At 45.4% G+C, this 66,128-nt stretch overlaps 1 protein-coding gene across 1 annotated transcript; it reads left to right on the top strand.

The window, feature by feature from the left end:
* The first annotated feature begins 18,938 nt into the window (after positions 1–18,938).
* On the top strand, positions 18,939–40,028 carry LOC122935328 (matrix metalloproteinase-23-like). The gene is made up of 9 exons (XM_044291094.1): positions 18,939–19,157; positions 19,455–19,730; positions 24,913–25,028; positions 25,190–25,326; positions 32,532–32,699; positions 35,010–35,174; positions 37,105–37,200; positions 37,281–37,401; positions 39,705–40,028. Exons 1-9 carry the CDS (start codon positions 18,939–18,941, stop codon positions 39,874–39,876), a joined length of 1,470 nt encoding a protein of 489 aa, XP_044147029.1. The 3' UTR covers positions 39,877–40,028.
* Positions 40,029–66,128: the final 26,100 nt, after the last annotated feature.

Below are 66,128 nucleotides of genomic sequence, written 5' to 3' on the forward strand. Positions count from 1 at the left end.
CAGACTATAAAAAAAAAAGTCTGAGAGGGGACTGACCAGGTCGGACCAGTAGCCAGCAAGGCAGACTCACAGCCCCACTGTTGGGGACCGAACCAGTCACGTCCCGAGGGGGGGGGGAGGGGGAGAAAACCTGAGCAAAACCAATAGGTCAGAAACAGAAAAAAGAAGAATCAATTGTGACCAACAGGCGATGACTATGCCACCATCATAGCTTCCTAGGCCTTGAGTGGGCAAAGAACTGGAGTCCCTAAAGGGAGACAAAGAAAAGAGCGTTCAGGCACGCCGATGAGCCCTTCAGTGATGGGGAGATGTTCCTCCAGGTTTAGGGAAAGCCAATCTTGGTGAAGGGGATGCTCCCCCAGGATCAGCAGACCTCACTTCGGGCGAGGGCAGTTGACATCTCTTGTGACCCCCCCTTCCCCCCCATTGTGTGCCAAGCAAGAGGGGTGGGCAGGGATGTCGTGGCAATCTCCCAATCAGAGAGGCCAGGTACTGGCAACTCCAGCGCAGCACTAAATGGGCCGAGGTCAGCGTAAGGCCACAGTGCGGCTATTTATTCAGGCGTTCAAGGAGAAGAGGAACCCCCAGCGGTATGGGATCCGATGGTCCCTCAAGGTGTCTAGCAGAGGGCGAAGGTGGCGACGTTTCTGCAGTGTGATCCATGACAAGTCCTGGAAAATCTGGACCTTGGCCCCTCGAAAGTCCACAAAACGGGAGTCTCTGTCTTTCATCATGATCGCCTCTTTCCGGGCAATGTCGTGAATGCAGCAAATAATGTCCCTGGGTTGGGAGGGTGGATTCTTTGGGTCGTAGGGCTCTCTGGGCCCTGTCTAGCTTAGTGGTATGAGACGGGGGGGGGGGGGGGGCCCTAATTTTGTTGAAGAGCACCTCCAGGATTCCTTGTATGTCCTCCTTCCCTGGGGGCTCTGGGAGACCACGGATTCTGATATTATTCCTCCATGATTGTCTAAGTCCTCCATATGATGCTGCAACTCACAGAGTCCTGCGACTTGTGAGGACACTGAGGTATGGAGTTGAGAGACACAGGACCGTGTAACTTCATGATCTTTCTCTAGGGTCTCCACTCAGGTGGCAATAGAGTGTAGGTCGCGCCGAACCGCTGAGATTTCAGAGTGGCATGTTGCTGTGACCTCTGTAACCAGAGCCTGGAAGTTGCCTTAGGCAGCTGGGAGAGCATAGAAGCCCAGTCCATGAAGGGGGGACCAGTATAGGTGTCGTGGTCAGAGTATGGGGAGTGTGCAGGGGTGGGGGCAGCGTACTGCTGCATGGAGGGGTTAGCCCCTATGTCATCTTCAAGTTCCAGAGAGGAGATGGAGGCTGGCAGGTCTCTGTGGCTACGTTAGCTGGTGCTGGGGGCTCCTGTGCAGCTGGAGTTTCTGGTGTCTCGTTGTCTTGTCCCTGAGAGAGCGCTACTGCAGGGGCAGCCAGGTCGGGTGGAAAAGATGGCGGCGCGCTCTGTCCTTAGCGCAGGACAAAGCCCCAAAGCGTGCCTCGGTGCAGGGGTTCCGGAGGAGGTATGACCCCTTGTGGCGGCTTTTTGGGCAGCTTCTTGCGCATGTGGGGGTCTGTGCTGAGGACTCAAGGCCCCTAATGTTGCGGCTTGGTGGCGGGGCTCGGCACTTACGCGTCCTGCTCTATGCGCTACTAGGCCACGCCCTTGCATCAGTTTTTGGTGTAGAAAAGTTGCAAAATTAGTGGCAAGCCCCATTTTGCAAATGCACAACTTTTTGCCTGTTTTACGCCACACTCCTCACTTAAAGGGGACTTTTTTGAGAGTATCTGATTGGTTGGTTGGGTGGGGGTCCAGCACCCATGACCTCTACCTATCAGTTATTTGAGAAGCCACCAGCTTCCCCCATCTCCCCAAGACATTAAAGAAGCACTCCCACATACATATTTATTCTCTGGCCTGTTAGAAAGGTACATGCTGTGAATTGTAGTGAAAGTAACCTTACTGTTGACTGTATTTGTAATCCACTCCCTTCTGGTCCCCAGATGTTTCATGTGACCAACACTCTGACACTGCTTCTTACGTGTGGACAGGAAATACGTTTCTGTATTTGTTCCTATCAGGTTGACATTGAGGCTCTGATTGGAATAAATAGAGATACTGAATCTTGTCCACACATAAGATGCTGTGTCTGACCCATGATATAAAGCTGCAGAATAAAAGGGAGTGGATAAATTATAGATGCACTCACCGGCATAATTACCTTCCCTCCAATTTACATCAGGCAAGCACCATTATAACAGGCCAGAGAATAAAATTCTTTAATACGAATGGGGGACCTTGGAGAGAACTGAGCAGGAAGAATTCACCTGTGAAACCAGAAACTCTGATGGAAAATGGTTCCCAGTCCTGGACTAAGTTGGAATGACATGGGTTTGAAGTATCCGATAGATAAGTAGAAAAAAAAATTAATGCATAGAACAAAGTGTATTTGTGGGAGACTGTCCACACCCTGGCTGGAAATAAGCAAGCTATAGACCACAAGATGGCCAAAGTGCAGGACCACAGTGGCAAGTAAATTGTGAAAACCCCTTTAAGGAGAGTTGGCTATTGAGCATTCACTTCCTCTGAAGAGTTGCAAAATGGAAGTCAGTTTAATAGTTATTGGAGCTGATTAGGTATCATCCACTTTGAAGACCCTTGACCTCTAGAGGTGGTGATTCTATTCAAGCTTATGTCCGTCTCCTGGTCCTCTGACCAGATTGTCTTAATTGTCAATATGAGATTGGCACACTCATACACGCGGAGCCACGCGGAGTTTAAACAATTTATTATAACTGTACTTAATTAAAATATAGTAAAATAGAATAAAATGCACATATGATAAAATGTAAAAAAATAAAAAATAATTAAACAGTAAATTCAGTTACTTCCGTATTGTTCCGGTTTACTTGTTGCAGATGCTAAAATATACAGGTATCCGCAACAATTGTAAATGCCCTGGGTATTTCTTTGCTTTAGCCTGTTCTGCTAATTTGCAGACGGCTATAATTGCACATAGATTATGGCTACTATCTTACAGACGTGTTGCTCCTATGCCTAGATGGTATATATTGCAATGATAAAGATACACTCAATTATAAATATCTACTGTATCTCAGCAGCAAAACACCAGCGTACAAATATATAGCACTACTTATAAGTGCAGTCCATATGTTTCCCAAATATTCTGTAATTAGTTCTCATGAGAATCTTCACATAGACTTTCGCTTAAATTTTCTAAAATTTCCCCCAAAAAATTTAATTTTTTTTTCCACATAAGCTTTTGTTTATTTTTTCATTCGAAAAAAATGCATTAAAGAGTCAGTACAAAGATCACATGAGATAGTTTCCAATGGGCAGGAACAGTACTGGTAATTGTTCGCAAGATGTAAGTCAAAGTCAGTACCAATAACCCACACTTGTGGGCTTACCTTTCCTTTTTATTCAGCTGATTTTTTTCGAGTTGTTGTTAATTCCGATTGCAAGCCGGCGTCCCGGTCTTTGCTATGTCGGCGTCTCGATACTCTGTATGTCACGTGGGTTGTACTCCCAGCGATAGTCTTCAGCTGATTGGAGGTAGGTATGTGCAAAGTGTCTTTCTTGAATCCTCGATATCCTTTATGGTTTAACAGTGCACTGTCCGATCGGGGTTCAAATCTTTCAGGGGTGAAACTTTCGCCAGACGCGTTTCGGGGATAACTCTCCCCTTCCTCAGTGGCATCACCCCTTACAAGTAAATGGTGGGTTTTTATACCCTTCAATGGTCTCATGGGAAAAAAACGTATCATGGAAGAAAAGGAGTATGGATTCCTTCAATGTGGATTTTTCTCATGTGTAGTTGTTTTCTCAATATTTAGGGTATTTCTTCTTGCTATAACTGCCTATAATTATTTCAAAGTTCATAAACAATGTGATTTTATCAATTTTCAAGTATTTTTGTACATGCGTTTTTTAATGCGGTTTTTATGCGTTTTTTCCTTTTTTGATGCTTTTTTTTATATTTGTTGCATTTGTTAGTACTGAATCAACTGTATATCATATTTTCTTAAAATAGCGTTCCTGATTCCAGTTATAAAGCAATTTCTGTATCTAAGTATCTATCCTTCAAAAATGGCTATCTTCAAAATTGGGCCAAATCTTGGCCATTTAGTAATAAATAATGACTTTTCCCCCTCAACTATAAGAGCACCCATGGAGAGACCGCCTCCTACTCCTCAGGACAGGAAAGAGGAACCAGAAATCACTTTAAAAGAGGGACCACCCTCTCCACCTCCAGTTCTGTTTCCTGTCCTAAGGGGACAGGAGGGAGTCGGAAACCGTCAATAGATGGAGCTGCTGGCACCCCGACTGTTTGAAAGTGTGTAGGGGGGCTTACCCGTGCGACGTAATTCTCCATTAGGAGCCGCTGCTAAGTCTGGGCCTCTTTCTTCCTCCTCCCCGCTCCTTCTCGGCCCAGGGGGGTGTTTTTACCTTCCTGATGCTGCGGACCTCTGCAGCCGTGTCGCATGTCCCCGGCTGTAAGCACCGCGAGTGGCGTGCACACGGACGCCGCGGCCTGGACTGTGACGTACTTCTGGTGCGACAGTGGAGGGAAGCTATCCCTCTAAGTCGGAAGGGGGGGGGGGCGGTGTGCACGGCTAGGTGAGAAAAGCCCAGCCAGCAGACTGCCCTGCTGGATGAAGAAGCGGGCAGTTCCTCCATTTGGAAGATCTAGTGTCTGAACATGGAGCAGTCTCAGCGTGCAGAAGCCACTGAAACCACCAATGATACGCCGGTACCACGGTGGGGTAAGAGGTGTGATCCCCCTATGTACCTATGGTTGTTTACTCATGGGGGTGATCTTCTGTGTCTAGCTGTCTAAGGAGTCTAGGAAGGTCTCCAGATCTAAGGACAAGGGGTGTGCTATATGTAAAAAGAAACTACCCTCTGCCTGGGCGAAGCCCCTTTGCCAGGCTTGTGTGAGCAAGTTAAGGGAGGAGAAAGTTCAGTCTCTGATGGGCAGCATCAAGCAGATGATCCGGGAGGAGATTAAGGAGTCAGTTAGCGGTCTGCTAAAAGCCGCCCTAGTACCTCTGCAGCTAAATCAAATCCCCCCTCTAGCGACAGTGATGTACTTTCTGGATTGGAGGAAGAGGGAGAATGCTTTTCATCAAATGACTTCTCTGATGAGGAAGCTGCTGGGAAGCCGCTTTTTCATACAGAGAACATTAATTCCCTAGTAAAGATTGTGCGAGCTACTATGGGATTAGATGACCAAAAGCCGACACAGTCTGTTCAGGACTCTATGTTTGAGGGTCTGGGCCCTAAAAGAAAAAAGTTTTTTATGTACATAAAAATATTCAGGCTGTTATCGCTAAAGAATGGAAAGAGCTTGAAAGGAAGTTTTTTATTCCCTCCTCTGTGAAACGTAACTACCCCTTTGAGGAGGAGGTGACTGCCTCTTGGGATAGAGCCTCTAAGCTAGATGCCCCTGTGGAGAAAATAGCTAAAAAAAACGGTGCTTCCATTTGAGGATATGGGTTCTCTAGGACCCAATGGATAGACCAAGGAATCTAATCACAGTAAATGGCACCATGAAAAAAGAGCAATACATGAGGATTCTCAACGACAACATCAGGAAGTCTACAGAGAAACTTTGCCTTGGGCACCAGTGGACATTTCAGCATGACAATGACCCAAAACACACAGCAAAAGTGGTGAAGAAATGGTTAGCAGACAACAACATTAACGTTTTGGAGTGGCCCAGTCAGAGTCCAGACTTTGTCAATTTGATTAATCTGTGGAGGGAGCTAAAGATCAGGGTGATGGCAAGAAGACCCTCCAACCTGAAAGATTTGGGGCTCATTGCTAAAGATGACTGGGCAAAAATACCTGTTGAGACATGCAAAAAGCTGGTCTGCAATTATAGGAAGTGTTTGATTGCTGTAATAGCCAATAAAGGCTTTTCTATTGATTATTGAGAAGGGTATGAATAATTTTGGACTGGACACTTTTTGCTAAAATGTAAATAAAAGCTGATAAATGTTTTTTTTCCCACAATAATGCCTCTTGTACATCGTCTTATCTTTTGGGAGACACCTATGTCATTTCCCCTCAAAAAATGACTTGCTGGCTGAATAAAAGTAACTTTAAGTCAAAATTTGCCTGGAGTATGAATAATTATGGGCAGCACTGTAGATCCCTTAAGGCATGGATGAAGTACTTGAAGGGTCACATTAAAGGGAACCTGTCACCGGGATTTTGTGTATAGAGCTGATGACATGGGTTGCTGGATGGCCACTAGCACATCCGCAATACCCAGTCCCCATAGCTCTGTGTACTTTTATTGTGTAAAAAAACCTGATTTGATACATATGCAAATTAACCCGAGATGAGTCCTGTACGTAAGATGAATCAGGGACAGGACTCATCTCAGGTTAATTTGCATATGTATCAAATCGGTATTTTTACACAATAAAAGTACACAGAGCTATGGGGACTGGGTATTGCGAGTGTGCTAGCGGCCATCTAGCAACTCATGTCCTCAGCTCTATACACAAAATCCAGGCGACAGGTTCCCTTTAAAGGGGGCACCCCTAGGGAGCAGTTGTTATTGTCAAGGGTAGAGTCATGGGAATCAAGATAGAGCGGAGGTGCACCCCCTGTGCTGCCACCCGGTCCCCTGTCCCTGCCTACTTGCACCACCCGCCCTAGGTGACGGAGCGCAACTGGCCGACAGTCCCTAACCTACTAAGTGCAAGCAGAGAGAAAGAGACAAGGCATCCGCCTTAACATTTTTACTTCCTGGTCTGAAAGTAACAGAAAAGTTAAAACGAGTAAAAAACAGGGCCCATCTGGCTTGTCTAGGATTAAGGAGTTTGGCCACCTCAAGAAACACTAAGTTCTTATGATCAGTGAGAACAGTAATATGGTGTCTAGCCTCTTCTAAAAAATGCCTCCACTCCTCAAATGCCCATTTAATGGCCAGTAACTCGCGGTTTCCAATATCGTAATTTCTCTTCGAGGGAGAGAACTCACGAGAGAAGAAGGCGCATGGCCTTAAATTAGTGAGGTTAGAGGACCCCTGTGAAAGGACGGCCCCCACACCATCCTCTGAGGCATCAACCTCCACCACAAAAGGTTCCACGGTATCGGGCTGAACCAAGACTGGAGCCATTTGGAAACAATTTTTTAGGGTATCAAAGGCTCGACAGGCCTCCAACGACCAGTTAACCAGATCCAAACCTTTTTTAGTTAGATCCGTGAGAAGTTTAGCAATAACAGAAAAATTCTTTATGAATTTATGGTAAAAATTGGCGAATCCTAAAAAACTTTGAAGTGCCCTTAAGAAGGATGGTCTTACCCAATCTTGGATAGCCTGAACCTTACTGGGACCCATTTTAAATAAATGAGGAGTAAGAATATAGCCAAGATAGGGGATCTCTTGAGCTCCAAATACACATTTCTCTAATTTAACAGACAAATGGTTCTCCCTGAGGATTTTAAGAACCAGTCTGATGTGAGACACATGAGAATCCCAGTCAGGTGAAAAGACAAGAATATCATCGATATAAACATTCATAACTTTGCCAATAAGTTCTCTAAAAATATCATTCATGAAATTCTGAAACACAGCTGGGGCATTGCAAAGACCGAATGGCATAACCAGATACTCAAAGTGTCCCTCTGGAGTATTAAAAGCAGTTTTCCACTCATCTCCCTCCTTAATACGAACTAGGTTATAAGCTCCTCTCAAATCAAATTTAGAAAACCAAGAAGCACCCAAAATCTGGTTAAACAAATCAGGAATCAACGGGATGGATTCTGATTCCTAATAGTAATTTTATTCAGATTTCTGTAATCAATGCAGGGCCTGAGACCACCGTCTTTCTTTTTAACAAAAAATAATCCTGCTCCCAGGGGAGAGCTGGAGGGCCTAATATGTCCCTTCTTGAGACTCTCCTGGATGTAGTCTTTCATGGACTTGCGCTCAGGACCAGACAGATTATAAATTTGGACTCAGGTATCAAGTCAATAACACAGTCATAAGACCTATGGGGAGGGGGAGAGTATCTGTCTCAGTGGTAGAAAAAACATCTGAATAATCAGCAATAAAATGAGGAATATCTGATGAGACCCCAGCTTGAACTACGGTTAAGCAAGAATTACAGTTAGGCCCCCATCTCTCTAACTCTCCCAAACTCCAGTTAATGACTGGATTGTGTTGCTGAAGCCAGGGCATACCAAGGAGTACCTGAACTGGAAGATTCTCTAAAACAAAGAAGGAACATTTCTCAGAGTGGCAGATCCCTACAGATAGGGTAACCTCCGGAGTATGGAGTTTTACTGTGCCCCCTAGCAGGGGTGTAGAATCGATGGCGACAACCTGGATCAGGGTGGGTAACTCTAGTATAGGAATTCCCATCTGATCAACGAATTTGTAATCAATAAAACTAAAAGCTGACCCTGAATCCGCAAAGGCATTTCCTGACCCCTTTAAGACCCCAAAGGTAATAGAATCCAGCAGCAATAGTTTACTTCTTACCACCTCCGGGAGTACCTTGTCCTTGAATCCCTCAGACTTTGATGATTTTCCAGAAGGTGGAGCTTTAGGACACTGACAGATCCAGTGTTCAGGATCCCCAGAATAAAAACAAGAGCCGCAACGACGATGTAGTTCTCTTCGCGTCATCCCGAGTTGCATGGGCTCATCGGAGTGGGCTTCCATCCTGGGTTCAAGGGAGGGAGTCTCAGGTTGAAGAAGGGAATGAGGAGAGAACAAATGCTCCCGCTGTCTCTCTCTGATCCATCTATATAGTCTGATGGCTAGCGGGGATAACAAACCTTTAACATAGAGGTTAATTAAATGAAGTGGCTCACTGCTGATAGTGGGTGGTACGGTGCTGCAAACTCAGTTTGGGGACGCCCCACCTCAATAGAATAAGTAAATGTAGAAATAAGGGAGCGAGCACTCACCTATGGCATACACTCAGATTTAATAATGAAAATTGCAATGACAAATTAATCGGACAACAATTCAATAACACAATTAAAATACTATAAAATATTACCAATGGTATAAAATAATGGTCGACCATATATGCGCCACTAATTGATGGGAGCAATACACTGATGCATATATGAGGTCCAATGGTGTCCAATGAATGTTAGATAAAGTGACAGTGCAATAATAAAGAGTTAAACAATAAATAACTGTGCTGATAACTTAAGATAATAAATATCAATATCCTGGTGAGAGGTAAAGTGATGAATGGGTGCGACAATCTTATGAAAAAATAGGGGACACCGTATAGGGCCTAGCACTATAGACTTGCATTCCTTCCTATAGAGGTTGAAGTTCGATATAAAGTCCGCAATCAACCGCAGTTACCAGTCCAAAAGTTGCTTGTATTCGGTTAATAATATATTCTGTAAACGCAGTCTATATTAGCTGTATGATTCTCACCTCTGTCTGGAGGTTATTCCTTGCTAGGAGTAGAGAGTCTTACCTCCTATATTGGCGTGTTGCACGGTCTGTTTCTTAATGCGCTGCAGGAGTTCAGCTGGAGACGCTGTTACGTCCTCACAGCTCCCAAACTCTAGTAACCTGGCCCAAATCTCGCGGTATTACGGGTGGGACAGCAGTCCGATCTCCGCACTCACTGTGTTCAGGGCGATTAGGTTGTTACAAAGTTGCAGTGGTTACAAGGTTGCAGTCTTTAAATCTTTCTGTGTTTATAGCATGGCCATGCTAGGAGTTCTCTTTATGGAGGTTCCAACAGAGTGTCTGATAGCCCAGACACTCTGTTGGAACCTCCATAAAGAGAACTCCTAGCATGGCCATGCTATAAACACAGAAAGATTTAAAGACTGCAACCTTGTAACCACTGCAACTTTGTAACAACCTAATCGCCCTGAACACAGTGAGTGCGGAGATCGGACTGCTGTCCCACCCGTAATACCGCGAGATTTGGGCCAGGTTACTAGAGTTTGGGAGCTGTGAGGACGTAACAGCGTCTCCAGCTGAACTCCTGCAGCGCATTAAGAAACAGACCGTGCAACACGCCAATATAGGAGGTAAGACTCTCTACTCCTAGCAAGGAATAACCTCCAGACAGAGGTGAGAATCATACAGCTAATATAGACTGCGTTTACAGAATATATTATTAACCGAATACAAGCAACTTTTGGACTGGTAACTGCGGTTGATTGCGGACTTTATATCGAACTTCAATCTCTATAGGAAGGAATGCAAGTCTATAGTGCTAGGCCCTATACGGTGTCCCCTATTTTTTCATAAGATTGTCGCACCCATTCATCACTTTACCTCTCACCAGGATATTGATATTTATTATCTTAAGTTATCAGCACAGTTATTTATTGTTTAACTCTTTATTATTGCACTGTCACTTTATCTAACATTCATTGGACACCATTGGACCTCATATATGCATCAGTGTATTGCTCCCATCAATTAGTGGCGCATATATGGTCGACCATTATTTTATACCATTGGTAATATTTTATAGTATTTTAATTGTGTTATTGAATTGTTGTCCGATTAATTTGTCATTGCAATTTTTATTATTAAATCTGAGTGTATGCCATAGGTGAGTGCTCGCTCCCTTATTTCTACAAACCTTTAACATATCCTTTAACTTTTCAGTCAAGCCTTCCTTAAATTGACATTTGAGCGCTGGTTCGTTCCAGCCCAAAGAAACGCACCACTTGCGAAACTGCGTACAATAATCCTCCACGGGACGATTTCCCTGAGTGAGGGCCTTAAGATTGTATTCTGCTACAGAGGCTCGGTCAGGTTCATCATAAAGAACCCCTAACGCCTGGAAAAAGAGGTCCACAGAGCTAAGACAAGGGGAATCTGGTGGTAAAGAAAAGGCCCATTCCTGGGGGTCCCCTTGACGCAAGGAAATGATAATACCAACCCTCTGTGGGTCAGGGCCGGAGGAGTGGGGTCGTAGTCGAAAATAAAGTTTTTCAGCTTTCCTTAAAAGCTAAAAAACTTTGGCGGTCACCCGAAAACCGACCGGGCAATTTAATGTGAGGTTCCAACTGAACGGTGGCGGGAGCAAGAAGAGGGGGAGTTCGGACGGTCTCCTGAACTTGTAGTCTCTCCCCAAGTTCCTTTACTATTTGAGCAAGACCCTGCACATGTTCTGTAAAGGCTCTGTATAGGGTCCATGCTGAATTTGGGTGTGTGATTCTGTCACGGGTAGTCACGGGAATCAAGATAGAGCAGAGGTGCACCCCCTGAGCTGCCACCCGGTCCCCTGTCCCTGCCTACTTGCACCACCCACCCTTGGTGACGGAGCGCAACTGGGCGACATCCCTAACCTACTAAGTGCAAGCAGAGAGAAAGAGACAGCAGGGAAGAAGACAGCCACTGAGAAGTTACAATAAGCGGACAAGAGGTAGAACAAAAACGGAAGGCGAGGCGGGTCAACTAGCCCGAGGTCAGTCCAGGAGGTCACGTCAGAACAAGGGAAGAGGCAAAGACAAATCCGTAAACAAGCCGAGGTCAAAATCCGAGAGGTAGCGTCAAGGTACAGGGAGCAGGCAGCAGAGGTGTCAAGAGGCTGATCGAGGTTCAATTCCAGAGGTAGCTTAATAACAATAGAGTACACAGCCTATAGGAGGAAAATAACAGGCAACCTGTAGCCAACATGCCGCCTGTATTTATAGTGGGGAGTGAGGGTCAAGTGATGTGGCCAGCGACACATGACCGACAGACAGACAAGTCAAGCACAGAGTGATCAGCTCGGCGTTTAAGGCAGACCTAGGAGCAGGGAGCCTCCCAGCTAGCAAAGCCGCCCTGGGAACAAGGCCAAACACAGATCCTCGCTCCCGAAGCTGGTCTGCAGCTGATGGGAGACAGAGTGCGCCTTCAGCGCCCCATTACAGTTATTGTCTTTTCCTACTTTTTATAATGGCTTTGTTTTTATTTTATGGCGAATGCTTCGGCCGACTCCCTAAGATTATCGGCCAGGGCTTCCGCTTTATCCAATTCTGCCCATAGCGCTATCTGGTTGAAAAGCTGGAGCTAAGATGCTATCTCTAAGGCTAAGCTTTGTGGCATTCCATGTCAAGGGGGATTCTTATTTGGCCTGGTCCTCGACGATCTTTTTGAGAAGGCCTCTGATAAAAAGAGGGGTTTTCCTTCCATCAGTCAGCCACCTAAAAAATCTTTCCGCCCTAAGTTTAACAGGGAAGTTTTCAGGGGAAGAGGAAGATCTAGACAATATACAGAAGCTGCAAAAAAGTCAAAGGGATTTCTTATTTCCGGGGCAGAGGCCTCAAAAAAGCAGCTCTAATTACGCCAAGCCTCCAGTGGGTGGTTGTCTGTCTTACTTTTCAAGTCAGTGGCAAAAAATCAACAACAGCCCATGGATAAATGCTATTATAAAAGAGGGCTTAAAATTACATTTTCAGAGGCTTCCGGAAGACAGACTATCGTGCACACCCCACAAGGCAGGCAGCCATTATTTCAGAGGTTTATTCCCTATTAGCAAAAAAAAGTATTGGTGGAGGTTCCAAAGCAAGAAGAGGCAAGAGGATTTAACTCTCTTGTAAAAAAGCCCAATAGTTCTTTTTGTACCATAATAAATGTAAAATGTCGGATGGAATCCATCAGGTCAGCAGTGAACTACCTCTTTCCAGATTGTTACATGGCCACAGTGGATCTCAGAGATGCTTATTATCATGTTCCTATCCATTCCCACCACCAAATGTTTTTGAGAGTAGCAGTTCTCTTAGAGTGCGGAATTACGCATGCCCAATTTCAGGCCCTTCCCTTTGGACTGTCTCAGGCCCCAAGGGTTTTTACAAAGATCATTGCAGAGATGATGACTCATGTGAGAGAAAAGGACTTAGTGATAATTTCCTATATAGACAATTTTCTGCTCCTCGCCTAGTCAGATCACATCTTGGAAGTACAGATTACCTGGTTGAGAGAGGTTCTGGACAAACTATCCAAAAATCCAGTTTGCAACCGAGTCAAAAGTGCAGTTTTTTGGGGATGATCTTAGATTCAAAGTCCCAGAGGTGTCCTTTGCCTTTACACAAAGCTCTGCTGATCTCATCAAGGATTCAGAATCTTCTTTCTCGGCAGGTAGTTTCCCTAAGAGAAGCCATGTCGGTGCTGGGGCTGATGACTGCCACGATTCCGGGAGTGGAATGGGCCCAGTACCACTCAAGGCCCCTTCAGCCTAAGATTCTGGAGGTTTGGAACAGGCGTACCCTCTCTCTGGATCGGGAGTTTCAGCTATCATCCCAGATGTTGCTTTCTCTGGAGTGGTGGATGAATCTTCAAAATCTACAAAAGGGTGTTCCCTGGCACAGAGATGCAGTTCTCTCTGTAACCACGGATACCAGCCCCTTCGGTTGGAGAGCCTATGTAGAGTCTCTGCTATTGCAGGGAACCTGGGACTTCGGTTCCCCTACCCAGTCTCAAAATTTCAGAGAACTGAATGCTATCGGATTAGCATTTACTCAGAGTCTTCCGTTAATCAGGGGCAGAAATGTCCGGATCTACTCCGGCAATATGACAGCAGTTGCCCAAATCAACAAGCAGGGTGGTACCAGAGCTCAAAGTCTGATGACCCTAAGCCACCAGATTTTCAGGCTAGCAGAGGATTTTCTCTTATCTCTTTCTGCAGTGCATCTAAAAGGGGTAGACAACGTAGAAGCAGATTTTCTCAGCAGTTATCATCTATGCCAGAGTCAGTGGTCCCTAGATCAAGGGGTTTTCAACAAAATCTCGGCCTTATGGAGCGTCCCGGAAATAGACCTCTTTGCCACCAGGTCAAACAGAACAATGGGGGGGGGGGGGGGGAGAGTTCTTTTCTCTGTCACCAAAGAATCAACCGAAGGCTGTAGACGTGTTGGCTCAGTCCTGGAGAAGGCGTCTTCTTTATGCCTTCCCCCCTCTGAAGCTGTTGCCAAGAGTACTCAAAAAAATCTGGGAAGATTGTGCTACAGTCATAGTGATAGCCCCTTTTGGACAAGGAGGGTGTGGTTTTCAGAGCTCCGCAGAATGTCAGTCGCCACCCCCTGGGTTCTTCCAGTTTTCCAGGGTCTTCTTGCTCAGGGACCAATCCTTAACCCAGAAGTGGAGAGTCTTCATCTGACTGGCTCGCTTTTGAGAGGGAAATTTTAAAAAGAAGGGGTCTATCTGATGAGGTCATCACTAGTCGTAAGAAGGTCACTGTTGGCTAGTCGTAAGAAGGTCACTTCTGACATTTATTTGAGAATTTGGAGGGCTTTCTGCAGATTTACCAAAAAACCATTGGATGTTCTAGAGGCTCCAGATATTCCTCTTGTCTTACATTTCTTACAGGAAGGTTGGAGGAAAAAAGATCTAGACCTAGCACTTTAGCACCGTATTTGAATTTAAATTAGCAGGTCATCCCTGGGTGAAAAGATTTATCACTGCAGTTTCAAAATTATCCCCAGTTTGCAGAAATAGGGTCCCTCCTTGGGATCTAAACTTAGTTCTTTCAGCCCTGACATCAGATCCTTTTGAGCCGATAACCAGCATTTCCACTAGGATGATCTCCCTAAAGCTGGCCTTTCTCCTAGCTCTTACCTCTGCTAGAAGGGTTAGTGAGATGGCTGCTCTTTCCATTGACCAGCCTTACTTAAGGATCTTGGAGGATCGGGTGGTTATATCTCCTGATCCTTCCTTTTTGCCAAAGGTGTCTTCCTCTTTTCACTGTACCCAAGAGATAGTTCTTCCCCCCTTCTATGCTTCTCCGAAAAATGAGAAGGAATCGGAGTTTCATTGTTTATCTGCAGGTCACACAGCCGGGGTGCTGTATACTGTGTGGGGGCCTGTATACTGTGTGGGGGCCTGTATACTGTGGGGGGCTGTATACTGTGTGGGACTGTAGACTGTGTGGGACTGTATACTGTGGGGGGCCTGTATACTGTGGGGGGCCTGTATACTGTGGGGGGGCTGTATACTATGTGGGGGGCTGTATACTGTGTGGGGGCCTGTATACTGTGGGGGCCTGTATACTGTGGGGGGGGGCTGTATACTGTGGGGGGGTCTGTATAGTGTGGGGGGGCCTGTATACAGTGGGGGGCTGTATACTGTGTGGGGGCATGTATACTGTGGGGGCATGTATACTGTGGGGGCTGTATATTGTGGGGGCCTGTATAGTGTGGGGGGGGGGGCTGTATAGTGTGGGGGGCCTGTATAGTGTGGAGTGCTATACTGCTGTACTGTATACTGTGGGGGTCTGTATACTGTGGGTGCTGTATAGTGTGGAGTGCTATACTGCTGTACTGTATAGTGTGGGGGGCTGTATCGTGTATAGTTTGGAGTGCTGTATACGGTGAGGTGCTATTTTGTGAGGTGTTCTATACTGTGGGGTGCTGTATACTGTGGGCTGCTATACTGCTCTACTATATACTGTGGGGTACTGTATAGTGTGGGGTGCTATACTGCATACTGTGTGGTGCTGTATACTATAGGGTGCTATACTGCATACTGTGGGGTGCTGGGGTGCACTGTAACACTAGGGTGAGCCGAGCCCTGGTCTCCTTCCTGCAGAGCGGTGCCCACTTCCAGCCTGAGCCCAGCTGCCCAGAGCACTGATCCTGAGCCGCTGGAGTCTTCAGAACTGGAAGTATTCACTGTACTCTACCAGATGTGTGGATTTTTTGTGTGTGTGTTGTGGTGGAGGGCGTGATTGCCTGCTAAGGTGTGGGAAGGCGGGATCCAGGGGGCCCAAGTAAATTTTTGCCCAGGGTCCAATCAATATTAAAGACGGCCCTGCTCCCGTCTGTTGCTTTGCTTTCAGGGTAGTAAGAGGGGCTCTGCTACATCTTCCCAGACTATCGCTAGATGGATCAGGCAGGCTATTTACTTAGCATAGTCTTCCAAGGGAGCTGTTCCACCATCTGGGTTCGGGGCTCACTCTACTATATCAGTCTCTACTACTTGGGCTGAGAGGGCTTCTGCTTCTATAGAGCAGATTTACAGGGCTGCCACATGGAGTTCCCCGCATACTTTTTCAAAGATTATAAACTTCATCTCTCTTCTAATGAAGGCCTGATATTTGGCCATAAAGTAGCACTTCAGGCCATTGTCCCACCCTAGACAGATCTAGCTTATATCTCCATGGGTGCTGTCATAGGTGAGGGGGAAAAATGAGATTACACTTACCGATAATCGGTTTTCTTTGAGCCTATGACAGCACCCAGCTAACTCTCTTCCCCCCCCAAAAAAAAATTATAATAAATTATATGTGTATATCTTATATGTCTTAGTTCTTGGAAAAGGACTGGAGGTGGAGAGGGTGGTGCCTCTTTTAAAGTTTCTGGTTCCTGTTTCCTGCCCTGAGTAGGAGGCGGTCTCTCCATGGGTGCTGTCATAGTCTCAAAGAAAACCGATTACTGGTAAGTGTAATCTCATTTTTCTCTTCTCAGTTTTAATTGTCTTCATTAGCAACCCTGAAATTCAATTCTGAGCAGCCTCTTTGGCGGAGAGTTCAAAATCTTGGACAACCCCTAAAATAGGTTGCGATACCCAAGTGCTGTGGTCAGGTTCTCCACACACTGATGATATACTGCTGTTCCTACAGATTCTTGAATGCATCAGGGTCTGTGTGGAATCCAAAGCAGCAACACTAACCACTGTGTTGTGCAAGCACTACCATGGCAAATTATGAGTCTTGGATCACTTGCATATGATTAGTATTTAGCATCAGTATTTGTAAGCCAAAACCAGGAGTAAAACCTACTGAAAAAATGTGCAATGGAAAGCTATGCTTTTTCTGTGTTTTAGAGCCACTCCTGGCTTTGGCTTACAAATACTGATGCTAAATACTGTCCATGTGAAAGTGGTCTTAAACATGTTTTCCAGGGATCCAAATCCACACTGGTCATCTGGTAAAATATACTTAGATACATACCGTATTTTTCGCCCTATAAGACGCACCGGCCCATAAGACGCACCTGGGTTTTTGGGGAGGAAAATAAGAAAAAAAATATTTTTAACCAAAAAGGTGTGCTGTGTGTTTGGTGGGTTTGGAACTAATCTGTGGATGGCACTATTACTGGGGATCTGTGGATGACTGACACTGTTATGGGGGGATCTGTGGATGACGGACACTGTTATGGGGGGGATCTGTGGATGACGGACACTGTTATGGGGGGATCTGTGGATGACGGACACTGTTATGGGGGGATCTGTGGATGACGGACACTGTTATGGGGGGATCTGTGGATGACGGACACTGTTATGGGGGGGATCTGTGGATGACGGACACTGTTATGGGGGGGATCTGTGGATGACGGACACTGTTATGGGGGGGATCTGTGGATGACGGGCACTGTTACAGGGGGATCTGTGGCTGGCACTGTTACAGGGGGGGGGATCTGTGGCTGGCACTGTTATGGGCTGGGGGGATCTGTGGGTGGCACTGTTATATATGTGCCATCCACAGACCCCCCCAGCCCATAACAGTGACATCCACAGACCCCCCAGCCCATAACAGTGACATCCACAGACCCCCCCAGCCCATAACAGTGACATCCACAGACCCCCCCAGCCCATAACTGTGCCATCCACAGATTGCATGTGCCATCCACATGGGGATAAAACTGAAGTGTCCCCCTCCTTTTGAGATCCTTTGACAGATCTTAATAGTGGAAAGGGAAAGCGCAGATGTGAAAATAGCCTTAAATGTATTTTATAGGGATTTTATGTGATAGATAAACACAAAGTAGCAAGTATGTGTGCAGTAAAAAGAAAATGATACATGGTTGTCAAAATTTATAATAACTCAAAATCTGTAAAGTGTGGCGTGCATTTGTATTCAGCCCCCCTGCGTTAATACTTTGTAGGACCACCTTTCACTGCAATTACAGCTTCAAGTCTTTTGGGGTAGGACAGGTCTCTACTAGCTTTGCACATCTAGAGGCTGAAATTTTTGCCCATTCCACTTTACAAAATAGCTCAAGCTCAGTCAGATTGGATAAAGAGCGTCTGTGAACAGCAATAATCAAGTCTCTCTACAAATTCTCAATGGGATTTAGGTCAGGAGTTAACTGAGGCATTCTAACACATGACTAGGTTTTGATCTAAACGATTCCATTGTAGTGCTGATTCCATACTTGAACAATATCCTAATCAAGGGTCCGTCATTTTGGGCAACGGCAGACAGCCTACACATCATCCGGGACACACTGGAACTCTTCGGGTGGGTTCTGAACCTATTAAAGTCATGTCTTCACCCAGCTCGGCAGCTGATGTTCTTGCCCCAGGACAAACGCTCCACTCTCTGTCTCTTTGTGGCGGCCTCAGCCTCTTCCCATTCGCCAGTGCATGAGGGCTCTGGGCCACATGGTCTCTTCCTTCGAAGCAGTGCCCTATGTCCAGTTCAATACCAGGGCTCGTCAGCGTCACATTCTGACCATTTGGGACCGTTCCCCAGCCGCCCTGGATCAACTCAACCGTCTCCCTGCCCCGACGCGCCGAGACCTTCGGTGGCGATTGATGTCTCCGATGCCGACATTGTGTTGACGACGTACGTCAGTCTCCAGGGTGGGGGGAGTTCTGGACAATCTCTTGGTCCAGGCAACCTGGTCCCGCAAGGAACGCTCCCTTCCGATCAATATTATGGAATTGCGGGCGATTTCTCTCTCTGGTTCATTGTATCCAGTTTGGGTTTAATCTGACAACTCCACGGCAGTTGCATATCTAAATCACCAGGGCGGGTCCGGGAGTCCCACAGCCATGTCGGAAGAAGTGCTCATCCTCTCCTGGGCGGAGAGCCATGTCCCAGCTCTGTTGGCAGTTCATATCCCCGGCGTCGACAACTGGATCGACGACTTTCTCAGCCGAGAGAGACCCGATCCCGGTGACTGGGCTCTGCATCCACAGGTCTTTCTCGCGATCTGAGAGTGATGGGGTTAGCCGGATATGGATCTCATGGCCTCCCGCTTCAACCACAAGGTAGAAAACTCAGTTGCGAGGTCCAAGAATCCTCTGGCTCGGGTGTCGGATGCCCTTGAGAGCCTGTGGACGCAGTTCACGTTTCCTTACGTATTTCCTCCTCTTCCGCTCATTCCGCGTCTTCTCCGGAAAATCAGGTCCGAAAGTCTGACCGTCATTTTCGTGGCCTCGGACTGGCGACGCAGAGTATGGCACGCATCCCTAGTCTCTCTCCTCGCTGACGAACCTGGAGGACCTCTTGTCGCACGGACCGATCTTTCACCCGAATTTAGGGTCTCTATATTTAACGGCATGGTTGTTGAAGCCACTGTACTAAGGGCTCGGGGTTTCTCGGATCCTGTTGTCCAGACCATGATTTATGCTAGAAATCCATCGTCCTTCCGGATCTATCACCGGACCTGGAAGTCCTACTTTAGTTGGTGCGAACGCCACCAGTTGTCTCCCATTCGGGTCTTGTTGCCGCGACTCTTGTCTTTGCTGCAGTCGGGCATGGACTTGGGGCTGGCTCTCAGTTCCCTCAAAGGCCAAGTTTCAGCCCTTTCCATTCTTTTTCAGCGGAACTTGGCTTCGCTTTCTACGGTTCTGACCTTTCTGCACGGGGTGGCGCACGCTACGCCCCCTTACTGTCCTCCGTTGAATCCTTGGGACCTTAATATGGTGCTCAGTGCTCTCCAGTCCTCTCCGTTTGAGCCTTTGCAGCAGGTGTCTCTTCGCTTCCTGTCCTACAAGGAGGCCTTTTTGGTGGCATCCAGCGCCCAGGCAAACCCATATCCTATATACAGATAACATGAGCACTGATGAAGGTCCACCGTGACCGAAACGTCTGGTCAGAAATAATCTGTCATTCTTTAATATTAAACGGGCCAATGGATGATACAGAAAAATTAAATACACTTAATTTGCATAACTTTCAGACTGAGTGCCTCAATATTTCATTTTTTGGTGGCAGTCACTTCCATCCGTAGGGTGTCGGAACTAGCGGCTCTTTCCTGTCGGTCGCCATTCCTTATCCTCCATCAGGACAAAGTAGTCCTTCTCCCTGTCCAGTCCTTCCTTCTGAAGGTCGTGTCGGCATTCCATCTCAATGAAGAGATAATTCTCCCTTCCTTTTGTCCTGCCCCATCTCATCCTCATGAGCAGTCGCTCCACAATTTGGTTCGGGCTGTTCGCATCTATCTGTCTCAGACGTTCTCTTTCCGACGGACGGATTTACTATTCGCCATTCCAGAGGGACCGAGACAAGGGCTGGCTGCGTCAAAAGTTTACATTTCCTGATGGATTCGTTTAGCCATTGTAGAAGCGTACCGCATCAGTGACCGCGGTCTGCCCTTCCAGGTTACTGCTCATTCTGCTCGGGCAGTAGGGGCCTCTTGGGCAGTACATCATGGGGCTTCGGCCCTTCAGGTGTGCAAGGTGGCTACCTGGTCATCTTTGCACACCTTTTCCAAATTTTAAAGAGTACACACCTTTGCAGTTACTGCTCTGTAACGTCCCATGGTCAAGCCTGTGTCCCCCAATGATACGGATGAGAAAACTAGATTTTTGTATTTACCGTAAAATCGGTTTCTCTTCCGTTTATTGGGGGACACATCTCACACCTATTCTCTCGTTGTGGGCTGCGTGGTTCTGAGTTTGTTTTTCTTTTGCTTCTCCTACTGCTTTTGCACAAACTGTTTTAGCTTAGTCCCGTAGGTAGGGTATAGCTGGAGGGAGGAGCTCACACTTTTGTGCTTAGTATAGCCTCCTAGTGGCAGCAGCTATACCCACAGTCAAGCCTGTGTCCCCCAATGAACGGAAGAGAAACAGATTTTACGGTAAATACAAAAATCTAGTTTTCTTCTTGCCCCTCTTTCATAAAGTTCATATTTGTGGAGTACACGACTAATAGTTGTCCTGTGGACAGATTCTCTACAGCTCCTCCAGAGTGACCATAGGCTGCTTTTCTAATTAGTGTTCTTCTTGTCTGGGCTGTCAGTGTAGGTGGACGTTCATGTCTTGGTAGGTTTGCAGTTGTGCCATACTCCTTCAATTTTGGGATGATGGATTGAACAGTGCTCCATGAGAGGTTCAAAGCTTGGGATTTTTTTTTTGAAGTTAACCCTGCTTTACACTTCTTCACAGCTTTATCCCTGACCTGTCTGGTGTGTTACTTGGTTTTCCTAATGCTGTTTTGATCACTAATGTTTTAAAAACAAACATGTATCATTTTCTTTTCACTTCACACATACTTGCAACTTTGTGTTGATCCCATAAAATCCCAATAAAATACATTTAAGTTTGTGGGTGTAACGTAAAAAAAAAAAATGTGGAAAAGTTGAAGGGGTATGAATACTTATTTAAGACACTGTATCATCGTGACTTTTTAGAGTCGCAAAAATAAAAGGAGCAAAATTACTCAAGGGCAACATTTCCAGAAAAAACTGGAGTAGCATTTCTAGGCCAAAGTGTTAAGTTGAGTGTTATAAGATGCCCCAAACGTGGGACTTTTGATCAATTTAGCACATCTTTGGCTAACCCACATTCAAAGTCAGAGTAACATTGCTATGAGGCTGTTTAACAGGAAATAGACAGCAGAAGCTTTGAAGCCACACATCTTTTATTAAGTAGTAGAAGTATTTAGTAAATCAAGAAACGCCTGAAAAAATGCAGTAGCAGTGAAGATTATGGCGGGTAGATAATAATGTGTAACCATGAAAGGGGGCTGAGCACTGAACTGGTTCTTCTGTTCCTGCATGAAAACACTACATTTTCATGCAGTCGCCACTAGGGGAGCACAGTGTAAACAGATTTTAACAGATTCCATTGTAGTCAATGATGATTATATACATTCCTATGCACTGAGCCCCCCCTAGTGGTGGCTTCAGGCAGCCAGTTTTGTAATACATCAATATTGGCTGAGTGGGCATTTCCTGTGTTTCAAAATAAGACCAGGAAATAGAGACTAGTAGGGACTGGGTAAGAGTTGATATGGTTACAGTGGGAGATCAGTGAGGTACTGCTTCTTTTTATTTATTTTTTGTTAGTTTTTATCCCGCTATGTTCCCTTTGACGGAAAACTTTCCCCACTGGGCAACCCTATTGGAATTCTACTCTAAAAATGTTACTTTCTGTACTGTAAGCAGTATAGAAGGTGTTAAATGTAACATATGGTTATAAATGGCATATTGAAATCTAGGACAAAGAACAGGTTGTTCTTCTCTCCACGTGTCCACTAACAAAACACACATGAGTTCTGGAGCGAGCCCCTCGCTTACTATTCCACTTTCCTCTTTCCCGCTATACTATGTGTGTCTGCCTTAGTTTTAGATCTCAGAACTTTTTATCTATATTTCCTTCCTCATTCACACACATCTTTGTTCCCTACTGCAGCAGGATATTTGATTCTTTGATCTCCCATCTTTGATCCACATTTTTCCTCTGCTTGAGACTGCAGTGTTCTGATACCACTGTAATGATAGTGGGATCCTCCATGGGAGCACAGCAGCTGGCACTTCACGCTGGAGCCTCTCATATACCCAGGATGGGTTGGATGGTTATCGATGGCATCTCTATCTCTAGTATGTCTATGTATGTTATCACTGGTGCTTCCTTTCTTTTACTCAGTTTTGGAATTTGGCATCAGCAGGGACCTGTTCATGATATGGTGAGTAGTGAATAGCAGCTTTCATCCTGCCATTTGTTATATCATGCCTCCCAAGTGCAGTCCCTCTTTTGGAGGGCAGTCCCTCTTTTTGACCCTCTGTCCCTCTTTGATCTTTAAATGCCCCTCATTTTGACCTGGGGAATTTATGCTTAAATGTGCATTAATACATTTACTAAATTGCTCCTTATAAGTGTCTGTCTGGTTTCTACCTGTATATTAGACCAGAACTTCATTATTTTGTGCAATTTGGACCTTAAAATATCTATCATCTGATGATTTGTGCGCTAATATTTAAAAAATTATCCCAGGGGCTCCACATGCTGTTAAAAAAATAAAGGAACTTACACTCACCTAACCGATCCCCAGTTGTGATGGGGGTTTAAAGAAGGTAGCACAGCAGCAAATCTACCGGTTGTGACGGAGGTCAGTAATTATGCTTTGGGCGGAGTCAGAGGCGTGGCCTAGTATGGGGAAAAAAAACTGCCGTGATTTACAAAAGTTTGGAGGTATAGGTATATATATATATATATATACAGTACAGACCAAAGGTTTGGACACACCTTCTCATTCAAAAAGTTTTCTTTATTTTCATGACTATGAAGGCATCAAAACTATGAATTAACACATGTGGAATTATATACATAACAAAAAAGTGTGAAACAACTGAAAATATGTCATATTCTAGGTTCTTCAAAGTAGCCACCTTTTGCTTTGATTACTGCTTTGCACACTTTTGGCATTCTCTTGATGAGCTTCAAGAGGTAGTCACCTGAAATGGTCTTCCAACAATCTTAAAGGAGTTCCCAGAGATGCTTAGCACTTGTTGGCCCTTTTGCCTTCACTCTGCGGTCCAGCTCACCCCAAACCATTTCAATTGGGTTCAGGTCCGGTGACTGTGGAGGGTAGGTCATCTGGCGCGGCACCCCATCACTCTCCTTCATGGTCAAATAGCCCTTACTTTCAAAGTTTTCCCAATTTTTCGGACTGACTGACCTTCATTTCTTAAAGTAATGATGGCCACTCGTTTTTCTTTACTTAGCTGCTTTTTTTTGCCATAATACAAATTCTAACAGTCTATTCAGTAGGACTATCAGCTGTGTATCCACCTGACTTCTCCTCAACGCAACTGATGGTCCCAACCCCATTTATAAGGCAAGAAATCCCACTTATTAAACCTGATAAGATAAGATACCTTTATTGTCACTGTACAATACAATGTACAATACAATCAAATGTTGTTTGGAGCAATCCTAGATGCCATTGACAGAGGAACAAGAACTGACATTTAAACTAAAGCATTACACTAGAAAAAAACAAAACATTGCACTAGAAGGCATTACTATTCACAGTTCACAGCATATATATAGTAAGTGCTTGTGAGTATATATACACTGATTCAGACACCACTGCAGACAAGAGATCATCATGAGGTCATGAATGCAGCAGTCACTTTCAGTCTGTGGTAGTTTCTATCCTAGGAAGGGGCAATAATCTCCGAGCATTTAGGAGACTGATTGCTTTGGGGTAAAAGCTGTTCTTCAGCCTACTGGTGAGGGCATGTAGGGCTCTAAGACGCCTACCAGAGGGTAGGGGAATGAAAAGGCTGTGGCCGGGGTGAGTTGGATCCCCGCAGATAATTTTTGCCCTGTTGCTGCAGCGAGCAGTGAAAATGTTTTCCAGTGATGGTAACTGAGTACCAGGGCACACCTGTGAAGTGAAAACCATTTCAAGTGATTACCTCTTGAAGCTCATCAAGAGAATGCCAAGAGTGTGCAAAGCAGTAATCAAAGCAAAAGGTGGCTACTTTGAAGAACCTAGACTATGACATATTTTCAGTTGTTTCACACTTTTTTGTTATGTATATAATTCCACATGTGTTAATTCATAGTTTTGATGCCTTCAGTGTGAATCTACAATTTTCATAGTCATGAAAATAAAGAAAACTCTTTGAATGAGAAGGTGTGTCCAAACTTTTGGTCTGTACTGTATATATATATAAAACAAGGAAAAATGGCAGCACCGACTGAAAAAAATGAAAAAAGAGGATGCAAAGTCCATTGGGAATAAGCTTACCCAGTACACAGAAGACAAAAAGCGTTGCCTTACCACTTGGTTGAATAAAGTTTGAGTTCACTATTTTACGAATTGGAGTGCTGCCTGTCTTTTGTCATATATATATTTGCATATCACCAGCATATTCCACAGCGCTGCACAGAGATCCTCCTATAAATCAGCCCTTATCCCCAATGATAGCTATGGATTTCTTATATTTAGCTGTTCTGGATTATTCTTGTGCAGATACAGGCTGATGGACCAGCTTGTGGTGCTGTCTTCCCATCACGGAGTGGCAGATGGAAACGTTACACTATAAATCCACTGGGATACAAGTGGGATCATCTGAACCTGACATACAGGTGAGTGGATTTTCCCAGTACTCCCCCACCAATATTATAAGAAGGAGTCATTCTTACCCCCCAGTAGGGTGTTATATTAACACATGATGTATTACTGAATTAGTGCAAATAACACATTCATAATTCCTGTAGACTATTCCACGTACCTCATTTTTTTACAGGCTTGTCCAGTATCCCAATACTTTAAACAAAGGTGACACAGATAAAGCATTAGAGATTGCCTTCAGCATGTGGAGTGAGGTTTCGCCTCTAACCTTTCAACGTGTGCTCCCTAAACACAAGTCGGACCTAAGCATTGGTAAGCACTGTCAACTGAGTGAAGATATGTCATCTAGTTGTGTTGATCCATGTTATCCCTGACTGTGGAACAAACCTTCTTCAGTCACCTCCCCGCCACTGATAATGTCCCTAATGTCTTGTCCCTCTTCTCTGAGGTTCCCAGTCATTCATTTTTGTAGGGCTACAAAAAAGCATGTCTCCACCTTGGATGGGTTCATAGTGTATTGTCGCATCATTGAATCACAACTTGGAATGAAGGCACCTAAATAGGTTTTCAGCCTTTTTCTGGAGTGTCACTTTAATGTCCAAATGACAACAAATCAGAGACATATAGAGGCAATCTTAGGCAGAAAACTGCAGCATTGTATGGAAAGGGTTTGGTCAGATTTTGCAAATAGACAAATAGTTTCTTCATTTTTACAGGGTTTCTGTCACCAGAATTAACCCTATTAAACTAGCTGACATTTGCGTTGCTCCTGCTCTTAGAGGCTCCGAAACGCAGCGTTCACCTCTAACTGCCGGCCCTGTGCGCTGGGGAAATCTAGCGCCATTCTAGCGCAGGCGCAGTGAGGAAGCCAGTGAGCGCCCTTCACTCACTGCACCGAATACTGAACGGCGTGAGATTTCCCCAGCGCACAACAGCAGCAAGACACTCAAGATGATTGATTATGGGGTTCCCTGTCCAACTTGCTGAGGTGGTCGCACATGAATAGAACGTAGTATGTGCGACCACCTCAGTTAGGTGGACAGAGAAAGAAGAAAAAGAACTAACAGCAGGTGGTGCAATGCAGTTACTTTTTTTCATAACTCAATGACTATATTACATTTTTTATTACATGTGGTTACAGAAGTATTCAGATCCAGGCAATGGTTTGAAAAATGTAAAAAAAAATTGTCCGCAACCCCTGGAGTTCGACTGCTGGGCCCCTCAACAATAACAAAAACAATCATTCCAATATCCAAAGTTCCATGTTCTCTATTTTCAGCATAGAAGTGGCCTCAGGTGCATGGCCTGAGTGTAATGTTTTTATTTTTAATTTTTTTTTTTTTATAAGGAGAGAACCATTGTTGCACCCACTGTCATTGCCTTTGTGCAGCAGACCTATGCTGGGTGCAGCAATTGTTAGGAGGCGTCTGGTCCCGTTATGGCCCACTTCACATAAATCCAGTGATCCAGCTAAAGTTTCCTGCACCATGCCATAGGGAAACTGAAGCTAGAACGGATTCCAAAGTATATATCAGATTGTTCCTCTGACACATAAGTTGTGATGCCAGATGTAAAATGGGGCTTTATAGGAAAAAAGAGTCCTCAGAAAAGTGTTTTCAGCTGCTCAATCCAAAAACATGTATCACTTATCACAGGCATGGCCAACCTGCGGCTCTCCAGCTTTTGTAAAACTACAACTCCCACCATGCCCTGCTGTAAGCTGATAGCTGTAAGAAGTCTGGGCATGCTGGAGAGCCTCAGGTTGGCCATCCCTGACTTATCAGATACTGGATTAAAAAGAAAAAGAAACCTCAGATACGGAACAACGGATCTGTGAAAAACGGACCGCAAAACAACAACGGTTGTGTGCATGAGCCCTAAGTTTGATAATCTTTCAGGGCACTGTAGTCCAGCCATTGCAGGTATTACTTTAGTTGCCCTCCTCTGAACCCTCTCCAGCTTTGCTATGTCTGCCTTGTTCACAGGAGCCCAGAACTGTACACAGCAGAAAACGACTTACTTAATACAATACTCAAGACTCAGGTTAAAACTCAATGTAAAAACAAATGGACAAATTTATTAAGGCCTTTTGAACATGAACGTTATGTGACTGTGCCCATATTGCAGCCCGCATACGGCGAGTCCGCAATAAACGGGCACCGACCCATGTGCACTCCGCATCACAGATGCAGACCTATTCACTTCAATGGGTCTGCCATCACTGAGATGCTGAACGGAAGCACGGATCGGAACCCCACTGAAGCACTACTGAGTGCTTCCGTGGTGTTTCTATCCGTGCCTCCGCACCGCAAAAAAATAGAACTTGCGGACCGATCACAGACCCATTCAAGTTGAATCTGTCCCGGCCGCCGCACGGACGTTGCCTGTTTATTGGGGACCACAAATATCGGTCCCCAATGCATAGAACGGATGCAAATGTTCGTGTGCAAAAGGCCTAAGACTGATGCAAGTCAGAAACTTGTTGTCCCTGGTCCCCTTAGGCCCATTGCAGACGAGCGTGTCCGGATACGTTGCGTCTGTGATCAGGGAAAATCGTGCGAGTAGGTACGCAATTGCAGTCAGTTTTGACTGCAATTGCGTTCCGATGTTCAGTTTTTATCGCGCGGGTGCAATGCGTTTTGCACGCGCGTGATAAAACACTGACTGTGGTACCCAGACCCGAACCCCGACTTCTTCACTGAAGTTCGGTTTTGGGTTAGGTGTTCTGTAGATTTTATTATTTTTCCTTATAACATGGTTATAAGGGAAAATAATAGCATTCTTAATACAGAATGCTTACTAAAATGTGGCATTAGGGGTTAAAAAACGTACCTCATCCTGTTGTTCGTGCAGCCGGTATCATCTTCTTTCTTCTTCTTTCAGGACCTGCCAAAGGACCTTTGATGACGTCACCGCGCTCACCACTTGGTGATCGCGGTGACGTCAGCGCAGGTCCTGCTGAATGAAGATAGAAAATTTATATCTTCATTCAGCAGGATCTGCGCTGACGTCAACGTGCTCACCCCGTCATCAAAGGTCCCTTGGCAGGTCCTGAAAGAAAAAGAAAGATGATACCGGCTGCGTGAACAACAGGATGGGGTGAGTTAATAATTATTTATTTTATTTTATTTTTTTAACCCCTAATACCACATTTTAGTAAGCATTCTGTATTAAGAATGTTATTATGTTCCCTTATAACCATGTTATAAGGGAAAATAATACAGTAAATTGACTTTTATAAATGTACTTACATCATCTCCTAGCAACCATGCGTGAAAAATCGCTTGCTTGCAATTGTCACGAAGACCCATTCATTTCTATGGGGCCTGCGTTGCGTGAAAAACGCAGAATATAGAACATGTTGAGATTTTCACGCAACGCACAAAAGATGCATTGCATTGTGATGCAACGCATTGCAGCCGCACGGAATTCTCACCCGTGTGAAAGGGGCCTAAGGCTAGTTTCACACTGGCGGCAAGGAACTCCGGCAGGCTGTTCCGGCGGGTGAACAGCCTGTCAGATCCGTGCTGCCACTACTGCATGCGTGCCCCCAGACTACCGCTCCAGCCCCATTGACTATAATGGGGGCGGGCCAGAGTTCCGACAGCAGCACGGCAAACATGCCGTGAGGCGGCTGGAATAAAACTACGACATGTCGTAGTATTATTCCGGCCACCTCCCAGCATGTTTGCCGTTCTGCCGCTGTAGCTCCAGCCCGCCCCCATTATAGTCAATGGGGCCGGAGCAGTAGTCCTGGGGGCACGAGTGTACTAGCAGCAGCACGTATCCGACAGGCTGTTCACCCGCCGGAACAGCCTGCCGGAGTATCTTGCCGCTAGTGTGAAAGTAGCCTTACTTAGGCCTCTTGCACACGAACGTTGTGTGCCCGTGGCCGTATTGCGGCCTGTCCGCAATACAGGGGCATCGGCCCGTGTGCACTCTGCATCACGGATGTGGACCCATTCACTTGAATGGGTTAGCAATCACGGAGATGCGGAACGAAAGCACGGGTCAGAACCCCATGGAAGCACTAGGGAGTGCTTTTGTGGCGTTTCTGTCCGTGCCTCCGAACCGCAGTTCTATTGCAGTCTCAAATGCACGGAACGGAACCACAACGTTCGTGTGCAAGAGGCCTTAAACACACTCACATTTTCAAAAGTTGCAAGAGGAATGCCAGGTAACCAATTATTGTGCTAGTATGATGTGCATCATTTCTGACCTTTTTTTAAGTTACAAAAATGCTGCAAATCACATGATGAGTTACTCCTTATGCATGAGCCCAAGATGATCTCATTACATGAAATGTTTTCTCCAACCAATATAATATCTGGGGTTGCAGTTAATTTTGCACTGGGTATTGCACTATATCCGCTACTACAGTCAGGTCCATAAATATTGGGACATCAACACAATTGTAAAATTTTTGGCTCTGTACACAACCACAATGGATTTGAAATGAAACAAACAAGATGTTCTTTAACTGCAGACTGTCAGCTTTAATTTGAGGGTATTTACATCCAAATCGGGTAAACGGTGTAGGAATTACAACAGTTTGCATATGTGCCTCCCACTTGTTAAGGGACCAAAAGTAATGGGACAATTGGCTTCTCAGCTGTTCCATGGCCAGGTGTGCGTTATTCCCTCATTATCCCAATTACAGTGAGCAGATAAAAGGTCCAGAGTTAATTTCAAGTGTGCTATTTGCATTTGGAATCTGTTGCTGTCAACTCTCAAGATGAGATCCAAAGAGCTGTCACTATCAGTGAAGCAAGCCATCATTAGGCTGAAAAACAAAACAAACCCATCAGAGAGATAGCAAAAACATTAGGCGTGGCCAAAACAACTGTTTGGAACATTCTTAAAAAGAAGGAACGCACCGGTGAGCTCAGTAACACCAAAAGACCCGGAAATCCACGGAAAACAACTGTGCTGGATGACCGAAGAATTATTTCCCTGGTGAAGAAAACGCCCTTCACAACAGTTGGCCAGACCAAGAACACTCTCAAGGAGGTAGGTGTATGTGTGTCAAAGGCAACAATCAAGAGAAGACTTCACCAGAGGGAATACAGAGGGTTCACCACAAGATGTAAACCATTGGTGAGCCTCAAAAACAGGAAGGCCAGATTAGAGTTTGCTAAACGACATAAAAAAAAGCCTTCACAGTTCTGGAACAGCATCCTATGGACAGATGATACCGAGATCAACTTGTACCAGAGTGATGGAAAGAGAATAGTATGTAGAAAGATAGCAACTGCTCATGATCAAGCATGGTGGTGGTAGTGTCATGGCGTGGGCATGTATGACTGCCAATGGAACTGGTTCTCTTGTATTTATTGATGATGTGACTGCTGACAAAAGCAGCAGGATGAATTCTGAAGTGTTTTGGGCAATATTATCTGCTCATATTCAGCCAAATGCTTCAGAACTCATTGGAAGGCGCTTCACAGTGCAGATGGACAATGATCCAAAGCATACTGCAAAAGCAACCAAAGAGTTTCCGTAAGGGAAAGAATGCAATGGTCAAGTCAATCCCCTGACCTGAATCCGATTGAGCATGCATTTCACTTGCTGAAGACAAAACTGAAGGGAAAATGCCCCAAGAACAAGCAGGAACTGAAGACAGTTGCAGTAGAGGCCTGGCAGCAGAGCATCACCAGGGATGAAACCCAGCGTCTGGTGATGTCTATGCGTTCCAGACTTCAGGCTGTAATTGACTGCAAAGGATTTGCAACCAAGTATTGAAAAGTGAAAGTTTGATTTATGATTATTATTCTGTCCATTACTTTTGGTTCCTTAACAAGTGGGAGGCACATATGCAAACTGTTGTAATTCCTACACCGTTCACCTGATTTGGACGTAAATACCCTCAAATTAAAGCTGACAGTCTGCAGTTAAAACACATCTTGTTAGTTTCATTTGAAATCCATTGTGGCGGTGTATAGAGCCAAACATTGTATAATTGTGTCAATGTCTGAATATTTATAGACCTGACTGTATATCCCGCCAATATAAATGGCACCTTTCCAGGAGTAGAATATTGATGACCTATTCTTAGGATAGGTCCAACTTTCTGCACCACCACCAATCAGCTGTTTGAAGAGGCCTCAGCACTACTGTGAGGGATGTGGGCTCCTCACAGCACACCAAGCATCGCACCATACATTGTACAACAACTGCGCTTGGTATTGCAGCTCCGACCCGTTGACTTGAATGCACTTAGGCCATGTAACCAGTGAACATGACATCACTGGTCTAGGAAGACGCCGCAGCTCTCACTGGAGAGCTGCGGCCTTTTCAAACAGGTGATCGGCGGGTATGCCAGGAGTCAAACTCCCATCAATCAGATATTCATGACCTTTCCTGAGATCATGAATATCAAAATCCTCGACAACCCCCTTTAAATATCCAGGTTTAACCCCTTCCTGCCTTCCCAGAGCCATAACTTATTTTCCCATTTCCACAGCCATATGAGGGTTTATTTTTTGAGGGACAAGTTGTACTTTCTAATGGCATCATTTAATATTGCAGATGATGTAGTGGGAAGGTTAAACAAATTCCAAATGTGGTGGAATTGGAAAAAAATTCTCCACAGTTTTATGGGTTTTATTTTTACGGCGTTCCTTCTTTCCCAGGGTCAGTACGATTATAACAATACCACATTTATATAGTTTTTCTCCTATTTTAATACGGAAATAAAACTTTGGAAAAATTATCTTTTTTCTTTCCATCGCCATATTCTGACCCCCATAACTTTTTTTGTTATGCAGGAATTTATATTAATGACCTATTCTCTGGATAGGTCATCAATATCAGATCGGAGGGGTCTGACACCTGGGATCCCCTGATTATTACTAATATTTATCTAAAATACCTCCTAATGCTGCTTTGTATATATTTAACCTCAGTTTTATTAATTATGTATATAATATATATGTAATAAAGATGACATTTCCATTACAATTAGGGCTCATGCACACAAATGTATTTTTTTGTCATGTCCGTTCCGTTTTTTTTTGCAGACTGTATGCGGAACCATTCATTTCAATGGGTTCACACAAAAAATTGAAGTTACTCCTTGTGCCTTCCGTTTCCGTATGTTCGCATTTCCGTTCCGCAAATGATAGAACATGTTCTATTATTGTCAAGGATTGGACTGTTCTATTAGGGGCCAGCTGTTCCGCAAAATACGGAATGCACACGGACGTCATCCGTATTTTTTGCGGACCGCAAAATACATATGGTCATGTGCATGAGCCCTTAGTCAATCCTTATAGATTTTCTAGCCGCGACTATATGTATGGTGCACGGAGTATTATGAGCAAGGAAGAGGCTTTAGTACACACCGGAATGCCGCTGATTGGCCAGGGTGGGGGTAATCTAGACCCCACCAATATAATATTGACCGGCTTTCCTAAACACAGGACATCAATACTGAAATTATAGAAAACGCTTTTAGGTAAAATCAGTGCACAGATTATCATCTATTGTTTTGTCTGAAATCCCTTTTCATTTTCCAGGCTTTTATTCCTATAATCACAGTGACTGTTGGGAATCCCCATTGCACCCCTGCTTCGATGGTCTGAATGGAGAACTAGCTCATGCTTTTTTGCCACCAAGAGGAGAGATTCATTTTGACAACCACGAGTTCTGGATACTTGGACCTTCACGATTCAGCTGGAAGCAGGGTAAATGCTTTCTCTTATTTTTTTTTAACCCAAGCTAAAGCCTCATTCACACGTCAGTGTTCCACGCATGTGCGCTGTACATGTTCTCTATGCATGCTCTATTTTGTCCGTGTTCACGGATCCATCACGTCCATTATAGTTTGTGGGTCCGTGAAAACCACGGATGCAACACGGATCCATCAGTGCTTCACGGATCATTAAGAAGAGATGCTTTAAAAATTATTTTTCAGCTGTTCATTGTCAGTGAAACACGGACACACAGACCCAACACGGATCCTTCACGGACAGCTTCACGGATGCATCACTGACCACCTGCTCACGGATTTGAGCACGGACATGGACGTGTGAATGAGGCTTAAGGGATGGAACTAGAAAAGTATTGGGCCCCATGCCAAACTTTTGAATGGAGGCCTCCCTTTATATCAGACCCCAGACCAGACCCCTAGATCACCCCTATATAGATGGGCCCAACATAATTTTAAACAAAAATGTGGGCAAAGAGCTGCTAATTTTCATATAGTAAGTATAGCAGTGGTGCAGTTTACATGTATTCATGTTTCTAGTATTTGCATATCTTTGCGCATGACAGTGTGCTGCTACTTGTAGTCCTTTTACGTTGCAGCCATGGTAGAGTGCATCTGAACCCCTTTTTTTTCATAATGTTTGGAGGTGCTGGTCTAACTTTGATTTTTGCAGCCCCCTACATCAGACCCAAAAATTAATCAGCCCCAGATCAGACAAAAAACATACAAAAACCACAGACATTTCCCTCTTCTCACTCCTGGCTTCTCTTTAGGGCCTTGCACATGGGTCTTCACAGCGTCAGGACATTCTATGTGATGGCACACACAGCATCAGGAGGCTGCTTAACCTCAGGCAGGACCTTGTATGTGTGTCCAAACCTTGGCCAGCATCAGCCATGCCACTGCCCAAGTAGTAATGGAAACATATCTCACAAACCTGTTGAAACCAAAGGCCTTGTGCCACAAACAAATACAGTAAAAAACAGACATCTGGATAGTAATGTCCAAAGTTAATGAGACTTAAAGGGGTTGTCCAGGTTCAGAGCTGAACCTGGACATCCCTCCATTTTCACCCCGGCAGCCCCCCTGACATGAGCATCGGAGCAGTTCATGCTCCGATGCTCTCCTTTGCCCTGCGCTAAATCGCGCAGGGCAAAGGCATTTTTCTGAGTTCCGGTGACATACCGGGCTCTCTATGGGGCTGACAGGCAGCCCGGTGACGTCACCGGCACTGATGGGCGGGATTTGGCTCTGCCCTATCCAGTAAAACGGCTAGGGCAGAGCTAAAGCCCGCCCCTCAGAGCCGGTGACGTCACCGAACACACTGCTGGGCGGAAGTTACCGCCCGGCAGTATGTTATTGAAAACACAAGAGCCTGTGCCCTGCGCGATCTAGCGCAGGGCACTGGAGCGCATCGGAGCATGAGATGCTCCGATGCTAGGCTCAGGGGGGCTGCCGGGGTGAAAATAACGGTATGTCCGGGTTCAGCTCTGAACCCGGACAACCCCTTTAACTTAAACGGGTTGTCCAGGATTTTAATATTAATGGCCTACCCCAAGGAGGTCTGACCCCCCAATACCCACTGACCCGCTGAACAGCTGTAGCTTGAAACACAGGTCCATCCATTGTGTAGTGGATGGAGTTGGTAAGTGCGGTGCTACTCCCACTGAAAATAATTGGAGCACTGCTGAAGCTCTGTCCACTGCACCATGTATGGAGCCACAGCTACTAGGTAACTGCTGATTGGCGGGTGTCTGGGCTCCTGAGGATAAAGAAATCCTGGACAGCCCCTTTAAGCTGTACAGTAATCAGCGGCAAACCTTTGTATGTTCTTTTTTCACAATATTTGTATAGCGCCACCTGCTGTTTTTTTTTCTTATTTCTTTGTCCTGCTCACTGAGATGGCCGCACATGCTCAGTCTCATCCTCCTGAGCTGTGATAGGGAGAGCTGAGACACGCCCCCTGAGCTGCAGCAGAAAAGACACTCCCCCTTGAGCTGTCCGCGTGATATAAATCTAGCAGAGCAATGAATGGGGAGATCTCTGGATCCATGTGAGGTACAAGGCTGGTTCTAGCTTTGTTAGAAAGAGATTGTCATGTATTATATGATGTTTAATTTTAATTATTTACATTAGTTATGGGATAACCCCTTTAAGTAAACGATGGCAAGAAACATTTAATTGATCTGTATATTAGACTTTATTATCCCTGTTTGGTAAGGTTTTAATTCTCTACTCACCTTTTATAGTATCATCTCAGTTTACCCTTTTCTTTACCACTTAACAGGCGTGTGGTATAATGATCTGGTCCAGGTGGCAGCGCATGAGATTGGTCATGCTCTTGGCTTATGGCACTCTAGTGATGTCTATGCACTGATGCATCCTAATGCTACATACACGCGGACCCGGCACTTGGCACAAGATGATATTTTGGCAATACAGCATCTCTATGGTAATTGTTTATTTCTTTGTCATCTATTAGACCCCTTGTAGATGAGTGTGTGTAGATTAGGTCCGGATGCGTTGCGAATGCGTTCAGTGAGAAATGTGCGATTTCGCAAACAAAGTCATTCAGTTTTGTCTGCAATCGCGTTCAGTTGTTCAGTTTTTATCACGCGGGTGCATGGCGATTTAATGCGTGTTGCACGCGCGTGATAAAAAACTGATGGTATACAAACAACATCTCTTAGCAACCATCAGTGAAAAATGCATTGCTTCCGCACTTGCTTGCGGATGCTATGCGATTTTCACGCATTTCTATTCACTTCTATGGGGCCAGCGTTGCGTGAAAATCGCAGAATATAGAACATGTTGCGATTTTTACGCAACGCACAAGCGATGCGTGAAAACCAACGCACATGTACACAGCCCCATTGAAATAAATGGGTCCGGATTCCATGCAGGGGCAATGCGTTCAGATCACGCATTGCACCAGTGCGGAATACTCGCTCGTCTGCAAGGTGCCTTACTCTTCCTTCCATTTTATGTTAATAGCGTGTCTTTTTTTCCTAAGTCTTAGTACTTCCTAGCCATATGTTAACCCATGATGGTCAATAGGGAAATATCCTTCTAGTAAAGAAAGGACCAGAGCTTGTTAAAGGGAATCTGACAAGTAATTTTTACTATATTTAACCCATACCAATGCAATTTAGTGCTGCCTAACATAATTAAAACCATACCTTTATTAGCATTATCCGTATTTCTAAACTCTAGCAAATAAACTTTGATTGGTATGCTAATGAGGCCCAAAGTGCCCAGCAGGGCATCAACAATTGTTCAAATATTCCAAGACCGCCTTCTCCAAGAGCCCAAGACCACCTCTTCAGTTGCTCCCAGTACCTCCCTTTTTCACCTTCCTGTCAACCCTACTAATTTAATTCAGTTGTGCCCACGATCCATGCCCTCTACCTACTGTGAGTCTGAGCATCAGCATGTCTCAGTGAAATTTCGCACAGGCGCAGACCAGGAATCTGCCTGCACTTGCACACTGCCTTCCTGCAGTAGGCATTAGACTCACAGTAGTTAGAGCGCATGTGTCGCGGGCTAAACTGAATGAAAATAGTGACGTTGCAGACTAGGGGGCGGACTGGAAGACTTAAAGGGAACCTGTCACCGGGATTTTGTGTATAGAGCTGAGGACATGGGTTGCTAGATGGCCGCTGGCACAGCCGCAATATCCAGTCCCCATAGCTCTGTGTGCTTTTATTGTGTAAAAAAAACCCGATTTGATACATATGCAAATTAACCTGAGATGAGTCCTGTATGTGAGATGAGTCAGGGACAGGACTCATCTCAGGTTAATTAGCATATGTATCAAATTGGTTTTATTACAGAATAAAAGCACACAGAGCTATAGGGACTGGGTATTGCGGATGTGCTAGCGGCGATCTAGCAACCCATGTCCTCTGCTCTATACACAAAATCCCGGTGACAGGTTCCCTTTAAAGGGAAGGTGCTGGGAAAAACTGAAGAGAGTGGTCATGGGCACTTGGGGGAGTCAGGCTTGGGCTCTTGGAGGAGGCTGTCTTGGGCTCTTGGAACAGTTGTTGATGCCCCCGCTGAGCACTTTGGGCCTCATTAGCTTACCAATCAAAGTTTGTTTTCTGGTGTTCAGAAATAAGGATAATGTTAACAAAGGTATGCTTTTAATTATGTTAGGCAGCACTTGCAGGATAACAGGTCGAACTGGATGGACAAATGTCTTTTTTCGGCCTTATGTACTATGTTAGTACAATTAGGTGACAGATTCCCTTTTAAAAAAAAAATTTGAAAAATAGAAATGTTGACTTATGCAAAGAAAAGAGAGTTGGTTCCCAATAGCAAGAATGGGCAGTGGAACTAGGATACAAAAGAGACAATCGTAATAATGCTTTTATTGACAGGCTGCCCAGCTTCAGGATCCAGCTGTGAGACACTGAAAGACCAGCAAAGTTGTGCTTTACAGAGTCCATGTTACCAAAAGTGTAGCAGCTGTAAGAGTAAGAAAATATTTTATAGATATCACTCCAATCTCATCTGTCTTTCTATATATGATGATTGTCATTTAATTTCCATTAAGAGGTGTCTGAAAAAGGTCCCAAATCATACAAAGTCAAGGTGAAGACATTTTATGCTTCCAAGGGTGAGAGTGTCACACTCAACTGTACCCACAGTGCATCACAACCGCGCCAGAGAGTCAGGTAAGATACCTGACACACATTACAACATACTCCTAAATATCCTGCTGGTCCATAGTGCATAATGTAGTCACCTGCAAAGCAGGAACCAAGGTTAAAGTGTTAACCCATAGTGAAGGTCATTTACTTCAGGCAATAGATTGGCGTAAAACTCCTGCAGGGACAGCCTTTCAGGCTATGTAGGCTAAGGAACTATACTGATTGTACCAAACTATTCTTAAAGTAGCTTTCCTGTTTTAGCCAGTTACAACACGCACTGCTCAAAAAAATAAAGGGAACACTAAAATACCACATCGTAGATCTCAATGATCTCAATCTCAATGGTGGATGGAACGGGACATGATGTCCCAGATGTGCTCGATTGGATTCAGGTCTGGTGAATGGGCAGGCCAATCCATAGCATCAATGCCTTTATCATGCAGGAACTGCTGACACACTCCAGCCACATGAGGTCTAGCATTATCAGAAGGAACCCAGGGCCCAGTGCAACTGCATATGGTCTCACAATGGGTCTGAGGATCTCATCCCGGTACCTAATGGCAGTCATGCTACCTCTGGCTAGCACATGGAGGGCTGTGCAGCCCTACAAAGAAATACCTCCCCACACCATTACTGACCCACTGCCAAACCGGTCCTGCTGGAGGATGTTGCAGGCAGCAGAACGTTCTCCATGGTGTCTCCAGACACTGTCACATGTGCTCAGTGCAAACCTGCTCTCATCTATGAAGAGCACAGGGCGCCAATGTGGGTCCTGCTGTTGGGTTGTTGCCCTCCTACAGCCCCCTCCACGTCTCCTGGTATCTGCTCCATGCTCTGGACACTGTGCTGACAGACACAGCTAACCTTTTTGACACAGCTCGCATTGATGTGCCATCATGGATGAGCTGCATTACCTGAGCAACTTCTGTGGGTTGTAGACACCGCCTCATGCTACCTTTAGGGGTGAGAGCAATGACAAAATGCAAAAGTGACCAAAACAACATCCAAAAAGGATGAGAACAGAGAAATGGTCTGTGGTCACCACCTGCAGAACCTCTCCTTTATAGGGGTTGTCTCTTTATAATTGCCCATTTCTACCTGTTGTCTGACCAATTTCCACAACAGCAGGAGAATTTGATTCACAATCAGTGTTGCTTCATAACTGGACAGGTTTATTTCACAGAAGTGTGATTGATTTGAAGTTACATTGTGTTGTTAATTTCGCTGCCAGCGCCGTACAAGCATGACGCCCGCTCGCACGGGCGGCATGGCCGGCAAGTCTCTGCTATTTCAAACAGCAGAGACCTGCTGCTAATTGCCGCAATCGACAATAATGCCGATTGCGGTAATTAAATGCTTTAGATGCCGTGATCAAGTAAGATCACGGCACCTGAATGCGCAAAAACCCGGAAGCAGTTTAGTACTGAAGCCCTGAAATTCAGAGCATTAATGGTGCAATTCTTTTTTTGGCCACAAGGTGGCAGGCCACCATAAGAAATGAGCAAAATGCTAAGAAATGGTCATTTCTTTGAAAAAAAAAGAAAAACAAAAATCGGTATCTTAAGGGTTACGGATCCCTCTTTTTTTTTTTTTTTTTTTTTTTAAACAGTCGTATTTATATTATGTGTCATAGATTTCTGTACTGTCAGGATCACACTTCTGGGACCCCCACCACCTGAGAGAACAGGTGCTGGCAGTTTTAGTAAGAAGTCCTGTAGACTTGAATGGATGGATCATGGCTTGGCTATTTCTCCATGCAGTATCATCCTGGATGTGGTGGCCAACTTGACATGTAGAACTAAGGGAACATTTATCAATCTTTTTACACGTCTGTTGAAGCGGAAAAAAATTACAAATTATGGTGAAGGCCATATTTGCCCATAATTTAGAGGTTATTAATACTTTTCAAAAGTGGTGAGAAAAGGAGGCAGGGCTTAGTGCGGCCCACCGAATTTACTATAATTCACTCCAGAAACTAGAAATTTTCCACTCTTTATTAATCTCCCCCAAGTCTGCTGGTTGGTGAGCAGCCCAAAAGTAGGACCTCCAGCTGTAATGTACTGTGGATATGCCTGTTGGTAGATTCCTACTGCCTTAATCATGGGCAGCAAGAAATATTGATAGGCTCCCACATTACTAAGGACTATGTTTTACCCTGAAATGCTGCAGCCATACACAGATAAAATGAAATACCAGGTGGTTTGATAATCGCCTAATTTTAGCAGCTTATATGCAAAATGAGATATGCTGCATAGATAACAAGCTTTATCATATAGAAGTTGAAATATTTCTCTCACTACCCTTTTTTATTCCCTATTCTATTGTAGTTGGTACAAGGATGGCAGCCGTCTAAATCTGTCTGCTCCAGAAGTAGCTAAGAAGTCGTCAAGTAGTTTAATTATCCAAGCACAAGTATTTACCCAAGGACGTTACACATGTGTAATACGCCATGGAATTGTGACCATTGGAGGAAGGTCCTGGAATCTCCGTGTTATCTAGTATTTCCAAAATCCCACCATGAAGATCATAAGAGTACATTCACATGATGTGTGGCGGCTGTTAAACGGCCATCAGACGGTTTTCATGGACTGACAGTAGGGGCGAATTATAATGAGGGCAAAATGGGTGATTGCATAGTCCCATGAACTTTATGCCTCACTATGTTTCACCTGCTGCACTCAGTATACTAATAATGCAGTAATGCGACTCATATACAATAAAACACGTCCTCCATATTGGGTAGTGATAATCTACTGTACTTGCATCATATGTCCTAGGGTGAGTAACACTGGGAGCGTCACTTGTAGAGAAGGATTTAGGTGTGTTTGTAGATCATAGATTGTATAACAACATACAATGTCAATCATCTGCTTCTAAGACTAGCAGGATATTGTCATGCATTAAAGGGTTATCCCATGAATAATGTAAAAAATGAAAATCAGACATCATATAGTCCATGATAATCTCTTTCTAACAATGCGACAACCAGCCGTGTACCTCACATGGATACAGAGATCTCCCCATTCATTGCTCTGCTAGATTTATATCACGCTGACAGCTCAGGGGAGTGTCTTTTCTGCTGGAGCTCAGGGGGAGTGTCTCAGCTCTACCTATCACAGCTCAGGAGGCAGTTGAAGGATGAGACTGAGCATGTGCGGCCATCTCAATGCAAAGGACATAGAAATAAGAAAAAAAATTAAAATCAAGCGGCAGGTGTCGCTATACAAATACATTTTATTGAATAAGGGCTCATGCACACGACCGTTGTTGTTTTGCGGTCTGTTTTTCACTGATCTGTTGTTCCGTATTGGAGTTTTTTTTTTCTCTCTGATTTAAGTCCTCTTCCGTTCCGTTATTGCACAAAACATATCTGTATGGTTTCCGTATTTGATAATTTTTTTGCGGATAGTATACAGAAACAGTAACTTATTAATCACCAAACACATTAGCAATATGGGCTGGGCATAGCATTTCTACAGTATGGATCCGCAAGGTACGGATAAAATACGGATGTGTTCTGTATTTTTTGAGGACCCATTGACTTGAATGGACCGTGATTTGCGGACAATAATAGGACATGCACTACTTTTTTGCGGAACGGCCATGCAGACAAACGGAAACAGAATGCACACAGAGTAACTTTTTTATTTTCTACAGCCCCATTGAAGTGAATGATTCCGCATATGGTCCGCAAAAAAAACCAGAACGGAAGCAGAAAGAAAATACGTTCGTGTGCATGAGCCCCAACTCAGTGGTTATGCTACATTTTTAATTCCATGCAATTACAAAAGTATTCAGATCCAGGTGCTGGTTTGAAAACTGTATAATATTTTTCGTTGGACAACCCCTTTAAACGAGGCATAGACTCGCGGGGCAGTGATGAAATACTACCACTTTACAAAGCGTTGGTGTGGCCTCATCTAGAATATGCAGTTCAGTTCTAAGCACCAGTCCATAGGAAGGAAAAAGTACAGAGGAGAGCGACTAAACTGATAAGGGGCTTAGAGTCTTAGTTATGAGGAAAGATTAAAATAATTACATTTATTTAGTTTTGAGAAGAGACATTGTCACGATAGGGAGTGGGGGAAACGCCACACCGTACAATGAGGAGGCAACAGGGAAGTAACAAGGCCATAAGGAGGAATAAGGGAGCATGTCACCTCCTACAGCGTCCCTAATTCTGACCCCGACTCCTAACCGTATGAGCCAACCCAGATGGTAGGAGCTCATACTCCGGATCCTTGGGGCCCTACTAACCCTCAAGAAATCCCTGGACTAGGAGCAGGGTAAAGACGACCTGTTCCTCCAAAACACGGACGAACAGGAGTCTCCACCGGCCAAACTGCAAAATAAGGAGACCGTGTACAGCATATGGAATTGGCAGGTAAGCAACGAATACAACACACTTACCTGCCACAGGCACATCGACTGGAACCCGTGCACAAGTGCTGATGTCCACACACATTAAGGACACAGCACATACAACAACCACACAGCTATCCAGGACACACATAGCTGAGTACGGACAGAGACCGCCTTCCGGAGGATACAACATTAGACAGGGGAATGTCTAGCAAACATACTGGACACCAAACACCAGCAGACATGTAACACCAAACTAGACATACAAACACCCTGAACATAATCCACTCCATACAAAAAGGGATAGGAAGGGAAGGAGACACTGGGATGACATTGGTGACAACTAGGATGGCCCTCAGATGACAAAGAGCTAGGAGCAAGCTCCTACTCCAATAAAAAAAGACATCCCCCTGATCTCAGTCTCACAGCAACTATATATAAAGAGAGACAAGAGACCACACCCAGCTCACCCAAGCACACACCTTAACCCCGAGCACACCAGGAGGGAAGGAAAAGCCTTAAAGGGAAAGTGCACACACAAGCAACAACAACACGTTGCCACAAGCAACTACAAGCGTGGCAAACCACGGCGCAAACAACATAAGCCGTGACAGACGTCTGGGGGGGGGGGGGACACATGCTTAAAGGGAACCTGTCACCGGGATTTTGTGTCTAGAGCTGAGGACATGGTTTTCTAGATGGCCGCTAGCACATCCGCAATACCCAGTCCCCATAGCTCTGTGTGCTTTTATTGTGTAAAAAAAAACGATTTGATACATATGCAAATTAACCTGAGATGAGTCCTGTATGTGAGATGAGTCAGGGACAGGACTCCTCTCAGGTTAATTTGCATATGAATCAAATCGTGTTTTTTACACAATAAAAGCACACAGAGCTATGGGGACTGGGTATTGCAGATGTGCTAGCGACCATCTAGCAACCCATGTCCTCAGCTCTAGACACAAAATCCCGGTGACAGGTTCCCTTTAACCTATACAAATATATAAATAGGCCATACAAAAAATATGGTGAAGCACTGTTCCATGTAAAACGCCCTCAAAAGACAAGGGGGCACTGCCTCCGACTGGAGAAGAAAAAGTTCAGTCTACAGAGGCATAAGGACTTCTTTACTGTAAGAACTGTAAATCTGTGAAATTGTCTACCTCAGGACGTGGTCACAGTAGGCACAGTGGGTAGTTTTAAAAAAAAAAGAGCTTCGATGAATTCTTAAAATTAAACAACATTAATGCTTATGAAAATGTGTAGAAATCTGGGTCTCGCTCCCTTTTCTAGAATTCACATCCCCACCTATCGGATGTTTGAACCTGATGGACTTGTGTCTTTTTATCAACCATATTAACGGGGTTGTGTCATGAAACATATTCTACATTTTTATTCAAACCAACACCTGGATCTGGATACTTTTTTAATTGCATGTAATTAAAAATTTTGTGTAGCCAGTGAGCTGTTCAATAAAATGTATCTGTATAGCGCCACCTGCTGTTTGCTCTGGTCAAACGTGCTCCATTTAAATCTTCAATTAGCACGAGCCATATGTTCTGTAAGACTGAGTTCACATCTGCGTTCAGCCTTTCCGTTATAGAAGCAGGAGAACGGAAAGGACAGATTCAGCACACAACTGAGCCGAATGGAACCTACGCACCCCATAGACTACAATAGGGTAAGTTAGGTTTCCGCTCAGAAGATGATTTTGGAGCGGAGACAAAAGTCCTGCGCGCACAACTTTTGTCTCCGCTCTAAAATCATCTTCTGAGCAGGAAACCTAACGGACCCCATTATAGTCTATGGGGTCCATTCGGCTCAGTTATGTGCCAAATCCGTCCTTTCTGTTCTCCTGCTCCTATAACGGAAAGGCTGAACGCTGATGTGAACTCAGCCTAAGGCCTCATGCACACGGCCGTTGTGCGGCCTTTCCGTGCATTGGGGACCGCACCCATTCCACTTGAATGGGTCTGTGGTCTGTCCGCACCGCAAAAAAAATGACATGTCATATTTATTTGCGGTGTGGAACAACGGAAATAAACACCACGGAAGCACTCTGTAGTGCTTCCGGTGTTCTGTTCCATGACAACATTCCGCATCTCTGGAATTGTGGACCTATTCAAGTGAATGGGTCTGCATCCGTGATGCGTGGTGCACACGGCTGGCGGCAGTGGATTGCTGACCCGCCGTTTGCGGGCCGCAATACGGCCGTGTGCATCAGGCCTAAGAAGCAATGGCAGTTACAAGGAGAGAGCTGCAGCATAAAGGACACACCTCCTGAGATGTCAGGCTGAAGATCATCTAGCAGAGCAATTAGTCTCTGGACCCATGTGAGGTACAGGGGTAGTTCTAGATTTGTTAGAAAGGTATTGTCATGGACTATATGATTTAATTTTTTTTACATCAATTATGGCATAACCCCTTTAACTATGTTTCTGTTTCATCCGAAGGTGGGGAAGCAGTGAGGGCAGGCTATAGTGCTGTCTGTGCGGCTTTGGAACCTCTGGGCAACAGTATCAGATATCACTAGTTCAGTCAGTGAATAAGCAGCTGTGACGCCTAATAACAAGTGTGCTACTGTGTGTGTGTGTAATATGGACATATATATATATGTGTGTATGTTCCGCGAAAACAAGCCTGCGAGTCTTTCTCTTCATATCCTAACTGCCATACACGGTCACATGTCCCTTATCAGCCAATAGAAGCTCCCAGGTCCTACTTCAGGTTGCCATAACAACTGATCACAGGTTTTAGAAGTTCACAGGTCCTGAAATATTCAGTCATATGACGTATGATGGCACAACTACACTGCTACATGCATGGGGGGCAGGGGCGCTCTGGAGTTCACTGTTAAAGGGGCGGGCAACGTGGAGTTCACTGTTAAAGGGGCGGGCACCGTGGAGTTCACTGTTAAAGGGGTGGGCACTGTTAAAGGGGCGGCCACTGTGAAAGTCACTGTTAGGCGGTCACAGTTAAAGGGGCAGTCACTGTTAAAGGGGCAGCCATTGTGAAAGTCACTGTTATTTAATATAAAATTGCAATAAATAAATACCTGAGCAACGCCAGGTCATCAGCTAGTATATATATATATATTGTGGTAATTAGCTCTGATAGAGGCAGGATTGGCCGGCTTGCAGACAGTCAGAGACAGTGACACACGAGATGAACTCCAAACAAAGTTCCACTTTATTGTGGTTTAAACAGCAAAAATAAAGGGCCTTTACATCTCAGGCAAAACACAAAACAAATCCTGCTCGTCTGAGCACTACCTAGACAGTGATTTACTAACTTTCCTAAATACGGTACTGTCGGCACTGAAGTAAACCACAGCAAGCTACTCACAAGCACCAGCCTATCAGTTCCAATATAATCCAGCTCTCAGGCCCAGACTCACTGCCCGGGTTCTCTTTATGCAAGTGCTGCAGGTGCAGCTAATCAGGCAGCAGGCTAGATCTGTACCAGAAGTGGACTGTGGATTGGAGAACCCGCCCAACTCTTCCCCAATCCAAAACTGCAGGCCCTATACCGGCTTTTCTACAAAGTCACCTCAGGAAAGCTTGGGCTTTCCACTGCATACTGGGCATTCCCTGGAGCTTAAGGCTACTTTCACACTCGCGTTTGGTGCGGATCTGTCATGGATTTGCACAGAGGGATCCGTTCAGATAATACAACCGTCTGCATCCGTTCAGAACGGATCCATTTGTATTGTCTTTAACCCCTTAAGGACTCAGCCCTATTTCACCTTAAGGACTTGGCCATTTTTTGCAAATCTGACCAGTGTCCCTTTAAGTGCTCATAACTTTAAAACGCTTTGACTTACCCAGGCCGTTCTGAGATTGTTTTTTCGTCACATATTGTACTTCATGACACTGCTAAAATTGGGTCAAAAAAGTTAATTTTTTTGCACAAAAAAATAAAATTTTTACAATTTTTTGGGAAAAATTAGCAAATTTCAAAGTTTCAGTTTCTCTACTTCTGTAATACATAGTAATACCCCCAAAAATTGTGATGGCTTTACATTCCCCATATGTCTACTTCATGTGTGTAGCATTTTGGGAATGATATTTTATTTTTTGGGGATGTTACAAGGCTTAGAAGTTTAGAAGCAAATTTTGAAATTTTTCAGAAATCTTCAAAATCCCACTTTTTATGGACCAGTTCAGGTTTGCAGTCATATTGTGAGGCTTAGATAATAGAAACCTCCCAAAAATGACCCCATTCTAGAAACTACACCCCTCAAGGTATTCAAAACTGTTTTTTCCAACTTTTTAACCCTTTAGGTCTTCCACAAGAGTTAATGGCAGATGGAGAAACAATTTAGAAATTTCTATTTTTGGGGAAATTTTCCAATATAATCAATTTTTTCCAGGAGTAAAACAAGGGTTAACTGCCAAACAAAACTCAAAATGGGTTGCCCTGATTCTGTAGTTTGCAGAAACACCCCATATGTGGTCGTAAACTACTGTTTGGCCAAACGGCAGGACATAGAAGGAGGGGAACACCATATGGGTTTTGGAAGGCAGATTTTGCAGGACTGGTTTTGTTTATACCATGTCCCATTTGAAGCCCCCTGTTGCACCCCTAGAATAGAAATTTCAAAAAAGTGACTCCATCTAAGAAAGTACACCCCTCAAGGTATTCAAAACTGGGTTTACAAACTTTGTTAACCCTTTAGGTGTTCCACAAGAGTTAATGGCAGATGGAGAAACAATTTAGAAATTTCTATTTTTTGGAAAATTTTCCAATATAATCAATTTTTTCCAGGAGTAAAACAAGGGTTAACTGCCAAACAAAACTCAAAATGGGTTGCCCTGATTCTGTAGTTTGCAGAAACACCCCATATGTGGTCGTAAACTACTGTTTGGCCAAACGGGAGGACATAGAAGGAGGGGAACACCATATGGGTTTTGGAAGGCAGATTTTGCAGGACTGGTTTTGTTTATACCATGTCCCATTTGAAGCCCCCTGTTGCACCCCTAGAATAGAAATTTCAAAAAAGTGACTCCATCTAAGAAAGTACACCCCTCAAGGTATTCAAAACTGGGTTTACAAACTTTGTTAACCCTTTAGGTGTTCCACAAGAGTTAATGGCAGATGGAGAAACAATTTAGAAATTTCTATTTTTGGAAAATTTTCCAATATAATCAATTTTTTCCAGGAGTAAAACAAGGGTTAACTGCCAAACAAAACTCAAAATGGGTTGCCCTGATTCTGTAGTTTGCAGAAACACCCCATATGTGGTCGTAAACTACTGTTTGGCCAAACGGCAGGACATAGAAGGAGGGGAACGTCATATGGTTTTTGGAAGGCAGATTTTGCTGGACTGGTTTATTTACACCATGTACCCTTTCAAGCCCCCTGATGCACCCCTAGAGTAGAAACTCCATAAAAGTGACCCCATCTAGGAAACTACAGGATAAGGTGGTTGTTGTTTTGGGACTATTTTAGGGGTAAATATGATTTTTGGTTGCTCTATATTACTCTTTTTTGAGGCAATGTAACAAAAAAATTAAATTCTAAAAATGTTTCTACATTCGCTATTTAGTTTTGTGGAACACCTAAAGGGTTAACATAGTTTGTAAAGTAACTTTTGAATACCTTGAGGGGTGTAGTTTCTTAGATGGGGTCACTTTTTTGGAGTTTCTAGTCTAGGCTACATCAGGGGGGGCTTCTAATGGGACATGGTGTCAAAAAAAAAAAACTGTCCATCAAAATCTGCCTTCCAGAAACCGTATGGAGTTCCCTTCGTTCTATGCCCTGCCGTGCGGCTATATAGCCATTTACGACCACATATGGGGTGTTTCTGCAAACTACAGAATCAGGGCCATAAATATTGAGTTTTGTTTGGCTGTTAACCCTTGCTTTATTACCGGCAAAAGGGATTCAAATTGAAATTTTGCCCAAAAATGGGTGTTTTGGCACCGTTTTTGTTTTATATTTTTAACACCGTTCATTCGAGGCGTTTGGTCAAATGTTATTTTTATAGCGACGACTTTTACGCACGCGACGATGCCCAATATGTATGGCTCTCAGACTTTGGAGACACTAAGCAGGCATCCTAAAAACTGCGGCCCTCCAGATGTTGTAAAACTACAATTCCCACCATGCCCTGCTGATGGCTGTAGGTTGTCTGGGCATGCTGGGAGTTATAGTTTTACAACATCTGGAGGGCCGCAGTTTGAGGATGCCTGCTCTAAAACGAATATTTTTTTGGGGAAAAAAAATTGTTTCTGTGTCTCCAAAGTCTAAGAGCCATAGTGTTTTATGTTCTCTAGTGGACTGTTGGGGATTATAAAAATTTAGTACTCCATGGAAGTGTGATACTCCCTGAAGCAATCGATAACGCAGAGGCCCGGATGATCGGGGCACGTGTCACATTGAGTGGTGGTGTCCTTCCGTATCCCCCTCTTGTGACACACTCTGCATCTTTTTTGGGTTCGTCCCTTCTTTCCAGTATGGGGGACCACACCTGGAAAGTGTTGGCCAGGGACGATCCGGGCGCCTCCAGTTCCCGAGGTACTCCGGCCTGCTCTTTCCCGGTCCGAAAAGATCAGGTCTTTGAGGACTGCCTCATAGAATTGGAGGAATGTCCCTGTGCTGCCAGCGCTTCGGGATAGTACAAAAGAGTTGTACATGGCAACCTGCACCATGTAGACCGTAACTTTTTTGTACCATGCCCGGGTTTTGCGCATGGCGTTATATGGCGTGAGGACTTGATCAGAGAGATCAACTCCTCCCATATACCGATTGTAGTCGACGATACAATCGGGCTTGAGGACCGTTGCCGCGGTACCTCGCACAGGGACTGGGGTGGTGCTGTTACCGTGGATTGTGGACAGCATAAGGACATCCCTCTTGTCCTTATACCTGACCAGCAACAGGTTTCCACTGGTAAGTGCACGGGTCTCACCCCTGGGGATAGGTACCTGGAGGGGGTGGGCAGGGAGGCCGCGCTGATTTTTCCGCACGGTCCCACAAGCGAACGTGGATCTGGCGGCAAGGGACCTGAACAAGGGAATGCTGGTATAAAAGTTATCCACGTACAAGTGGTAACCCTTATCCAGCAGTGGGTGCATAAGGTCCCACACGAGTTTCCCGCTAACACCCAGAGTGGGGGGACATTCTGGGGGTTGAATACGGGAATCTCGCCCCTCGTACACACGAAATTTGTAAGTGTACCCTGAGGTACTCTCACAAATTTTGTATAGCTTCACGCCATACCTCGCCCGCTTTGTGGGAATGTATTGGCGGAAACTGAGTCTCCCCTTGAACGCAACGAGAGACTCATCAACCGCGACCTCCCTTCCAGGTACGTAGGCCTGCTGAAATGTGGCCCCAAAGTGATCGATGACCGGCCGTATCTTATACAGCCGGTCATAGGCAGGATCACCTCGGGGTGGACATGCTGCATTATCGGAATAATGCAGACATTTCCGGATGGCCTCAAACCGGGGACGTGTCATGACCATACTGTACAGTGGGGTCTGGTATAGGACGTCCCCACTCCAGTATTGCCTGACACTGGGTTTTTGGACTAGACCCATATGCAGCACGAGGCCTCAAAATGTCCTCATTTCGGCTGCACTGACCGGCGTCCATGCCACCGGGTCTAGCCAAAAATGAGCCTGGGTTTTGAGCGACGAACTGTTGGGCGTACAGATTCGTCTGCTCCACCATCAAATTCACCAGTGGGTTACTGAAAAAAAAACTAAAAAAGTCTATTTCAGTAAACCCCACTGTGGGAATCTGGATTCCAGGATTGCCAGCGAAATCCGGAATCTCAGGCTCAAAGTCCACTGGGGGACACCAGCTAAGTTCATCGGCAGGGGGCTCCGGTGAACTTATTTGGTGGGCCGGGAAACCAGTACGAACCCCAGGGCGGCTCGTACTAGGGTGGGCCACAGGAATCCCTAGCATGTGTGGCCCCTGGCTCCGCCTGGCGGCGTCTCCGCCGCCTTGGTGGCTCATCGTCATCCGATGATGATGAGGAGGATGCGGATGACAGAAGGAATGTGGGGTCATCCTCATCCTCACTGGGGCTCTCGGAGTCGGAGGCAATCTGGGCGTATGCCTCCTCGGCCGAGAACACCCGGCGGGCCATGGGTGTGTGTGCGTGTAGGTGTGCGTGTGTGGAAACCTTTATTATATGTGCGTGTGTGTGGGGGCAACGGGTGTTCGCAGTACTAAAAAAAGGAAAATAAAGGGGCAAGTGTTAGGAAAAAAAAAAAAAAAAGTTCAAAGTTGCTGATCAGCGGTACAACGCTGATCAGCGGTGGGGCGGGCGATGCGCTAACAGTGGACGGACGCTAAAGTGCCGACCAGTCAGCGAACGCAGAAAAATAAAAAAAAAGTGGTGGTAAGGGGGCTAGTGGTGAGGGGGGGGGGGGCTGGGGGAGGGCTGGTGGGGGGATGGGTGGGGGGGTGGGGGGGGCTGGTGGTGGTGGGGGGCTGGTAGGGGGGGGCAAGTGGCAGGGGGGGCAAGTGGCAGGGGGGGCTCTGGGGTCTGATAGATGGATCAAAAAAGTTTTGTGTAAAAGTTCTTTTTTTTTTTTTCCTAACTAACTTTTCCCTTCTTTCCCTTCCTAATGGTGCCTCTCCCTCACTGACCCTAACCTACCTGAGTGGCGATGGGTGCAGGAGGGTGATGGATGCCGATTAGGGGGACACAGGAGCTGGTGCTGGACGATGCTGCACGGTCAGGGTGCTGGACAGGAAGAGGAGGGGAGAGAGGAGCGCAGGAAGTTTGAATCTCGCGCCTCTCTCCCCTGCACCAATCAGCACCCTGGACAGCAGTGTTCAGCACCAGGGCCAGCACCGCCTCCTCAAATCCTCGGACTGCGATTGGTGGTGTAAAATTACGCCACCGATCGCAGTCTTTTTCCGGTTCATCGGGTCACAGCACACCCGAATGGACCGGAAACGCAGAAAACCGCAGGTCTGAATGGACCTGCGGTTTTCTGCGATCGTCTATACGGGGGGGTCAAATGACCCCCCCCTGCGTTGTTACGGGATGCCGGCTGAATGATTTCAGCCGGCATCCCGGTCCGATTAACCCCCGCAGCGCCGGAATCGCGAATTAAAGCCATGACGTACCGGTACGTCATGGGTCCTTAAGGATTCGGGAAACATGCCGTACCGATACGTCATGGGTCCCTAAGGGGTTAACATAGCCATGACGGATCCGTCTTGAACACCACTGAAAGTCAATGGGGGACGGATCCCCTTTCTATTGTGCCAGATTGTGTCAGTGAAAACGGATCCGTCCCCATTGACTTTCATTGTGTGTCAGGACGGATCCGTTTGGCTCAGTTTCATCAGACGGACACCAAAACGCTGCAAGCAGCATCTTGGTGTCCGCCTCCAAAGCGGAATGGAGACTGAAAGGAGGCAAACTGTCGCATTCTGAGCGGATCCTTTTCCATTCTGAATGCATTAGAATGCAAAGTGATCCGTTGTGAGAGCCCTGAACGGATCTCACAAACTGAAAGCCAAAACGCCAGTGTGAAAGTAGACTAAGCTGCATATGACAGGATTCTGGGGGGAAAATACCTGCCATCAATCACTCTACCTGTCACTATATATATATACACTACTGACAAAATGTTACAGATATTTGGCTTGTGGGTGAAATTTGAGGATGAACCTAAAATGCACCCTAACCTTTATAGGTGAACTTAATGTGACCTCTAAACTTTTGAATGCACATGTCCAACTGTTTCAGTACTTTTTGCACAACTTACTGTTCTCTAACAATGAGCTTAACGTCACAAAAGGTGTTTGATCCATGAATCGTAAATTTTCTAGTTCAATTAGAATTGATATTTAACCCCTTCAGGACCCTGCAATTTTTCACCTTAAGGATCAGGCCGTTTTTTGGGAAATCTGACATGTGTCACTCTATGTGGCAATAACTTTGGAACGCTTTTACTTATCCAAGCCATACTGAGACCGTTTTCTCGTGACACATTGTACTTCATGATAGTGGTAAATTTCAGTCAATATTTTTGATTTTTATTAAAAAAATACCAAATTTACAAAAAAAAATTAAAAATTTGCAACTTTCTACTTTTCAATTTCTCTGGTTTTAAAACAGATAGTAATCCCTCATAATAGTTATTACTTTACATTTACCATATGTCTACTTTATGTTTGGATCATTTTGTGAATGCCATTTTATTTTATGGGGACGTTAGAAGGCTTAGAAGTTTAGAAGCAAATCTTGAAATTGTTCAGAAAATTTCTAAAACCCACTTTTTAAGGACCAGTTTAGGTCTGAAGTCACTTTGTGAGGCTTACATAATAGAAACCACCCATAAATGGCCCCATTTTAGAAACTACACCCCCTCAAGGTATGCAAAATTAATTTTACAAACTTTGGTAACCATTTAGGTGTTCCACAAGAATTCAAGGAAAATGAAGATGAAATTTCAGAATTTCACTTTTTTGGCAGATTTTCAATTTTGATACATTTTTTCCAGTAACAAAGCAAGGGTTAACAGCCAAACATAGCTCAATATTTATTGCCCTGATTCTGTAGTTTACAGAAATATCTCATTTGTGGTGTAAACTGCTGTACGGGCACACGGCAGAGCGCAGAAGGAAAGGAATGCCGTATGGTTTTTGGAGGGCAGATTTCAATGGGATAATTTTAAGTTGCCATGTCACATTTGAAGACCCCCTGATGCACCCCTAGAGTAGAAACTCCCAAAAAAGATCCCATTTTGGAAACTACGGGATTAGGTGGCAGTTTTGTTGGTACTATTTTAGGGTACATATGATTTTTGGTTGCTCTATATTACACTTTTTGTGAGGCAAGGTAACAAGAAATAGCTGTTTTGGCACCATTTTTATTTACAATGTTCATCTGACAGGTTAGATCATGTGATATTTTTTATAGAGCGGGTTGTTACGGATGCAACTATATCAAATATGACAACTTTTTTGGGTTTTTTGTTTAAGTTTTACATAATAAAGCATTTTTGAAAAAAAATAAAATAATTTTAGTGTCTCCATATTCTGAAAGCCATATTTTTTTTAATTTTTTGGGCAACTGTCTTATATAGGGGCTCATTTTTTTCGGCATGAGATGACGGTTTAATTTGTACTATTTTAGGGTGCATATGACTTTTTGATCACTTGGTATTACACTTTTGATGTAAGCTTTACGGTGTTCACCTGAGGGGTTAGGTCATGTGATATTCTTATAGAGCAGGTTGTTACAAATGTGGCAATACTTAATATGTATACTTTTTGTTATTTATTTAAGTTTTACACAATAACAGCATTTTTTAAACCAAAAAAATCATGTTTTACTGTCTCCATATACTGAGAGCCATAGTTTTTTTTATTTTTGGTGGGGTGATTGCCCTTGGTAGGGGCTATTTTTTTGCGGGCTGAGATGATGGTTAGATTGGTATGATTTTGGGGTGCGTATGACTTTTTGATCGCTCGGTATTACACTTTTTGTGATGTAAGGTGACAAAAAAATGGCTTTTTTGACACTGTTTTTTTTTTTTATGGTGTTCACCTGAGGGGTTAGGTCATGTGATATTTTTTATAGAGCAGGTCGTTACGGATGTGGCAATGCCTAATATGTATACTTTTTTTATTTATTTAAGTTTTACACAATAATATATTTTTTTTTTAAATCATGTTTTAGTGTCTCCATAGTCTGAGAGCCATAGTTTATTTTTATTGTTTTGGGCGATTGTAGGGTAGGGTATTATTTTTGCGGGATGAGATGACAGTTTGATTGGCACTATTTTGGGGTGCATATAACTTTTTGGTTGCTTGCTATTATACTTTTTTTGTAAGGTGACAAATAAATGGCTTTTTTGATACCTTTTTTTTTTACGGTGTTCAACTGAGGGGTTAGGTCATGTGGAATTTTTATAGAGCAGGTTGTTATAGACGCAGCATATATACCTAATATGTATACTTTTTATTTTTTTTACATTTTACACAATAAAAGCATTATTTTTATTCTTTGGGCAATTGTCTTAGGTGGGGGTTCATTTTTTGCGGGATAAGGTGACTGTTAGATTGGTACTATTTTGGGGGGCATACGCCTTTTTGATCGCTTGGTGTTGTACTTTTAGTGATGTAAGGTGACAAAAAAAAGTTTTTTAGCACAGTTTTTATTTTATTTTTTTGATGGTGTTCACCTGAGGGGTTAGGTCATGTGATATTTTACAGAGCCGGTCTTTACGGATGCAGCGATACCAAATATGTCTGGTTTTCTTTATTTATTTTTACAATTTTATGTGTTTTATTTTGGGAAAGGGGCGTTTTTTTTTTTTTTTTTACTTCAAACTTTATTTATTTTTTTTATAATAGAAAACACAGTTTTTTTACTTTTTATTTTTGTCCCACTCTGAGACTTTAACTTCTGGGAGTCTGATCCCCTTTACAATGCATTATAATACTTCTGTATTGTAATGCATTGACTGTAAGTGTATTACCACTTTAATACACTTACAGCTTCCTGCCTCTGAGATCCAGGAGGCTGGATCTCACAGGCTCTTACAGAAGGCAGCCACGATGCCTAAGGAAGGTATCAAGCTGCCTTTCCTGCCATCCGGTCCTCGACCAAGCAACGTGGGGACCCGATGGACACCCTGCACCTGGCAGGATACCGCACGTGCTGCAGTCAGTGCAAGGGTTAATCACTGTGACTGCCGGGTCCGTGCCGCTGATCGGGTGGGCGCAGCATGACGTACATGTACATCACTGGACCTTAAGTCACATCCATATATGACATACATGTACGTCACAGGTCCTTAAGGGGTTAAGCAGTCCACCTAATCATGCTGCTCACATTTTGACATCATGAGGCCAAGGCGACAACTAACAATTGATCAACAGTACCTTGCCATAGCAAGGCTTCAAGCAGGATGTTCTCAGACCGAAGTGGTTACTGAGCTTAGAGTGTCATCAGCAGGTTGCATTAGAGACACAGAGAGACTGGAAGAGTCACAGAAAGGCATAGAAGTGGACGTCCTTTGGCCACACTGATGACCGCTTCATTGTGAACAATGCCCTGCGGAACTGGATGATGAATGCCACACAACTCCAAGCACATTTAAAGGGAACCTGTTTTATGGTGTCCTAACTAAGGGCAACATAAATAAGTGACTGATTCTTTTAGCAAAATGCTGGGTCACTTTCTTTAATTGACCCAGTCAATCTTCCAACATCTTGTATTGAAAAGCTCCAGCTGATAATGATGAGTCCTGAATATTCATGAGCTCCTGACTCTCCCCGCCCACCTGCTGCTGAATGACAGTTTGTTTCCATATGAATCAGCAGCAGGTGGGCAGGGGAGTGGCTATAGCTGTTAATTAAATATACGCTGGACTCGATGACATCACGCTGGACTCAAATCAGCTCATTAGCATGCGGAATGTGGCATCTTTGTGTGTATATTATGAGGTAACCATCTGTCACACCAGTAAGTGAATACATCTAAGGTACTTTTTAGTAGTTAATGATTGTATATAATTAGTTAGATTATAATCAAATATCCACATGACAGGTTCTCTTTAAGGGAGGCGAGAGGCACCCAAGTGTAACATCAGACCAATCAAAATCGTTTACATCAGTGTGGTCTGCGTGCTAGATGACCTGCAAGGGTACCTGATCACACCACCAGACACAGGCGTCGTCGTATTGCATGGGCCAGGGAACATCTACACAGGACGAAGGACCTGTGGGGCTCAGTGCTGTTCACTGATGAAAGTTAATTCACCCTAAGCAGAAATGATGGCTGCCAACGATGTTGGAGACGTCAAGGACAGCGCTATGCATCAGCCACTGTTGTCACCAGATGAGCCTTTGGTGGTGGTGGTGTTACAGTGTGGGCAGGTGTGTCTAGTCAATACAGAACTGCCCTACACTTTGTGAATGATACAGTGACAAGCCCATTCTGCTTGAATAACATCATTAATCCAGACATTGTGCCTCTGCATGAACAACACAGGCCTAATTTCATCTTCATGGATGACAATGCGCCAGCTCATCGAGGTTGCATCATTAGGGAACGGCTGCTGTAGACTGGGGAACCTCAAATGGAGTGGCCTGCACTTTCTCCAGAACTGAATCCCACTGAAAACCTATGGGATGAGCTAAGTTGCTGTGTAGAGGCTTGTAACTGTCATGGTCTTACCTCCTTGCTGTTCCCTTCGTTTGACATGTGCTGGCGGCCATCTTGGTTTCTGGGTTTTCTTGTAGCCTCCCACCCTGCGGCTCCTCCTTCCCACTGGGAGGAGCTGGATGCCCAGCTCATATATATAGGAGGTCTGTGGCTTCAGTTCCTTGCTTGGTCCTCCTGTGTTCACATGCTTCCAAGACTGCTGCTGCTTCTGGTTTCTGATCCTGGCCTCGTCTGACTACCCCGTTGGTTCCTGATTCCGGCTTCGTCTGACTACCCCGTTGGTTCCTGATTCCGGCTTCGTCTGACTACCCCGTTGGTTCCTGTTCCTGGCTTCGTCTGACTACCCTTCTGGTTCCTGACCTCTGTCTCCGCAAGACCCTGCTTCGGTTTAGCCATCCGTTCGGACTTTGCTTACGGCTTGCTCTTCAATAAAACCTTCTTATTTTCCACTTATCTCTTGTTGTACGTCTGGTTCATGGTTCCATGACATTAGGACCAAGCCATGAATTCTGACGGTACAGGGCCACCCTCGCTACCTACGCTGGTTGCCAGACTTGATCAGCAGGATCACCTGTTGGGTCGGTTCGCTGTGGCGTTGCAAACCCTGCTTGAACGCACGGCTCATTTAGCTTCCGTTGCCGATGGGTCGGTTGTCGCTCCTGGGTCCGCTCCTACTGCCGCTCCGGTTGTTGCGCCAGAGTCTACCCTGACACCTGTTGCTGCGCCTGTGGTGTTTCAGGGTATGACCGGTTCTGCCCCCCTTCCACAGCGCTTTGGGGGAGAGCCAACTCAGTGCCGAGGTTTCCTTAACCAGGTGGGCATTTACTTCGAGTTGCTGCCACATGCCTTTCCTACTGAGAGATCAAGGGTGGGCTTCTTGATCTCGCTGCTCTCGGACAAGGCCTTGGCCTGGGCCAGCCCTTTATGGGAGAACAACAATCCGGTGGTTGCCGAGTTTTCCGGTTTTGTTGCTTCTCTTCGGAAGGTATTCGATGTGCCGGCTCGTGCTGCCTCTGCTGCGAAGCTCCTTATGTCCATCAGACAGGGTTCACGATCCGTAGCTGAATACGCCATTGAGTTTCGTACCCTGGCAGCAGAGGTGGGCTGGAATAATGAGGCTCTGGTCGCTGCTTTCTCTCATGGTCTCTCGGATGCCTTGAAGGATGAGGTTGCAGCTAAGGACCTACCAGTGGAGCTCGAGTCTCTTATTTCTTTCCTGATTTTGATTGACACCAGACTCAGGGAGAGACCTTCCTTTAAGGAGAGCCTGCGGAGGTCTCCTAACAGATTGGCGCCTACGTTTGCTGTCCCACCCGTGCCTCCCTCTCCTCCCACGCCTCCTGGGGATGACTTGTCTGGGGGTGAACCCATGCAGCGGGGGTTTGCTCGCCTGTCTGAGGGGGAGAGGGTACTCCGGAGACGCGAGGGCCGATGCATGTACTGTGGTCTCGGTGGGCATTTTCGGTTGGCATGTCCGAACCGTCCGGGAGAACGCTCGCACCTGAGGTCCTGTCGGGGGCAGATCTTGGGTGGAGTCTCCTCGTCCCCGGTTTCCCGTGTTGACAAACCACTGATCACGGTTGTCCTCTCCTGGGTCGGGGGCTCGGTGACGACCCAGGCGTTGGTGGACTCTGGTGCTGGTGGTTTGTTCATTGATAGAGTGTTCGTTGCCGCCAATTCCATTCCTCTGCAGCCTCGAGGTTCCCCACTGGCTCTTGAGGCGATAGACGGCAGACCCCTTCTGCCGCCACACGTGACTCATGAGACCCTTCCAGTGGGGATAGCCATTGGTGCCGTTCACAGAGAGTCGGTCTGTCTCCAGGTTATTTCGTCTCCACACTACTCGGTGGTCTTGGGGTACCCCTGGCTCCAGAAGCATAATCCGACTTTCGATTGGAGATCGGTCGAGATCCTCTCGTGGTCACCGCAGTGTGGGGCTAGTTGCATCCATGGGCCTGTCAAGTTGCTGTGTACTTCCTCGGACTCTCTGTTGCCTCCTGAATACGAAGAGTACCGGGATGTATTCGATAAGGTGCGCGCGGTTGCCCTACCTCCGCACCGCCCATACGATTGTGCCATAGAGTTACAATCCGGTGCCGTTCCTCCTCGTGGCAAAGTCTATCCACTGTCGGTAGCGGAGAATGAGGCCATGGAGGAGTACGTGAGGGAGGCGCTTTCACGCGGACACATTCGCAAATCCTCGTCCCCGGCAGGGGCTGGATTTTTCTTTGTGAAAAAGAAGGGCGGCGAGTTGAGGCCTTGCATCGATTACAGGGGTCTCAATCGCATCACGATCAAGAACGCTTACCCGATACCCTTGATTTCCGAGCTGTTCGATCGCCTCAAAGGGGCCACGGTCTTTACCAAACTCGACCTGAGGGCGGCATATAACCTGGTAAGGATCAAGGCGGGCGATGAGTGGAAGACCGCGTTTAACACCAGGACCGGTCATTATGAATCCTTGGTTATGCCCTTTGGGTTGTGCAATGCGCCCGCAGTCTTCCAGGAATTCATCAACGATGTTTTCCGTGACCTGTTGCAGCAGTGTGTGGTGGTCTATTTGGATGACATCTTGGTATATTCTGCATCCATGGAGGCCCACATTCTGGATGTCAGACGAGTGTTGCAACGCTTACGAGAGAACAAGCTGTTCGGTAAGCTTGAGAAATGCGAATTTCACCGATCCCAGGTAACCTTCTTAGGTTACATCATTTCCGCTGAGGGGTTCTCCATGGATCCTGAGAAGGTTTCGGCTGTCTTACAGTGGCCCCAGCCCAGTGGGCTTCGTGCCCTGCAGCGCTTTTTGGGCTTCGCCAATTATTATCGGAAGTTCATCAGGGACTTTTCCATGCTAGCCAAGCCTCTCACGGATCTGACCAGGAAGGGCAGTAATCCTCAGGTCTGGCCGCTCGAGGCCATCCGAGCTTTTGAGGCTCTAAAGTCCGCCTTTGTGTCGGCTCCGATTCTGTCGCATCCCAACCCTGGGTTGCCTTTTGTCCTCGAGGTGGACGCGTCTGAGACGGGAGTAGGCGCCCTCCTGTCTCAGCGTAGAACACCAGAGGGTCCTCTGCTTCCTTGTGGGTTTTACTCCCGGAAACTGTCTTCCGCGGAGTGCAACTATCAGATTGGTGACAGGGAGTTATTGGCCATCGTGCAGGCCCTTAAAGAATGGAGGCACTTGCTCGAGGGCTCGGTGGTTCCGGTTCTCATCCTGACGGACCACAAGAATCTGACCTACCTCTCTGAGGCCAAGAGATTGACACCACGTCAGGCCAGATGGGCTCTGTTCTTGTCACGTTTTAATTACGTGGTCTCCTACCTACCCGGCTCCAAGAACATCAGAGCGGATGCCTTATCACGGCAGTACTCCGAGCTGTCCGGGGAGGAGTCGATTCCGACTACGGTCATACCCCCGAATCAGATCCTGGCCGCTATTCGCACCAGCCTGACTTCTCCTCTGGGTGAGCAGATTTTGGCGGCTCAATCTGGTGCTCCCTCTGGGAGACCCAACGGCAGATGTTTTGTGCCTGAGGAGTTGCGCACTCGGTTGTTGCGAACCTACCATAACTCCAAGGCCGCGGGGCACCCTGGAAAGAATCAGCTGTCCTGGGCGGTTTCACGTCTGTTCTGGTGGCCTTCTCTACGTTCCGACATCGCCGCATATGTAGCGGCATGCTCCGTTTGTGCCCAGAGTAAGTCCCCTCGGCACCTTCCGTTGGGCCTTTTGCAACCCATAGCCACCGGGGAGCGTCCATGGTCACACCTGGGGATGGATTTCATTGTGGACCTCCCTGCATCCCGAGGCCATACGGTCATTCTCATGATTGTGGATCGGTTTTCCAAAATGTGCCACTGTGTTCCTCTCAAGAAGTTACCCTCTGCACAAGAGTTGGCCTCGATTTTTGCCAGGGAGGTCTTCCGGTTGCACGGTTTGCCCAAGGAGATTGTGTCGGATCGGGGGAGTCAGTTTGTGTCCAGGTTCTGGCGCGCCTTTTGCTCCCAGTTGGGGATTCATCTCTCTTTCTCCTCGGCCTACCACCCTCAGTCCAATGGGGCCGCAGAACGATCCAATCAGGCCTTGGAGCAATTCCTTCGTTGCTATGTCTCCGATCACCAAGACAATTGGGTTGACCTCCTGCCTTGGGCTGAGTTTGCCAGGAACACGGCGGTGAACTCTTCCTCTGGGACGTCTCCCTTCATGGCCAATTATGGGTTCCAACCTGCCGTGTTACCGGAGGTATTCTCTCCCCAGGATATTCCGGCTGTGGAGGATCACCTTTCCGTCCTACGTGCTTCTTGGGTACAGATCCAGAGGTCCCTTGAGGTCTCTGCGCAGCGCCAGAAACTCCAGGCTGATCGCAGACGAGCGCCCGCTCCTTCCTACCAGGTCGGAGACCGCGTATGGTTGTCCACCCGCAACCTCAACCTTCGAGTGCCCACTCCCAAGCTGGCGCCTCGCTTTGTTGGTCCCTTCCGAGTGCTTCGCAGGGTAAACCCGGTAGCCTATGCCCTTGCGCTTCCTCCTGGCATGCGGATCTCCAACGTGTTTCATGTCTCCCTGTTGAAGCCACTGGTGTGTAATCGTTTCACTTCCTCGATTCCTCGGCCTCGTCCGGTCCAAGTGGGCAATCGTGAGGAGTATGAGGTGAGCAATATCCTGGACTCACGCCTGGTCCGCGGCCGGGTGCAGTTTTTGGTCCATTGGCGTGGTTATGGTCCAGAGGAGCGTTCCTGGGTTCCCTCCGCAGATGTCCATGCTCCTGCTTTGCTCCGAGCCTTCCACGCACGCTTCCCTCAGAAACCGTTCCTTACTCCGCGGAGGAGGGGCCCTTGAGGGGGAGGTACTGTCATGGTCTTACCTCCTTGCTGTTCCCTTCGTTTGACATGTGCTGGCGGCCATCTTGGTTTCTGGGTTTTCTTGTAGCCTCCCACCCTGCGGCTCCTCCTTCCCACTGGGAGGAGCTGGATGCCCAGCTCATATATATAGGAGGTCTGTGGCTTCAGTTCCTTGCTTGGTCCTCCTGTGTTCACATGCTTCCAAGACTGCTGCTGCTTCTGGTTTCTGATCCTGGCCTCGTCTGACTACCCCGTTGGTTCCTGATTCCGGCTTCGTCTGACTACCCCGTTGGTTCCTGATTCCGGCTTCGTCTGACTACCCCGTTGGTTCCTGTTCCTGGCTTCGTCTGACTACCCTTCTGGTTCCTGACCTCTGTCTCCGCAAGACCCTGCTTCGGTTTAGCCATCCGTTCGGACTTTGCTTACGGCTTGCTCTTCAATAAAACCTTCTTATTTTCCACTTATCTCTTGTTGTACGTCTGGTTCATGGTTCCATGACAGTAACTCTGTACTCCAGAAACTTAATGACCTGAGGGCCGCCATCAAAGGGCCAAGCGGACATGAGGCAGCGGGCCAAGCCCAAAGGGCATCCAGCAGCAGGCCAAGCCCAGATGACATGAGGCAGCGGGCCAAGCCCAGAGGACATGAGGCATCGGGCCAAGCCCAGAGGACATGAGGCATCGTGCCAATCCCAGAGGGCATGAGGCAGCGGGCCAAGCCCAGAGGGCATGAGGCAGCGGGCCAAGCCCAGAGGGCATGAGGCAGCGGGCCAAGCCCAGAGGGCATGAGGCAGCGGGCCAAGCCCAGAGGACATGAGGCAGCGGGCCAAGCCCAGAGGACATGAGGCAGCGGGCCAAGCCCAGAGGGCATGAGGCAGCGGGCCAAGCCCAGAGGGCATGAGGCAGCGGGCCAAGCCCAGAGGGCATGAGGCAGCAGGCCAAGCCCAGAGGGCATGAGGCAGCGGGCCAAGCCCAGAGGGCATGAGGCAGTGGGGCAAGCCCAGAGGGCATCCAGCATTGGGCTAAATCTCCTGTCTATGTCATATCTATCTCCTGTCTATCTTATATCTATCTATCTATCTATCCCCAATAATGACACCCCCCCAGTGTGTCTTGTGAACATAGAGAAAGCTAGAGAACTCTTTGTTCATATCTGCCGTAGCCTCTGACCACACGTTGCCCTCCTGCAAAAAATGAACAGCCCCAATAGTGTTGGTTTCCTTGTACAAGGGCCATCATTGTGATGTCATAGAATGCTATAATATCATGTGCTCATTGTATTCAGATGACAATCTACTGCCTTTTAAACTGTGGACTGTTAAACTTTATTGCCTCTCAGACTGAAAACACCTATTGGATCCTGCAAAAGAATGTGAAAAGAGGCCAAGAGCTATCTATCTATCTATCTCATATCCAGTGTCAGACTGGCCTAGCAGAGTACCAGTGGATCCTCTGGTGGGACTAGGCTCTGATAACATAGTGGAATACCTAACAAGAAGAGAAAAGCATGGTTCGCACATCCACATGCATTGATCTATCATTACTTCTCAGTGTAATAAACCCTTAGGATACCGGAGGTTTTTTCGTTTTTGCGTTTTCATTTTTCTTCCCTACCTTCCTTGAGCCATAACGTTTTTATTTTTCCGTTTACATAGCTGAATGAGGGCTTATTTTTTGAGGGACAAGTTGTACTTTCTAATGCCACCATTTAATATGGCATACAATGTAGTGGGAAAAGAAATTCCAAATGGGGTGGAAATGGAAAAAAATGCAATTCCTCCACTGGTTTACGGGTTTTGTTCCCTTTGCAGCAAAACTGATATGAGCCCTTTATTCTCTGGGTCAGTATGATTACAACGATACCACATATGTATAGGTTTTTTATGTCTAAATAGCGTAAAAATAAATTTGATCTTTGAAAGAAATGTTTTTTTACTTCACCATATTCTCACCCCCATAACTTTTTTATAGTTCCCTAGATATCTACTGAGCTGTGTGGGCGCTCATTTTTGGGGGGACAAACTGTAGTTTTTATTGATACCATTTTGGAGTATGCGTGACTTCAACAACCATGACAAATACCAAACACTGTGGAATTAAGTCTGTGTAAGGCCTCATGCACACGACCGTTGTTGTGTCCCGTGTCCATTGTTCCGTTTTTCGTGATTTTCTGCGGACCCATTGACTTTCAATGGGTCCGTGGAAAACTTGGCTAAAGCACCGTTTGTCACCCGCGTCCGTGATCCGTGTTTCCAGTCCGTGAAAAAAATATGACCTGTCCTATTTTTTTCACGGACAACGGTTCGCGGACCCATTCAAGTCAATGGGTCCGTGAAAAAACATGAAGGCACACAAGATTGTTGTCCGCTTCCGTTTTTTTCCTATCATTTGCATGGCAAACTTGACTTAGATTTTTTTTTTACTTTCCTTCATGTCTGGAGATCCTCCAAAAATAAAGGAAGACACACGGAAACAAAAACGGACACAGATCATGGAACCCCTTTTTGCGGACCGCAAAAAAATACTGTCGTGTGCATGAGGCCTAACTCTAGAGCACCAGACTATACCAGCGGTGGAAGTCACTCTTGCTTTAGAAGCCTGTAATCTAGAGTCAATTGATAGACTTGCTACACAGATCTACAAGGAAACCATCAGAAACGTGAAGTTACAGTTACCTGCAACCTTACAAAATATTAATGGAACGCACGTAACTAATGAAAATGTTAATAACATTAAAAGGGTTACCCCATGACTAATGTAAAAAATTGAAAATCAAACATCACATAGCACATGACAATCTCTAACAAAGCTAGAACCAGCCCTGTACCTCACATGGATCCAGAGATCTCCTCATTCATTGCTCTGCTAGATTTATATCAAGGGGAGTGTCTTTCCTGCTGCAGCTAAGGGGGCGTGTCCATGCTCTCCCTATCACAGCTCAGGAGGCAGTGGAAGGATCAAACTGAGCATGTGTGGCCATCTTGGTGAGCAGGACAAAGAAATAACAAAAAAACAAACAGAAGGTGGCGCTATACAGATAGATTTTATTGAATAAATACATTTTTAATTAAATGCAATTACAAAAGTATTCAGATCCAGAAGCTGGTTTGAAAACTGTAGAATATATTTTGTGGGACAACCCCTTAAAAGGGTATTCCCATCTCCAGCATTGATGGCATATCGCCACCCCTGGGACCCGCTCCTACCTCCAGATCGGGGCTCGCGAGGTGAAATAGAGTGCACAGCGTATGCACAATATGCTCTCCATTTACTGCTGTGGGAGCTCTGAAAATAGCTAAGAGAGCGCACTTGGCTATTTTCGGAATTCCCATTGCAATGAATGTAGAGCACACTGCGCGTGCATGGTCATCTTTCCTTTCACTGCCATGGGACTGCTGAAAATAGCTAAGCAAGAGCTTGGCTATTTTAAGAACTCCCAAAGCGGTGAGTGGATGGTGGCCACGCTTGTGCAGTACACTCTCCTTTACTTCTGGAGATAGGAACGGGTCCCTGAGGTGGGACCTGCACTTATTTGACATTGATGGCAAAGCTTAGTGATCAATGTCTGAGATGGCAATAGGCCTTTAAAGGGGACCTGTCACCCTCCATTTTAAGAATGTGTACTTTATATTACAAACCGGATTCCAAAAAAGTTAGGACACTATACAAATCGTGAATAAAAACTGAATGCAATGATGTGGAGGTGCCAACTTCTAATATTTTATTCAGAATAGAACATAAATCACGGAACAAAAGTTTAAACTGAGAAAATGTACCATTTTAACCACTTCAGCCCCGCTAGGTGAAACCCCCTTCATGACCAGAGCACTTTTTACACTTCTGCACTACACTACTTTCACCGTTTATCGCTCGGTCATGCAACTTACCATACAAATGAATTTTACCTCCTTTTCTTCTCACTAATAGAGCTTTCATTTGGTGGTATTTCATTGCTGCTGGCATTTTTACTTTTTTTGTTATTAATCAAAATGTAACGATTTTTTTGCAAAACAATGACATTTTTCACTTTCAGCTGTAAAATTTTGCAAAAAAAACGACATCCATATATAAATTTTTCGCCAAATTTATTGTTCTACATGTCTTTGATAAAAAAAAAATGTTTGGGCAAAAAAAAAAAATGGTTTGGGTAAAAGTTATAGCATTTACAAACTATGGTACAAAAATGTGAATTTCCGCTTTTTGAAACAGCTCTGACTTTCTGAGCACCTGTCATGATTCCTGAGGTTCTACAATGCCCAAACAGTAGAAACCCCCCACAAATGACCCCATTTCGGAAAGTAGACACCCTAAGGTATTCGCTGATGGGCATAGTGAGTTCATAGAACTTTTTATTTTTTGTCACAAGTTAGCGGAAAATGATGATGATTTTATTTTTTTCTTACAAAGTCTCATATTCCACTAACTTGCGACAAAAAATAAAAAATTCTAGGAACTTGCCATGCCCCTCACGGAATACCTTGGGGTGTCTTCTTTCCAAAATGGGGTCACTTGTGGGGTAGTTATACTGCCCTGGCAATTTAGGGGCCCAAATGTGTGAGAAGAACTTTGCAATCAAAATGTGTAAAAAATGACCGGTGAAATCCGAAAGGTGCACTTTGGAATATGTGCCCCTTTGCCCACCTTGGCAGCAAAAAAGTGTGACACATCTGGTATCGCCATACTCAGGAGAAGTTGGGGAATGTGTTTTGGGGTGTGATTTTACATATACCCATGCTGGGTGAGAAAAATATCTTGGTCAAATGCCAACTTTGTATAAAAAAATGGGAAAAGTTGTCTTTTGCCAAGATATTTCTCTCATCCAGCATGGGTATATGTAAAATGACACCCCAAAACACATTCCCCAACTTCTCCTGAGTACGGCGATACCAGATGTGTGACACTTTTTTGCTGCCAAGGTGGGCAAAGGGGCACATATTCCAAAGTGCACCTTTCAGATTTTGCAGGCCATTTTTTACACATTTTGATTGCAAGGTACTTCTCACACATTTGGGCCCCTAAATTGCCAGGGCAGTATAACTACGCCACAAGTGACCCCATTTTGGAAAGAAGACACCCCAAGGTATTCCGTGAGGGGCATGGCGAGTTCCTAGAATTTTTTATTTTTTGTCACAAGTTAGCGGAAAATGTGGATTTTTTTTTTTCTCTTTTTTCCTTACAAAGTCTCATATTCCACTAACTTGCGACAAAAAATAAAAAATTCTAGGAACTCGCCATGCCCCTCACGGAATACCTTGGGGTGTCTTCTTTCCAAAATGGGGTCACTTGTGGCGTAGTTAGTTATACTGCCCTGGCAATTTAGGGGCCCAAATGTGTGAGAAGAACTTTGCAATCAAAATCTGTAAAAAATGACCGGTGAAATCCGAAAGGTGCACTTTGGA

Source organism: Bufo gargarizans, chromosome 4, assembly GCF_014858855.1.
Source record: "Bufo gargarizans isolate SCDJY-AF-19 chromosome 4, ASM1485885v1, whole genome shotgun sequence".
Classification (NCBI taxonomy): domain Eukaryota; kingdom Metazoa; phylum Chordata; class Amphibia; order Anura; family Bufonidae; genus Bufo; species Bufo gargarizans.

Coding starts and splice junctions, on each gene's coding strand:
- LOC122935328 (XM_044291094.1), top strand. CDS start 18,939: ATGGATCTCATGGCCTCCCGCTTCAACCACAAGGTAGAAAACTCAGTT. Junction 25,029..25,189: donor CATCTGAACCTGACATACAG/GTGAGTGGATTT, acceptor ATTTTTTTACAG/GCTTGTCCAGTATCCCAATA. Junction 37,402..39,704: donor CAACCGCGCCAGAGAGTCAG/GTAAGATACCTG, acceptor ATTCTATTGTAG/TTGGTACAAGGATGGCAGCC.